Source organism: Aotus nancymaae, unplaced genomic scaffold (genome assembly GCF_030222135.1).
Source record: "Aotus nancymaae isolate 86718 unplaced genomic scaffold, 86718_ANA_hifiasm-v0.15.2.pri h1tg000003l, whole genome shotgun sequence".
NCBI lineage: Eukaryota > Metazoa > Chordata > Mammalia > Primates > Aotidae > Aotus > Aotus nancymaae.
The window spans coordinates 49,646,768-49,718,856 of record NW_026988414.1 but is presented as its reverse complement, the minus strand read 5'-3'; the positions used below and the strand labels follow the sequence as shown (position 1 = coordinate 49,718,856).

At 37.4% G+C, this 72,089-nt stretch overlaps 1 protein-coding gene across 1 annotated transcript; it reads right to left on the bottom strand.

Moving 5' to 3' along the window:
* Positions 1-26,898: 26,898 nt before the first annotated feature.
* Positions 26,899-27,865, bottom strand: LOC105715614 (heterogeneous nuclear ribonucleoprotein A1-like). Its single transcript, XM_064376737.1, has one exon. It carries the CDS (start codon positions 27,863-27,865, stop codon positions 27,011-27,013), a length of 855 nt encoding a protein of 284 aa, XP_064232807.1. The 3' UTR covers positions 26,899-27,010.
* Positions 27,866-72,089: the final 44,224 nt, after the last annotated feature.

Genomic DNA, 72,089 nt, shown 5'->3' with positions numbered 1-72,089 from the left:
CACTGTGCTAATTGCCTTTCAAACATGATCTCATTTAATCTTCATAATGGGTTTTATGACTGCCAGATTACAAGAAAGGAAACAGGAGCTTCAGTTCATGCAGTTGGTACAGGACAGAACTGGGAAGGGAAACTTTATGGTTTTCAATAATGGCTTTAAAGTGGTTGTCATGACCTAAAAATAGAGGACTAACTGGGAGAGGAAAGAAGCAACATTTCTTATGCACTTTTAGTTAGTCAGATACTTTACATGTGTGGTTATATTTACTACAGCCAACAAACTGTGAGGCATCCATTTCTATCTTTACACTACAGATGTCAAAATTGAGGCTCAGCTAGTCTAAATACCCACCCTAAGTGACACTGATACTGGAAAAACTGATAAAACTCTGTCTTTTCTCTTTCCTTCTGTCTCCACCAAATTCCAGTTTTAGGCAGAGAGTCAGGCTACATGGGTTAAAAAATCTCCATTCTGCCGCATGCTAGTTTTGTGACTTATGGCAAATTACTCAACTGCTCTGTGCCTCAGTTTATTCATTTGTAAAATATGGATAAAATAATGTGGAAGTCAGAGGGATTTTGTGAGGATTAAAATGACTATGTCATTTATATAATATAAATCACTTTAAACAGCATGTCACAAATCTAGCACTCTGCACATGCACAGAAATTTTTGCCAACTCTCAGGGTTCATGCTAACGACAACCTGAGATGCTTTACATATTCAAGAGTGAACCATGATTCAAATTCAGAGATCATAGGATATAGTTAACTTCAAGAAATAGACAATTAAATTTCACAAAGACATTATTTGAATCTTCTTTATGATTGAATCTTAGCCTGAAAACTGTTGAGGAAGCAAAATGGGACAGTCCTTGCCCTCTAGAAGCTCAAAATCTAGAGTGATACACAAATAAATTATAATGCAAAATGATGAATGCAATAAAAACCACATAGATGAGAAAGTACACAGGCAGAACCAGGAGCGAGAGATGAAGAAGAACCTTTTGTGGGTCAGCATGAAGGTAGGAGGTATTGGTATTACAAAAAGCTTCTCCCCATGAGTCAAATCTAAGCTGAGTATTGAGACACAATTGAAATTCACAAGATAGGAGATGGGAGTAGCGAATTCTAATCAGAGGGAATAGCATACGAAAGGCAAGCAATACAGTACATCTGGGAAAACTATACAATTTTATTTTTATAGGACAAATCTTGGGAAATGTTGACAGATGAGACTGGAGAGTGAAGCAGAAGTTAGCATTTATTCATTTATTCAGCATACCTTTATCTATTACCTAAACTGCACTAAGGACTGCATGAGCATTAGAGACAAAAAGATGAATGCGATTGAATACCATTCACTCATTCAAGACTATGTACTTGGCATTGTTCTAGGTACCAGAGATATAATAATGAGAAACAGACATGCTCCCTCCCCTCACTGAGGTTACAGCTTAGTGTGGAGACAGACAGATGCCTAATGCACTATAATATGGAAAGTGCTATGGACACAGTGCTCAAATCCATGATCTATGTAGGTATGAGAGTGACCTTTCTGCAACTTAAAGCTGATCTTGTTCTGTGCTTAAAATCCTGCAGTGGCTCTCACTAGTGCCTTCTGGTTAAAATCCAAGATCCATAATATGACCTCTGAAGGTCCGTTATTTTTCTCTGGTCACCTCTCCAATTTTCACCATGATCCTGGCCCTGTCCCACTGGCATTTCATCTACAATTACACTGAACTGTGAAGAGTTATTAAAATGCTCTATGTTATTTCAAGACTTAGAGATTTAATGCCTCAGCGTGTCTTGTTCCCTGTGCCCTCCTCTACCTGGCCTTCTCCAGCTTCCTCATTAGTCTGTCAGACTCAGGCATCACCTTGCTGGATTCTGTGCCTTTGCTTGCTGGTTCCCATAGATCCCTGCCCTTATTTTTCTTTGCCTGCTGGATTTGCAGTGTTATGGCCTACACAGTGCAGAAAAGCAGCTCAGGCTTCCACTTCTCTGGCCTTATGTGATTAAAATGCAGTTCTGTCTTCCATTCCTACCTAAGACCATCAGGGAGTTTCTTCTGTCCTCTTCACCAGCCCATTCTTAATCTTTCTGATAAATTTTCTTCTGTGTGTGCATACAACAAATGGGGTCAGGGTGATGGTAATTTATAGCATGAGATGGTGAACTTGCTGCCTGTGCTGATGGACCTACTGGATTTCCCCTAACTAGTCTGTTTCCCTACCCAAGTGGAGAACTTCAGTAAAGGAAGTGGCAGTCAGGAATTTGGGAACGAGGAGCACAGTGATTAAACTAGGGCCATTCATATGGGAGTTTAAGAACTCTGGTCAGTGACTTAGGTGAGTAAAAAAAATCAGAAAAAGGGAGGGAGGATATGAGCAACTTGGGCCATAAAGTTGTCAATGAAATGAAGATCTGTTATTCTAATATCTACATTTTGCCAAACTTTTGAGCTTATAACTTTATCATTTGCTGTGATTAACAAAATTGAAAGAATAATAACTACTTACAAAGCCCAAGTCACCTTCTTATACCACTAGCTCTTGCTTTCCATTCAGACATAGCTTTAAAAAGTGCAAATCCTACACTGTACCTGAACCACAACTCTAAAATGGAACTTGTTTACAATTCTAAGAATAATATTGTCCTTTAAAGGTGAAGGCTCACTGGAAAACATGACATTCATGTGATAAAAAGCAGGTAGCAGGTAGTGCTGAAGACTTACTTGTCTACATGTTTGTGCTTTCTGCTGCATTCCTCTAATCTCAAGGCAGTATATTGAGATAAGATCTTCACAGCCCTTTCTGCCCAGTTGCAATTTCTTTGACCCTGGCCTGATATAAAAGGCAAACCTAGTCTTTCACTGTTCTAGTCATGCAGTTTCTTTGTGGTTCCTTTTAGAAAGACTTGAGGCTTTGAGTCAAAGCTTTTACCTCTTGCTTATAGTTCAGAGTTGTGATGTGAAGCAATAAATAAAATCCCTCTTTCCACATACTTGTCTTCTTGATTAGAATCATTCTGGGCAAATTTAGAGGCTCATAAAGTCCATTTAGATATTTAGTGGAAAAAAATAGCATTCAAAACAGAATGTAGACAATGTACATAGAATATCTTTCTCTCTCTCTCTGTCTCTTTCTCTCTTTCTGTGTGTGTGTGTGTATATATATATATATATGTATATATGTATATACATATACACACACACACATATATATAGTAAAAAAGGGGAAAATAATATATCTTTATATGTGTTAGCATTTATTTTAAAAAGAAAACACAAGAAAGATCTAAAAGAAACTATTACTTATAGGGGTTATGGGAAATGCCATGGGTAAGAACTGGGTGTTTGTTTTTTTTTAATCACCTTGCTTTCTGAAACACAATAGGTATTACCTTTACACAAATAAAATAAAAAATGAAAAACAAAGTCCACTTGTAACCACATGTCAGTGTCATGTTTGCTTTCAGGGTACATCAAATGCATTCTATAGCATAGAATGTTCCAGTCACTCTAACAAAAGATGTACTGTTTGGAACACCAACTCAGTATCAGTTACTTCATACACTTTCTCTCATTGAGTCCCTTCAGCAGCCCTTTAAGGTTTATGTTCTTAGCTGAGGAAAGCAAATCTTAGAAACATTAACAGACCAAACTAAGATCAGAGTATTAGAAATGTCAGAGCTCAGAACTGGCATCTTCTGACTTCAGGTCCCATGTACTTTCCCCTACACTGTGCTGACCACACCTCCATTACTGCAGATGTGTTGATTACATCCAGGGGCCAAAGTACACATTTGTCCAATAAATGCTTACTGAATGCTTACCGTGTTCCAGGCACTGTGGCAATCTTTTGTAATGCAAGAAAAGTAAGAGTAGTGAAGACAGTCAAGAAAACAAAGAAGCCTAATACTAGGCAAGAAGTGCTTTTGATGGAATTAAGCACAATGAGGGTGTTAGTACAGAAAGGACATTTAATTGAACTGAGAAAGTTCATGGCAGTTTTCCCAGAGATGAGTCTTGGAGAACAAATGGTATTTAGCCAGGAGGAAAGGGGGTCAAGTGTATTCCAGGGAGAGGGAACAACATGTACAAAAGCACAGTTTTGAAAGAACACTCCATTTTTGAGGAATAGCCAATAGCTGGGCTTGTGTAGAGCATAGGGTAGGAGAGAGAAAGGAGGCCGGAAATGGGAAGAGTCTTGTATGCCACACTCAGTTATTTGGACTTCATCTTGTAGCAATGGGAGTCTACAAAATCTTAAGTAAAGGAGTAAAAAGATTCCATCTAAAACTTAGAAAAATTACTTTGGCAAGATAACAGACTGTGAATTGAAGGAGAGCTGGGTTTAATATCAAGTTTGGGAGACTGTTCTAATTACATATTTTATTGTTTTTAGATGCACATATATGTACTTTTTTAATATTTCATTTTTTTTCTCAAATTGGAATGAATCTTACAATCAATGGCATGTCATAATTTAATTGGCAGCATTATTTTGTCTCTTAAGGGCCCACAAATAGCAGTGTGTTATATAACTGATAGCATCTCAAATTAGATGAAATACAATGGTCCAGGCAAGAGATACTGAGGTGGTGTGGTGGTAAAGAGGAAAAATATTTGAGCCACATTTAGATTCTGATATGGTATTAATTATTAAGTTAAAAAAAAGGAATGTGCAAAAACATATAATATGCCACAAGTTGTGGAAAAAATGTGTGCATGGATAGATGCACATGTATGTATTTGTAAAGTTAATGTGAATGCATAAGATGTCTCTAGAATGATACGCAAGAAACTAATAGCACTGGTAGCCTTTAGTGAAGGGTGTTGAGTGGCTGAGGGAGAACAGTGGTAGGAAAAATTTTCATTGCTTTCTATTTTGTACATTTAATAGTTTGAACTGCATATGATGCTCTTGAAATATGTAAAAGGATAAAAAGTAAGAGATATTTAGTAAGGATCATTGGCACATTTGTTGAAAGATTGATTATGGGATAAAGGGGATAGTGTTTTATAGGCTATATTTTATTCTTTTAATTATTTCTCTAATTTCTTTTTTTTTTTTTTTTTTTTTTTTTGAGACGGAGTTTCGCTCTTGATACCCAGGCTGGAGTGCAATGGCGCGATCTCGGCTCACCGCAACCTCTGCCTCCTGGGTTCAGGCAATTCTCCTGCCTCAGCCTCCTGAGTAGCTGGGATTACAGACACGCGCCACCGTGCCCAGCTAATTTTTTGTATTAGTAGAGACGGGGTTTCACCATGTTGACCAGATGGTCTCGATCTGTTGACCTCGTGATCCACCCGCCTCGGCCTCCCAAAGTGCTGGGATTACAGGCTTGAGCCACCGCGCCCGGCCTCTCTAATTTCTTAAAGCAACTTTATTGAGGTACAAGTTACATACTATAATTTCACCCATTTTAAGTGCATGAATTGAATGATTTTTAGATTTAATGAGTAGTGTAACCATTCCTACAATAGTTATAGCACGTTTTTATCATCCTAATGAGATCCTTCATGCTCATTTAGTTAATGCCCCTTCCCATCTCCAGCCCCAGGCAACCATATCCTCCATATTTTCGTAATAGCTTTGCCTATTTTTGGATGTTTCATATATGTTGAATCATTCAAAAGGTGGTGTTCTGTGTCCAGCTTCTTTCTCTGAGGACAATGCTTCTTAGGTTTATAAGTGTTGTTGCCAATATCAGTATGGTACTTCACTCCTTTCTATTTATGGCTGAAAAATACTCTATTGTGTGTATATACCACCTTTTGTTTTTCCATTCATTAGTTGAAGAACATTTCAGCTGTTTTTGCTTTTTGACTCTTATGAATAATGCTGTTTTAAACATTTATGTTTAAGTCTTTTTATGGGAGCCATTTTTTATTTTCTTGAGTAGACACCTAGGAATAGAATGTTGTATGGAAAATTGATGTTTGACTTTTTATGACACTATTTTCCAAAGTGGCTGTAGTGGTTTACACTTCTACCAACAATGTATGAAGGTCCCATTTCTCCCCATCTTTGCTTACACTTATTATTGCCTGTCTTTTTGACAGTCTTGAGCCTAGTGGGTGTGAAGTTGTACCTTACTGTGGGTTTGACTTTCATTCCCCTAATGACCAATGATGTCGGGCATCTTTCAAGTGCTTATTAATCATTCATGTGTCTTCTGTGATGAAATGTCTACTCAAATATTCTGCCCAATTTAAAATTGAGTTGCTTGCCTTCCTATTATTAACTTGTTAGGATTCTTTGTATTCTTAACTTTAATTTGACTGAGGATAATGATCCACCAGTAAGGAGACGCATTTATTTCTATATTTCTGAAAATCTTTAAAATTCCTCTGCCTTTCAGAGAGACCCTTCAACAGCCTGCACTTCTTCTTTTCAGAGTAGGTATTTCCATAACACAAGGATCACTATAAATATTAATTCCACCTTTCCCTCCTCACTGCAGACTCAACCAAGAGTTATAAATTTGTGTATTACTTTCAATGCTCATAACAATCTTCTTTTATTTTTATTTTTTATTTTTTTATTGCATTTTAGGTTTTGGGGTACATGTGAAGTACATGCAAGATTGTTGCATAGGTGCATACGTGGCAGTGTGATTTGCTGCCTTCTTCCCCTTTACCTATATGTGGCATTTCTCCCCATGCTATCTCTCCCCAACTCCCCACCCCGCACTGTCCCTCCCCTATTTCCCCCCTACAGACCCCAGTGTGTAGTGCTCCCCTCCCTGTGTCCATGTGTTCCCATTGTTCAACACCCATCTATGAGTGAGAACATGCAGTGTTTGATTTTGTGTTCTTGTGTCAGTTTGCTGAGAATGATGGTTTCCAGGTTCATCCATGTCCCTACAAAAGACATGAACTCGTCGTTATAACAATCTTCTTAACCACCTTCATAGGAAGACTGAAAAAGTCAATCTACTTGAATTGTTTTACTTTATAACACTTTTATAAGGTACTCAGTCTGAAACTGAAAGTTAGGTAGCTCTAGAAATGTGATAAATGGCTACAGAAGGAATAACTTAATAAATTAAATTATAGATGTTATGTCAATTTTAAGTAATGTCTCAGTTTTATATCTTGTTACCTGACCTAGATATCAATTCCTTTAGTAAAATATCTATTAATGGTTTGTGGTAAAACAAGAACAGGAAAATGGTTTTTGATTTTCAGCTCTCTCCGGTGAGTAATTTGTTTTCTATTTTTACTTCTAAAATAATCACACATTTCATTGCAAAGCTGGTATCCCTAACTCTCTTCAACACACACACACACACACACACACACATACCCCTTCTAGATTCTACATGTACAAGAGTGCAAATTGAACTACCAGAGAAAAACTAAGGAAAGAGGCCTAGAAGCAAGAAGCTGATACACTATCTCAGGCTTTAACAAAATATTTCTCTCTGACTATACCAAGGATGGGAAGAGTTTGCATGTAAGTGGCTTGGGCTAGCAGACTGGGTTTTGAAGGAGGACAACAGGGCCCTGTTCTTGGTTCTATCATGAACTGTCTATGGCATATACCTTCAATACTGTTGGAAGGGTCAGTTAGCTCCAGAGACTATAACCAATGGCTTATGGTCATAATTCAGCTGTCAAACACATTTGGTTGTGACCACAGAGTGCTGTTTGCCTGTTTGGTTTTTAAACCAACACTTAAAATGCAGGAAATTTAAGATAAAATTTTGATAAAAATGGGAAGACTTGGCCGTATTGGGCTCATGGTAACAGTGAGATGCGTCTGAATGATAGGCATTCCTTTGAATCGTGCATTTGCTCTTGTTTTTACCATAGGCCACTCTCACTTTCTATTTTTTCCCTGCCTTTGAAACCATCAGTTTTAGTACTGAAAAATTATCTAGTATACTAAAACCAGAATTTCCCTGCTAGATGGCTTGCTCTTTACATTACTTGCATGATTTTGTGTAAGCGATTGTGTTAGTTTTCTGTGGTTGCCAGAACTAATTATTGCAAACTTGATGGCTTTAAAACAGCAGAAATGTATTTATGGTTTTAGAGGCAGAAAGTCTAAAATCAAGACTCTGATTTTAGTCTCCCTAAGAGCTTGTGCTGGTAGGCCTATGCTCTATTCCACCTTCTGGTGGCTTCAGGTGTTTTGTGGCTTGTGGCTGTATCATTCCAATTTCTGCCTCTGTTTTCATATGGCTTTTTTCTCTGCTCCCTTAGTCTCTCCTTTGGGCTGCTTCTTATGAGATACTTGCCTAAAAGCCCAAAACAATGAACATTTTAATTATCTTAGAGCTAAGATTTTCTTTTCTGCTAAGTGAGGGAATGGTGCAGAGAGCAGGAGAGATGTGAAACTAGATAGCATGCAAAAACAGGTATTCATAGATCTGGGCCTAGCAAGGGTGTGGCTGGCAACTCTGCCCTGCTTTATCAGCGTTAGAAAGCCAGTCCTCTCAGAAAGTGCCCAGTTAGCTAAATTCATGAGATGATAGACTATTAAGGTGGAATGGGCCTCAGAGATGGTCCTGGCTGTCATCCGAGGCTTCAGAAATGTAGGAAAATAACCAGGAATAAAAACAAAACACAATCTATCTAGAATCTAGAAATTTTACTAGTGACTGTTAACAGGTTACTTTCTGCATTCTGGTGTTTTCTTTCTAGAAAAGTGTGTGTGTGTGTGTGTGTGTGTGTGTGTGTGTGTGTGTGTGTATAGAGGGGAGGGTTGCCCAGAAAACCATACCTAGTTTCCCACATATCCCAACTATGACTGGGCAATTATATTGTTATCATCACTGATAAATAGCTGGAAGAGTTTAGTGTTGCCCTGCTAAGATCTGGATTTTCTTTTCTGGAGCTTGGTTGCCAGGGCACTGAGAAGTCCAGCCAGGAGGTTGGTCAGAGGCTAACCCAAAAAGCTTTTCTTAACTCTGGGCTATGGCTGGGGGTTGCCAGAGAGAAGTGTCTGACATTCCTGCATGCTGACATCAAGCTTCCAAGTTGCTGCCCTCTGGTGAGTCAGCAGCAAAGGCCCACATCGTTCGAGACTGCTGCCCAATCAGAAGATGTGATGCCACACCTCAGAAATCTTTTTAAACCTCAGCATTCTGCAGATTTCAAACAATTCCTTCTGAGAAAGAATGTAGAATAATTAAATTTATAAGATTAAAGTTATAAAAAGCATGGAGCCTGTAATAATAACAGCAACAAGATAAACTCTACATTTGCTTTTAAAACAATTTATGCGCGTAGATAGCCAACCACCTGTATTTTACTCCTTTAAAAAAATAGTTTAGACTTTTTGAATGCTGAGGCAAGGGGACATACCAAAACACTAATGGGCACATTGGGGTTTTCTGGCTATTGAAATCAAAATGTACAGGCATAACACGGAGGTACTGGAATAGCATTGAATTCCAGTGACAGTTATTGCAACTCAGCCCACATATCTGTAGTGCGTTAGCTTTTCTTATCAGAATTTTATGTATAAATATAAATATATGTTAATTCTTCTGTGAAATAAAAATGTAAAATCTTCTCATCTTTCTTATTAGTTAATATTGTGCTACTCTTTAATAATTTCTCTCAATTTCTCCATTAAGCAGATATTAGTGGGGAAGTATATATGGGGCAGAAGGCAGATTATTTGCTTAGTGCAACGCAAACCTGCTTATCAGCTAAGAGCAGAGTCCCTTCCATAGCATTGCCACCATATGGCATTGCCATATCGTGGAGGCCATAAAGAGGAATGACATAGTAAAGATTAATTGGATTTTACTTGGCAAGGTCAGGCACCTAGATGGCATGCTATAAAATGGCTAGAAGTGGAAAGGAAACCTGTAGCTAAAGGCCATGTCAAATTATGGAAGTGACTCTTCTTACAGTCCTGCCATCTGGTTTGCATTGTCAGGAGCAAAACATTTCACTTGCTCAAGTGAGGATGCTCTCTACATAGCTTTGGGGATGAGGGAGTCTCAGAAATAATGTCTGTAGTACTGTTGCACCACTAGGAAAAGAGAAAAGTTGGGCCTGACATGAAGAAAAGCATGCAGCAAGCCAGTAAGACTGCTTCCCACAGGACCAGAGATCACTATCACCTAACCTTGCCTGTAGGCTGGGCATAAGAAGTTAAAGGGAAGCCAGATTACACTCACCTACTCTTTCATTCATTCATTCACTCATGCATATATTCATCCATTCAACCATTTGTTTATTTTTTGTTCATTTACTTATTTAATAAAAAATGTGTTTGGCGTATCCTAGGTGCCAGGCATTGATGATCTACTGTTATTGTTCCCAAATGATTGACAGTTTAGAGGAGAAAATGGAAGAATAAATAGACACTTGTGATGTAGTATAATAGTTCTCTAATAAAAGCAATGCATATTGAATGTCACTGAATATTAAATACCAGGGACATTGCTAGGAGTTATAAATTAATCTCTACAATACATCTAAGATGGAGATTTTACTATTACTCTCTTTAGGAGGAAATAGGGGTCTATAGAGGTTAAGGCCCACAGCCTGGAAGGAGTGAACAAAAAATAATTAGCCTTAGTTAGGCATTTTGACTAGAAGCTTGGGTCCTTAACCACCTACTCATTAATTTGAAGAAAGATGATTGAAACTGCAATAGCTACATTGATTCTTGAAAGCAAAGTAACTCTTTAAATGAGGGTATGTGTATACTGGCTGGGATATTGTGGGCTCATGATGACTTGTAGGCAGAGGCAGCTGTACATATGAAGACCATGGAAGGTATATCATCAGCGGAAATGAAATTGATTAGTATTGGAGGTTTCTGTGCATATTCTGGTTTTCTATTACTGCATAATAAATCACCCTAAAATTTAGGTGCTTAAATAAACACAATCATTTACTTAGCTCATGAATTTGCAAGTTGTGCAGTTTGGCTGGGATCGCTCGCCTTTATTCCATGCAGTGTCTGCTGGGACTGCATGAAGGAGGACCAGGCAGCTGGAGCTCTTCATGCATCTCTGCTTTTGCATGATATTTTCACAAGGTCTCTCAAGCATGGCAGCTTCAGGTAGCAGAACTCCTGACATGGCAGCTTAGTCCTTCAAAGGTGTATGTCTGAAAAGAGAGAACCAGGCAGAAGCTATATTGCGTTTTGTGACCAAGCCTTGGAAATCCCTAGTCTCTCTTGTGTTGGACTCAATTAGTTGAGATGGTTATAAGATCCTGCTCAGACTCAGGAGGGAGCATAAATTTCACCTCTGAATGGAGAAATGCCAGTGTCCTGAAAAAGCATGTGGGAACAGAAATACTGTTGTGGCAATTTTTTGAAAATCAAGTGTGATAAAGGCAGCATAATGTAGTCATAAAAAACAGATTTGGAGCATGATGCTCTTTGATTTCAACCATGAGCTCTATTACTTACTAACTGGGTTACTTTGGTCAAGTTGACTCTTTATTTTTTTTGAGACGGAGCATTGCTCTGTTGCCCAGGCTGGAGTGCAGTGGCACAATCTTGGCTCATGCAACCTCCACCTCCCAATTTCAAGTGATTCTCATGCCTCGGCCTTCCAAGTAGCTGGGATTACAGGTGCCCCCCACCACGCCCAGCTAATTTTTGTATTTTTAGTAGAGATAAGGTTTCACCATGTTGGCCAGGCTGGTCTGGAACTCCTGACCTTGTGATCTGCCAGTCTTGGCCTCCTAAAGTGCTGGAATTATAGGCACGAGCCACCATGTTCAGCCCAAGTTGTTTGACTCTTGATTCTCAGTTTTCTTATCTGTAAAATGAAGGTACTAGTACTAATTTGCAGAGCTGTTAAAGATTAAGTAATATATGTAAATTCCTTGGCATAAGGGACTGACAAAAAGTAGGCACTTCATATACAAAAGCTGTGATTATTGATGAACCAGTAGTAAGGTACAGAACTAGGGAAGGAGAAGGGGCCAGTTAGTGGGAAGGCTTTTGTAGCTATTAATAGTAAGGTAGTAAAATAATAATAGTAATAATAACCAAAAGTTACTAAAAACTAAATACAGCACTAAACTCCTTTAAAGGTGTATCTCATTGAATCTTAACAACAAACCTATGAAGCAGGACTAATGTTATCTCATTTTGTAAATGAGGAAATGTAAGATCAAACAGGTTAAGAAACTTTCCTAAGTTGGTAACTAGCAAAGACAGGATTCCAACTAAGGTAATGGTCTTATCAGGAACTGTACTAGGATAGTCTGCATTTCGTGGTAAATGCTATCAGACGTCACTAAAACTTTTTAAACAGGGAAGTCCTATGTTCAGATTTGCTCTTTAGAAGGCAGTATGGAGTGCAGATCAGATGCTGGCAGCAGGGACATCGGTTAGAAGATATTGCTGTAATTCAGTTGAGAAACACTGAGACATCTGAAATATCGAAGACATCAGTAGTGTGGGTGATGTGAAAGTGGTTCTAAGAAGCTAGTGGCAATCATCCTTCATTACCTGCTGGGTGTGGAGAGAAAGAGAAGCAACATTGGTAGCCGTTAGTCAGCTCTGAGTGCAGGCACTGGCATGTGCATTATTACCCAGGGCTCTAAGTGGAGAAACAAAACAACCCCAGGGTGTCTTCAAACCTAAAGCATATTTCCTAAGCCTTTGCGCTCTCAGTCTAGACTAAAAACAAACAAAGTAGCCTCCTCTGAAATGCTGGAAACCCTCCCCACTTGAAACTCTCAGATCTCTTACCTTGCAATTCTAGCTTTCAAATTCCAAGCTGAGCTTCCTTTCCCACACCCCAAGTCCTTGTACTGGGGATTACAATGATCATTTGTGTGTACTAGATGATTGTTCCTTCCACGTCAGGGGCCTTGGAACGAGTGCCTAAAGCTGCTTTCTCCTGTCCTGACTTTCCCCACCAGGTACTGCAACCAGATATACAATTTTCTGGTCTTATAGAGAATGACTGACTGGTCATTATAGTCTTCCAAAAGGATAAGAGATTGGTTTCATGATGTGGTCTTCAGGCAGCCAAGGAAAATTTCCATATGAGGTACTTGTTGATGGTATTATTTAGTTTCAGGTGAACTTCCTGTGGAGGGACAATATGTTCTTAGAAGGACAGAGAAGGAATATATTAGATAAGGCATTGTATATTTCAGACAAAGAACTTCAGTGAATTGCAGGGTCAAGGTCTAAGATACAAACCAGCCATCAATGGGAAAGTTAACTAAAATGAAGAACCCAGCATACAACTCCAAATCCTGGTTTTTCTTACTATGAGAATATTAGTCTTGTTTTCTTAAATCGAAATAATTTCTGAGATTAAAAAGAAGTTGCCTTGACTTTGTCTGATAGATGTATTTTTTTGTTATATATTTGTTTGAGCCTTCTATCTCTCTTACTCTGTTTTCTTTATAATAGAATTAATCTCTGAGAAGTAACTTTACTGTATTCTGATGCTCCATTTTGAATAAGTCAGTGCTTCTCCCAGTGGGCTCTGGACATTGGTGTTTGATTGAACAGCTTTTGTCTATTGATTGTTTTAGGTAGACTGGGTACTCCATTTAACTCAGTGTTTCTGACAATAAATCAGTTGAGAAAGGAGTGTTACTTGAATGGTTTGAACACTTGCCAATGCACATTGCTTGGTCATTGGATAAATAGTTATTGATGAGATCAAGCACATTCGGGGCAGTATGGCCATAGACAATAAATGATTATTGACTCTGCCTTCAGCTGTGCCAATATTTAAGTTATATGGTAGTTAAGCTACACCAGTGCATACTCATACAGTTTGGTCACAGTCCTACTTGAGGAGCTCAAACCTAGCTTCCACTAACAAACAGGGAGGCTTAAACTTGGCTTTGCACACTGAATTATTCTTTTAGAAAAATACCTCGTTTACAACTCAGCCTTTCCATTTACAAAGAAACATATTTGTGCAGCTTTACAATTTAAAACTCTCCAAAATTGATTATATTTAATTGTCCATTTCCAATGAAACTCACTAAATTGGTAAATAGCAGTGAGTGAATAACTGATGAGGTCATACTTTCTTGTCTTGGACTACTACAAACACCACGGAGCAACAACAGTTTAGAGTATAAAAGTTAGGCAAGGGTTTAGTTTTTGTTCAACAGCTGTTTTGCTTGTTACAAAGGCTCCTAAACCACTGAACATTAGACCAAACCAACCAACAAACCAAACAAAAAAAAAAAAAAAAAAAAAACTTTCTCCCCAAACTGAAAGACAAAAACATAATTTGATAACCTAAGCTACTCTTTCTTTATTTAACCTTGAATTTATGAGATTACTTTTTTCCCTAGAAGGAAAACTCTGCTGGGACACCTTTAGAAATTTAACATTTTCTAAGCATTAGAGCAAATAAGAGGCAATCATTCTTCAGTCATAAAGATAAGCCAAGGAATGAAAATGCTTTTGCAGGTCACGTCACCTGACAGAAACTTTGGACTGGTCCTTTCCTGGTTCAAGAGTTCAGCCATAAGACCCATTTTCCCTATCAGCTGGCTCAAGCTGATAAGGTCCTGAAGCAAGCAAAGGTTCTTCATGAGCTTTTATTTAACTGTCCTTGCCACGTAAGGGTTGAAGGGAGTTACTTCATGTTGGTCTGTTTTTTCTTTGGAATAAATCGCTGTCTCCCCTGATTGGATAGAGTAAATAGAGTTTGGCTAAACACTTTTCATCTGTACTAGGCACAAATTCCTAGTGCCTAGTACAGAACTTTTAACCCTAATAGGTTTCCTATGAGTACTTGTTGAAGGAATAATGACAAACTCTGCCTTAGATTGGTGACTGGCTAGGGAGAAACATCGTTCTAAGAGCAGATTAAGTAAGAGCAAGTGTTGTATTGTATGCCCATCAAATTTATAAGATGCTGGTGACGAAGGTAAGAAAAGTGTGATTGAGGCTGAGTTCTCTGGAATTACGTATGAGATGTTATCTGCCATTCAGTATTAGCTGTGTCTGTCTTTTTTCCAGGAATTTGGCCTTAAAAGAGATCATTCAAAATTATTACCCAAATAGTGATTTATCAGGCTTGTATTGTAGGGAAACTTTAGTGGAGTGCAACTGCTGTGCTCCTTTGAAGAGAACTGGTACAAGATTTTCCATACCTAATCCTACTTATTTTCCTTTCCACTCCCAATAACCTCCCATCTTTTCTTCTATTTGGTCTGGTAAACACTAATAGTAGGACCCATTCTGCAGCTTCCATCCTAACTTGTATTCTAGTCTTGACACTGCAACAAACTTATTGTTACCTTGAAGTCAATTGACTTCCCTGAATGTTAGCTTCTTTAGCTGTAAATAAATAATTGAAAAAGGTGATGGTTAAGGTAATTTACTAATTTTACAATTCTATGATTTTATGCATAGATCTTAGTATGGCTTTAAGTAGATATTAATTCACTATTAGTTTCTCTACTAAGACATAGATACTAGTTGATCATTTTTTTTCCTTAAAGACTGAACTGAATTCTTTGATACAGGCTACTAAACATCCCATATTTATCAGTGTGAAAACCCACTGGGTGCCCGTTATTTAACCAGGTAGAATTCTTAGCTGTGATTGAGAATCTAGGTATCTCTTCTGGTACTATCACTTAAATGAGTAAAATTTCAAAACCATTAAGTTGACTTTTCTAATAGGACTGTGAATTTAACATACATTCCCAGAAGTCTTGGAATACAACAGTGTACACAGATGAAGGTATAGTACGTTTTGGTATTTTCTTCTTGTGATACAAATATCTGCATGTCATATCATCATAATGGATTCCATCTTTTATTGAGAGCTTAGTATATGCCAGACACTGTCACTAAACATATAGGATCTTGTTTTCTCAAGATGTTATAGTTATTATGATTATTTTTTGTGTTTTGAAATCAGTGTGTAAGTGTATAAACCATACATCTAGAGTTTATAGAAGAATCAAAATGCAAAAACCCTATACACATCTCTTGTTTTTTAAAAATACAATTTTACCTGTCCTTAGATGCCTCTGTGTATCACCCCCAATCTCATCACCCTCCTACTCCTGAAAGTAATCACTATCCATATTTTGTGTCTAACATTACCTTGTTTTCTTTAACTTTGCCATCTATGTATATGTGTCCCTAGATGATACATGGAATAGTTATACTTGTTTTTATATTTGACGTAAATGCAACCCTATAGTATGAATTTTTTAGAACTTGATTAATTTATTAGCATTTTATTTTGAGATTCATCGATAATGGTGCATGTAGCTGTAGTTTATTCATTGCTATTGCTGAATAATATTCCATTGGATGACTTTGCTACAATTTATTCTACCATTTGTAGATATTTGGGTTGTTTCCATTTTATTTTATTTTATTTTTTGCTGTTATGAATAAGGTGGCCTTGAACATTATTTCATATACCTGGCATGTATATGTATGTAGCTCTTTGTTGGTTTGCCTTTCTGTCTTAAGATGCACTCGAAAACTAAGGCCCAGAGTCACCAAGCAACTTATTTAATGTCAGAGTGAGTTGGTGGTGAGGCCAAAGTCTGCACTCAGCAGTCTGTTACCACAGTTTTTATCCTTAACCACAATACTCTATGAATTCTCATTTTAAAAAGGAAGGTCTGGAGAATTTAAAATAACTTCCTAAAGAGCAGAGATTCAACAAAGCTCAGTCTGACTAATGCCTTCCATTTAAAAAATAACCACCCAAAACACATATTATGATTATGATTCTATTTGTGATGTATTAAGCAATTACAAGAGAATGAGTTCATACTTGGCACTATTATTTCTTTCTTACAAGTGGTCAGATGTCAAAATGTGAAAACTATGAATTTCACATTATCCATATATATTTGATGTAACATTTTTCCTTTAGGAATATCAGTAGAAATAAAAGGAAAGATAGGTTTTTATGGTGGAATATATTTTTTTCTGTATCTTTTTTAGCCTACCAAATCTTTTTCACAGTATGTAACACTTATAAATGCATTTAATTTTGGTGCCAATTTAAAAAACTCAAAAGTAGATAACAAGATAAGTGAGACAAGCACTCAGTAAGTGTTTATAATGTGACATTTATAAATTACAGGCTGCTAATCAAGATAGCATTAACAATTTCAAAGTGTTTGTATGAACAAACCATTTTGGAAAGAGTGTTTGGGTGGCAGTGAGCAAAAGCAACCCAGCAGTTAATGTTAAAGCTCTGATTTTGACGTGAAAGTCATAAAAATGGAAATCCTGCTGAATCACAAGTGTCCTGGAGAAACTTGGATGAGTTTCTTAGTTAGAAGTTTTTCCCACCACAGTAAGTATTTTCAAAGGAAAACAAAGTAAAATTTCTCTCTTATGTGAGTCATAGCTCTGTTGGTTGTAAGCAGCTGAAACTCATCTTGAATTACCAAGGTAAGAGAAGAAATATATTGGTTCATGACATTCCAGAAAGGACTGAAAAATCAAACCATTTTGAAGGACAAGGATACAGGTAGACTCTAGAACAACCGAAACTAGGGGTTCAACCACTGTTATGGACCTCTCTCCGACTCTCGCTCTGGCTGTTCTCCCTGGCTTGACTTTCTTCTCTTTAACTGTAGATTGGCTTCTCCCACATGGCAAGAAACATTGCTGCCAGCACTTCCCGAGTTGTATATCCTACAACGTCCACCACTGGTGATAGATTAACTTATGGCTCTTCTAGTGAAAAGTTAAAAATTACCTGAGGAAAGTCTGATTGTCTCAGATTGGAGATAATGCCCATCTCTGGACCAATAAACTATTGTATGGGGCTGACGGGACTATATAAAAACATGGCTATTTTCTAGGAATCACTTGGCTTGACTGAAAGAACAGCATTCTCAAAGGGAGTGCAATTTATAGAAGCTGGTACAATGGGCAGATAAAACAATAATTCTTCACTATATTGCTCAAATAATCCTGCTGACATTTTTAGTATATTATAAAGAGATTTCTAAAGTGTTTCCAAACCATTATAGCAAAAATTAATCTTATAATACTTTCTTCTTGGACTATGTATAATTTACCTGAAATACTTTCCAAAAAGCAATCAGTGTGAGAAAATGAGAGTGCTGTCTTCTTAAAAAATGAATAAAAGCCCACAGGTTCAGAACAAAATAAAATGAGGTAAAGCCTAAAATAAATCATGCTAAGAAAGCTAAAATTCTAGAGAAAATCACATCAGCAAAACTAGAAAGTTGGTACTGTGCTTCAGTTGACTGCTTGCTGTTTGGTTAGGAGGAGGGGTGATGTGATAAAAATAGTGATAAAGTGAGAAAACTGGTGTATTAGTTTTCCATTGCATTATAACAAGTCACCACATACTTAGAGCCTTCAAATAATGCCCATTTATTATCTAACAGTTTCTGTGGTTCAGACATTTGGGCACTGTGTGGCTTGGCTGGGCTGTCTGCTTAGAATCTCACAGGTCAAAATCAAAGTATCGATGGGAGCTGCAGTTCTCCCAAGCTGTAGCTTGTGCCCCTTTTAAACTCTCAGGCTGCTGGCACAATTTATTTCCTTCTCAAGCTTTCTCTATGATCCCCTCCATCTTCAGGCCAGCAATGGCTTGTCAAATCCTTCTCGTTCTTTGAAACTCTCTGACTTCCCTTTCTGTCACAGCTCTGTAACTTCTTTTCTCTTCTGCCACCAGCAGAAGAGGCTTTAAAGAGTTTACAGGATTAGATTACATCCATCTGGATAATCTTTTACTTAAAGGTCAACTATGCTATATAACATAGCCAATCATAGGAGTCAATGATGTCTCATCACATTTGCACATTGCAGAGACTAGGGATCTTGGGGATCATTCCTAGAAATTCTGCCTGCTACAGCATGATTTCTAGATTGAACTCTAGCATATATTTAGTAAGTATCCTAAGCCTCAGTCTCATTATTCATGAAAGTGAATTTTAATGCTCTTTGCCCTGCTTGCATCACAGGATCTATGTTAAGTTCAAAATGTAATAGCATGTCAAACAATGTGCAACTCAGTTATACAAACATTACCATATCTCATTGGGGATACAAAGTTCTACATACTTAAAGATGGTAAAGGCATATATATGAAAGTTATTGCTTTTATAATAAATGTGTTCCTGTTGGCTGAAAATTTTAATATCTGATACAAATAGTCAGCTTTCTATTTTACTTTTTTAAATTATGCAAGACCTTGTAATCACAAACCTAAAAATTGCATGCCACATGTTCTTAAGGCCAAATTAAAATTTATAGAGTTATCTTAAAAGAACTCTATAGAGTCCAAATAAAAATCCATCGAGTCCTTTTGAAAGGATCCAACCACATGTATCAACTGAACTATACATGTTACCAAAAACAGTGGAACCTTTTCAGATTCTCTAATTGGCCTTTGGAACTTACATAGCATCAGGTATGCAAATGAACAACTTCAGACCTTGATTCCTCCTACCTCTACTCCCACTGTCACAACCACTTCTGTCATCACCTAGTTATTCTCAGAAAGTTCCCTCTTATACCTGGTCAAACTTCTCTTGCAATCACCTGTGACTCTCCCTCTTGATCTTGGATCAAATAATCCTAAATACATTAAATGTTCTGATTCTTCCTGTCCCTTAACTATATCTCTACTTGAATCAGTGTGTTAGTTGAGGGTCTCTGAGAGAAAGATACTAAGATAAAATTAGATGTGTAAGAGATTCGTTGAGGAAATCCTTGTGGGAGAAAATGGAGAGGTAACTAGAGGAGGCCGGGTAGACTGTCTGGCTACTATGTAGGACTCATCCCCATGAAGGAGAAAGGAAAGAAAGGCAAAGAAGAAAACCCTTAAGATTACAATTTTAAGAAAGTTTTGGCAAAGCCAATTGGGAATATTCAAGGCAAAGCTGCCCGTCAGAAGAGTCCTGCATCTTTCAGTAATAGAGTTGCTTTAGTACATCTGCTGTGTTTAGTAATTGGCTGGGAGCAGCCAGAGAAAGCATGGACTCAGAACAAACTTGGTGATGAATTTCAGAGGCAGCAGCTAAGACCATCAGTCTATTATTATCCTTGCAGTAACTGTCATAATTAGTATCAGAGCAAACCATTTTTTGGTGTGTGTTCACGAGATAATGGTCTTCTCTTTCCTGCCTTCAAGAGCCATGTCATTGAAAGAACTAATCATTCAAATTTATGCGGCATTACCTCCTAAATACTTTCATGTATCATATTTTATTTTAAAATACTTTAACTAATAGCCCTGATGGTTTTCAGTTAACCAAATTCTCTCTTACCATCCTGGTTGCCCCTCTGTCTTTTCCTTGGAAACATTATTGTAATAGCTGCAAGGTGGTCTGGATCCTGAACCCCCAATCTTCAATGAGTGCCAAATGGTGATTATAGATTCCAAACTCTAGAGATATATCAAAGGAAACTTCATTAGTATACACCAATGTTTGGATTCCAAATGCTTTTATATCTGAGTCATAAGGACTCCTCTTCCTTGGTGGCTTAAAGTTAGGCTGAGGAAGATTCACATCATGTTGTGCATGACCTCTTTAGTTTGGTTCTACTTATTCTTTCAAGGAGGGAAGAGTGAAGAAGGTGCCCCTTAGTTAGCATATTTTGTACAAAGGAAAACAGGGTACTACCACTTATGCCAGGATGCATGCATTATCCCTGAGAAAACTGGGCTATATGATCACTGTAGGGTCTCTCCTCTCAGGAATGAGGAAGACTTATACCTTTTACCTCACCAAGTACATGGAAATAAAAACAGCAGGGAAGTCATTCAAAAGAGAAATATGAAAAAAGCAATGCAGAAAGATAGACACTTAACCTTTATTTTTCCTCAAAACTTCACACTCCTTTTCACTCTGCTTCACTTACGCTGCCCTAGTTCCAGAGTGTTTCCTCTCTTGGGTGAAGATGGGAACAAGTACATGGGTCAGCAAGGGGTGGGTGGGACCTGTGCTCCCATTAAGATTCTTCCAGATTAGTTTCTCTATGATTATCAGCTTGGATCATGTGTACTTGTGGATTATTGGTGGTTTTCTAGGGTAAACAGGGCATATTGTGTTGGAGGACATATTTTACATGTAACAATTTGGGGAATTTTTTATATTAAATAAAACCCAGATATACAATGAATTAGGATGCAAAGTTTATCTGAATTTTGTAAGTGCATCATGAGAACTCAAAGATACTTAGTCCTTGGGAACACCTTATACTCCTGTTCAGATCCCTTCAGCTAAGTGTGATTATTTACTATTTTCAGCTATTAGTTATATCTTGTTGAAAAAGTGAAAAGAACTGCCCAATGAATTAGAATGTATGCTCAACATTCTCTTAGCTCTTTTGTCTCTTTCCAAAATTGGATCAAATGACATTGGACATAATCAACTTCTTACTGTTTTGACAACCATCTGAGGAGACTTTTATAGTTGATAATCTGGACTAGATTACCCATTGTGTGATGAGACACAAGGCAGTCTGGACTCCCCATGATTTGTATATCTGTTTGATACACTCAAATGGATATAAGTTTGAGTAGATATGGAGATGAGCCAGGGTTTATTTCTTCAACTGGTATTTACTGAATGTTCCTGTGTGCCAGGAGCTATTCTGGAAACTGTGATACAGCAATTAACAGATAAAGTGTTTCCCTCACAATGCATGAAAGACCAGACAGAAAATGAACATACATACAAACTAATAAATAAGAAAAAACTGAAACTATTCAGATAGTGCTATAACTACTGGGATGAAAATTGAGCAGGAAGGGAGATAGAACCTGCTTGGTGTGGGAGACAGGGATAGCCTCTCTGAGGAAGTGACATTTGACCCGAGACTTACATGAGGAGTAGGAGACAGTCAGATGAAAATGAGGGAAGTAACAATGGCAAGTACAGAGAACTTGAGACAACTTGGCCGATTGCAGGGACAGAGACAAAGCCAATGTGGGACCACAGTGGATGAGAGGGAGTCTGCTTGGAGAAATAGGCGGTGCTGAGGCCATAAAAGGTCCTGTAGGTCATGGAAAGACATTTAGTTACTATTCTAATGACAGTGAGATGTTACTGGAAAGTTTTAAACTGGGGAATGTCATAACTGTCCAGATGTAACCAAATAGTAAAACTGTTCTTCCTGAATAACTTGGCTAAAAAGGATATTATAACTACAGATGTACATGAAGATTAGGCAGAACATGGAAGAAAGGCCTCAACTAAACTTGACCTCACATGAATATGGGAGGAAGATCAAATGGGAGCTGGGAATGTTAAAAGAATGTAAGGGGAATGACTTCTAATAATGAACAAAAAGGCTATATTGTATTATGAAGAAAAATGTTATGCATCTTAAACATGCAGAAGAAATTTCTGTTCAAAAGACTTGAAAAAGTCTTGGGTGTACTAAAATCAACCTTTTTTTTTTTTTTTGAGATGGAATTTCGCTCTTGTTGCCCAGGCTGGAGTGCAATGGTGCAATCTCTGTTCACTGCAAACTCCGCCTTCTGCGTTCAAGCGATTCTCCTGCCTCAGCCTCTTGAATAGCTGGGCATGTGCCACCACGCCCAGCTAGTTTTGTATTTTTAGTAGAGACGGGGTTTCTCCACATTGATCAGGCTGGTCTCGAACTCCCGACCTCAGGTGGTTCGCCCACCTCGGCCTCCCAAAGTGCTGGGATTACAGGTGTGATAAACCTTTAAAGATGATATAGAAAATTCATGTATTTAGAGTTTAAGTTTAATTTCCAAAAAGCTCAGACTTCTCTGTATATTATATGCTATGAAATTTTATTTTTAATTTAACGTACTTGAGTGCAAAAACACAAAGAAGCTTAAGGAATATAAACAGCCATTTAAAATGACCATTTAAATAGATTCAAAATTAAGAATATCAGCACAGTGTTTCTTTGATATGACAACCCCTCCTCCCAGGGTGCTTAAATGAAGGGGGGAACCTTAACCTGAAATTGAAAACCCTGAAATCATGTTTCCAAGGAAAGAAGGGAAATAGGAAAAATAAAAACAAAAAGCAGCAACTCATTTGGAAGCTCATGGGAGAGGCGAGGGGGATTCATACATCTCTGGACTGGTTTGCCTTAGCAAGTGAATCATTTAAATAGGAAAAAACAGGGGGCTGACTCAGCTTGAGCAAACTCTTGCTATCCCCTGCTGAGGTCCTCACTTGGTGTGGTCCCTGCCGCTCTCCTCCGACCTTGTTGCCCTCCTCCTTTGTCACTGTGGAGAAACAGGAAGGAATGTTTATTAGCAAGACTGACTGGGTCACACCCAAGGCAATTTCAGATTTTTACCTCTCCCAGCCCTGGGAAGAGGTTCAAGGATCAAGGACCAAGCTCCTGGTTAGAGTGAGAGGCAAGTCCAAACCTTTGAAAAATAAACTCACAACTAGCATTTGGCACAGGCCTCTGGAGTTTACCAGAACGTGTGTGCCAGTGTGTGATGTTCATTAGTTCCTCTTGCCGATCTAATGAGATTTTATGTCTTATAACAGTGAGGCAATTGGAGTTTCAACAGGGGAAGGAGCTTGCCTAACGCCACAGGATGGGTAGCACTTGGATCCTGACTTTCTGACTCCTAGGATTGTGCTGTCTTCAGATAATCACAAGCCTTCTTGGCAGATGTTTCTAACAAAGGAGAGAGTTGCCCAGGGTGGGGCTTTTCTGGCTCTCTTGTCATGAGCCATTCTCTCAACATTGCCTTTTAGTTGCACCACACAGTCACCTTCAATTAGCTGTGCAAATAGGCTCACTCTGATGCTACATGCACTAAAAGTGAAAATGGGGAGAGAGAAGTGAGAGAGAGAGAGAGAAAGAAAAAGGAGGGAGGGAGAGAGAGAGAGAGAGAAACTTATATTATGGCATGTTCTTCGCCCCACCCCACTCCACTCCCTCTCAACAGGAAGAAAGTACCCAAAGAAAATTATTGCTATGAAGGGCATAGCCAGCTAAATGGGTGTCACTTAGTTTGAAAAATCTCAAAGATGTCAATAAACCACTCGAGACAACAAGGAACCTGTTTTTCTGTCGTCATTCCTTCTCAGTCCTTGGCTTTTGGAGGAGTAACTTTATGGAAGGAAAAGAACCTCTGTGGAGTTAAAAGTTTTATGAACTTTATTCTCTGCAACAAATCAGTGACAGTTGTTCCATAGGCTGATGGTTTTCCCTCTATCTTTCCTTTTTAACAGCTATATGTCTCACAGTTTAGACTTGGAGTATAAGTAATAAGAAGAATAAAACATAGTCCCTTAAGTATATTCACCATAAGTTAGCTCAGGGCAATTCCAGTGCAAGTATGATCTGTGATCCAACAGGTGAGTGACTCTGCTGCTGAAATTCACTTGTGATCACAGTGGCCTTTGCTTTTTAGCATGCTCTAATCCTTTTGTCCATTTTCATCACATGAACTGCTGAATATAGGATTGTTTAAATGGATGGGGAGATATCATGAAAATGATTAAAGAAAAAGTTCTTATTTAGGGGCGCATACCTGCCTATCTGACCATTGTCCTTTGGCAATTAGGATCTTGCTTTCAGAAAGCGTGGGCATTGGAGTCAGGCTGCTGGAGTATGAATCATTATGCTATCATTTTTTGTTTGTTTTTGCTCTGTGACATTAGGAAAGTTACGTAAAATTTTGTGCCTCAGTTTCTTCTTTCAATATGGTATTATAACTCTGCCTGTCTTGTAGGATTATTGTGAGGCCTAAGTGCAGTAATATATAGTACACTATGCCTGTGCCTGGCATCTAGTAAGTATTCATTAAGATTACATGAAGATAATACAGATATATCTTAACATGTAATTATGATTTTGCTTATTCAAGGCCAAGCATTCCAATTTAATGGAGTTAGGCAAACACAATAAATTCATTGCTCTTTCCTTTTTATGCTACTTTCTTTGAAGAGGCAGTCAAGTTCCATTTGACTGAAACTTTTTAGCAATGTATATTATGCTGACTTCACTCTCATGTGCCCTCGCGGCTATAATGCATCAAGTTAGGGGAGCAAAGAAGTGTGTTAGTGAAGGAGAAATAAGGAAGAACAAGGAAGAAAAAAGAGTCATGACCTCATTCACTGCCAGTATTTATTATATGGAACAATGACCATCCTTCAGAAGTGTTTGTTCTCTGTTGCACTGTAGATATGGAAGAATTATCATTGCTCAATTGCTGTCTCAGTCACTTACCTGATAGAATTTGGGAGATACGGCTATTTCAGGGCACATCTGACATAAAGTGATATTTTTGGATTAAAGCTTTCATGATGAGTGCCAGTCTGGGTCAGAAATGATTGAAAGCTGTCGCCATCTATAGGCTAGTTGTTTGTAGCAAAATATTTTCCCTCACTGCATTATGTTCTTGGTACCATTTATCAAGCAGAGTTATTCAGTGGGCTTCAGGTTTAGCAGAAGTTAAAACAATAACCAACACCCCAAACCCAGTGGCTCTCAAATCTCAGTGAGGTGGCATAGAACTTTAGCATGAACTTGAGCTTGGGCTCAGCTAGACTTTCATATACTGTGTGATCTTGGGCGCTGATATCAACCCTTTATGAGAAAATTATCTCTGAAATATGGGAAGTAAACCTCCCAGTTAGGTTGTTGTGAAGATTCAATGAGATAGAATGACATATACATTATAATGATCTATAGTTTAGATGTTTCGTAAATATGATTGCCTTCATTTTATTCTTTCCTTGTCTCTTTCTTCCCAGTATCTTACAAATAGCAAGTTGAACATTGTGGGATGCATTAACTATTGAGGACTTTGAAGTTTTCTGCTACATGGAGGCTAGGGCCAGAGTCAAGATTTATACTTTGCAGCATACTGGTCAGCTGTTTTTGCAAATCAGGTTAAATAATTTTTAAATGAGGCTGAGAGCATGGGAGATACTAATGTGTGTTTCTTAATGAACTACTGCATATGCAAGTGCTTTATAAAGTGTCAAGGGCTCCAGGATTATGTGGTATTACTGTCACTGTTGTAAGCACTTCTACCTTTTCCTTCTCCTTTTACAGGTTAGGAAATTGAAACGCAAAAAGATCAAAAGTAGGTTGCCCAAGCATATAGATCAAAGCTGTGGCAGAACCAGCAATGGAACCTATATCTCTCTACTCATGGTTTAAAACAAAATAAAACCTTGTTTCAAAAATATTAAAAAGTCACAAGAAAGGTAAACGTGGATAAACAAAATAAAAATAAAAGTTATCCAGTAATAACATATTAGTATACGTCTTTCTTTCTGGTATGTGCAAAACAATGCACATGGAATGTATTGGTTACAAAAAAAGAGGAAATAGCCACTTACCTTAAGCAAACTAACTTGGAGATAAATTTGAGATACTCTCCTATAGGATTGATGACGGCAAGGGTGATGAGTAGATGGGTAGAGATTGTTCAAAAAGAAACACAAGACACATTCTCTTTTAAGGGTTCTGATGCTTTGCTCAGTTATTTTTATTCTTTTAAAAATAAAAAAATTAATAACTGTACACAATTCATAGGGTATATAGTGGTACTTTGCTATATATAATGTATGGTGATCAGATTAGGGTAATTAGCATATCCAGTCATCCTATAGTGGTATAGAACACAAGAAATTATTCTTTCTATCTAGCTATAATTTTGTATTCTTTAACAAATCTCTCCCTATCCCTCCCTTCCCCTTACTTTTCTTAGCTTCTAGGATCATTTGTTCTACTTTTTACTTCTATGAGATTAACTTTTTTTTAAAAAGACATTTATTCAGTGTCACCATCAGATTATTACATTTAGCAATCAACAGCATGGGTGCAAAAAAAAAAAATCTACATTAAAACCCTTTGTTGGAATGCTTTACACTTTCCACAGAACAGAAACTAAAATAACCTGTTATACAATTAGTCATAAATTAGTCCTCGAGTTTTTTGCCCATACACATGAGTATTTGTCTAAATCATATCTTCTTTATAGCAGCTAGGCCCTGCCACCACTGTGCTTGGCTGAGTTCACAAATCTGTTGTAACCTGTAGCTTCCCTGTCACTTCTCTGGCTCTCCTCTCCTGCTAAGCTTTGTTTCCTAATTAAAATCTTCTGCCACTGCCATAGCTACTGCTACTACTGGAACTGCCATAACCACCTTGGTTTCGTGGTTTGGCAAAGTATTGGCTGTCACCACCATAGGGGCCAGAGCTTCTGCCTCCAAAGTTTCCTTCCTTCATGGTTCCAAAATTTGAAGACTGATGGTTGTAATTGCCAGAATTATTGTAGCTTCCACCACCTCCAAAATTGCTTCCATCATTACCAAATCCATTATAGCTATCCCCACTGCCACCATATCCACCACCACCACGGCTGCCACCAAAGCCACCATGACTACTGAAGTTTCCTCCATGACCAAAGTTGTCATTCCCACCAAAACTACTTCCATGACCACCACCAAAGTTTCCAGAGCCACTTCGACCTCGTTGGCTGGATGAAGCACTAGCCATCTCTTGCTTTGACAGGGCTTTCCTAACTTCACAGCCGTGACCATCCACAGTATGGTATTTCTGAATGACAGTCTTATTTACAGAGTCATGGGCATCAAAGGTTACAAAGGCAAAGCCTCTTTTCTTGCCACTGCCTTGGTCAGTCATGATTTCAATCACTTCAATTTTTCTGTACTGTTCAAAATAATCTCTTAGGTGATGTTCTTCAGCATCTTCTGTAATGCCACCAACAAATTTTTTTTCACAGTTAAGTGGGTACCTGGTCTTTGAGAATCTTCTCTTGAGACAGCTCTCTTTGGTTCCACAACTCTTCCATCCACTTTGTGTGGCCTTGCATTTGTGGCTGCATCCACCTCCTCCACAGTGGCATATGTGACGAACCCAAAGCCCCTGGGGTGCTTGGTGTTTGGATCTCTCCTTACCACACAGTCTGTGAGCATTCCCCATTGCTCAAAATGGCTCTTCAAGCTCTCATCAGTTGTTTCAAAGCTCAACCCTCCAATGAAGAGCTTCTTCAGCTGTTTGGGCTCTTTAGGAGACTCTGACTTAGACTTGATCACAGGGAGAAGAGAGACTTGAAGGATGCTTCTTCGGCGGTGTCCATGGGCAGAAAAGAGCAAACTGAAGAATTTATCTTGAGATTAACTTTTTTTTTTAGCTTCTGTTGGTGAGTGAGAATGTGCTGTGTTTAATAGGAAATTTCTGTTACTGGCTTATTTCACTTAACACAATGTCCTCCAAGAGCATCCATCCAGAATTTTATTGCCTTTTATGGCTTAATCATATTTCATTGTGTATATATACCATGTTTTCTTTGTCCATTCGTTTGTTGTTGGATGCCTGGGTTGATTCCATATGTTGATTATTATAAATAGTACTGCAATAAACATGGTCTGTAGATGTCTCTTTGATATAATGATTTTCTTTCCTTTGGATAAATTGCTAGTAATGGGATTGTTGGATCATACCATAGTGCTATTCATAGTTTTTTGAGGAACCTCCATTCTGTCCTCCATAGTGGTTGTACTAGTTTACATTCCCACCAGCAGTGTGTAAGAGTTCCCTTTTCTCCACATCCCTGCCAGAATTCGTTATTTTTTTTTGTCTTTTTGATAATGGCCATCCTAACTGGTGTGAGATGATACCTCATTGTGGCTTCAATTAGGGTTTCCCTGATGATTAGTGATATTGAGCATTTTTTTCACGTATTTATTGGCCATTTGTATATATTCTTTTGAGAAATGTCTGTTCAGATCATTTGCCTACTCTTTAATCATATATGTATGTATGTATATATATATTTACTGTTGAGGTGTTTGAGTTTCTTATATATATGAGTAGTTTGCAAATATTTTCTTCCTTGCTGTAGTTTGTATTTTCACTCTGTTGATTACTTCCTTTGCTGTACAAAAGGTTTTGGGTTGATATAATCCCACTTGTTTATTTTTGTTTGTGTTGCCTATGTTTTTAAGGTATTATTCAGAAAATTTTTGCCCAGACCAATTTCCTGAAGCATTTCTTCTATGGTTTCTTCTAGTAATTCTATTTTTTTCAGGTCTTACATTTAGGTTTTTAATCTATTTTGCAATGATATTTATATAGGGTGAGAGATGGGAATCTAGTTTCATTCTTCCATATACAGATATCCAGTTTTCCCAGCATCATTCATTGGTGAGACGGTCTTTTACCCACTTAGTGTTCTTGATACCTTTGTCAAAAATCAGGTGGTTATAGATATGTGGATTAATTTCTGAGTTCTCTGTTCTGTTCTATTGCTCTATCTTTGTCTGTTTTTATACTAGTAACATGCTACTTTGATTACTACAGCTTACAGTATACTTTGATATCTGGTAGTGTGATAACTCCAGCTTTGTTCTTTTTGCTAAGGACTGCTTCGGTTGTTGGGGTCTTTTGTGGTTCCATATAAATTTTAGGATTTTTTTCTATTTCTGTGAAGAATGTCATTAGCATTTTAATAGGAATTGCATTGAATCTATAGGTTGCTTTGGGCATCAGATATCTTTTTATTTGTTTATGTCCTCTTCAGTTTTTTCATCAGTGTTTTGTAGTTTTACTTGTAGAGGTATTTCACCTCCTTGGTTACATTTATTCCTTGGTATTTTATTGTTTTTAGAGCTGTTGTAAATGGGATTACCTTCTTAATTGCTTTTTCAGTTAGTTTGTTGGTCATGTATAGAAATACTACTGAATTTTGTATATTGATATTGGATTCTGCAACTTTACAGAATTTGTTATCAGCTCTGAGTTTTTTGGTAGGGTATTAAGATTTTTCTATATATAAAATCATGTCATCTGCAAACAGGGACAATTTGGCTTCCTCCTTCCCAATTTGGTTGTCTTTTATTTCTTTGTTTTGCCTAATTGCTTGGGCTAGGACTTCTAAAACTGTGTTGAATAAAAAAGAATGGTAAGAGTGGGCATTCTTGTCTTTTTTCAGTTCTTAGAGGAAATGCTAGTGTAGCTGAGGAGAGAAATGAAAACATAGTGAAAACTTTTGTAGAAGTTGGGGAGAGATGAGTTTTCACCAAAGGAGGTGAGTGATGGAACTGAGGGAGGTCTTGAGAGATAAGAGAGGCCAAAGAGCTGGCAGGTGCTGCTAGTAGGATGTTCAGGGATCCAGAAGTAATGATGAATGAGAAGATGGATTAAAAAAACCCTGAAGCTGTTTAGCTTGAAGAAGAAGAGAGTCAGAGAGAAATGAGTACTTACTTTTAATGTTTTAAAGGCTGTTATGTAGCAAAGGGATTAGATTAATTTGTCTTCTTCTAGAGGACAGAAATAGGACAAATGGATGCAAATAAAGTGAGGAAGATCTAAAACAAATGGAGAAGAACCTTCTAAAATCAACTACAATGATAGTAAATAAGAACAACCTAAAGGACTATTTTTACAATTCTGTAGTTCTTGGTCACTATAGATAGATGTGTAAGCAGAAGCTGAATAACCATTTACTAAAAATGTAAATAGAAACAAAGCAAATTTCAGACAATAAATATTAGTTCACATTTTGTAAAACTTACTTATGTATCATATGCATAGACAAATACACCAACCTGATGAACATTTGCCTTGTATAATCATTTTTTCAGTTGTTTATGAAGATACATTATTCAAACAATTTAGAACAATGTGCATTTTTAAAAAAAATTTTAAAAGGTTAGGAAGATTAATTACATTTTCTGAGGTCACAACTAAAAGCCAAGATTTTAATCAATTTCTGTTTAAAGAGTGGTCTTTTTTTAAGAAACTACCATCCCACATTTCAAGGGGATTAAGATAGGAATGGATAGACAAAATGTGGAGATAGTAGGTACAGAATACAAAGTTTCAAGAGATTAGAAGCTTCTAAAATAGCAAACAGCCAATTTGTAGAGTGCCACTGGAAAGTGACAAAGAGACCAGTTAAGTTAATTGGAACTGAATTGAAACCAGACAGGGCTATGGGACAAGTCAGGGTATAGTCATTCTGGTAAGCAGCAGATGCAGAATCAAGACAGAGTTGTTTCCCCTTTTTTTCTCTCTCTCTTTAATTTTAAAGCCATTTATAACAAACAGATATTATGCTTATTTCTGTTTTTAAAGTTTCTTTTAGTAATTTCTCATCACTTAACAATCTCTTATTTTTTTTTTAATCTAAATTTTCTCTTGTTATTTTAGTTAAGTGAGCATTCATATTTATTATGTGGAACTAGAGGTAGTCCTAGCTACTTGGGTACAGTGTGGAGTCTGGCCATGTTAGGGCCAGAAGTGGTCTCAGCTAAGTTAGGGTGTGATACCATTATTTACACAAGTGTGGCCTGCCTTCAAGATAGAGTGAGGTGTTTTATGATCACAGGCTTTATGAGTTATAGCTATAAAACAATCAATCTTTTAAAGCAAACACACCACAATGTCTACATCCAAATGAGATTTGTCCTTTAGGGCTGTGACCTTGGGAAACTTTTTGCACATACTAGCATAAAACATATTTAAACTCTTCCCTGAAAACATCATTCAGACCTAGTTTCTCTCTCAGTTTCTCTCTCTCCTTCTTTCTCACATGTGCATGTGTGAATGCACATATATGCACACACACAAATATGCTCACATTTTTATTATTTTTTTTGTGACAGAATCTCCGCTCTGTTGCCAGGCTGGAGTGCAGTGGCATGATCTTGGCTCACTGCAACCTCTGCCTCCTGGTTTCAAGCCTCAGCCTCCCAAGTAGCTGGAACTACAGGTGCATGCCACCATGCCCAGCTAGTTTTTCTGTATTTTAGTAGAGATGGGGTTTCACCATGTTGGCTAGGATGGTCTCAATCTTCTGACCATGTGTTCCATCTGCCTTGGCCTTCCTAAGTGCTGGGATTACAGGCATGATGCTCACATTATTTTAAAATTCACCTTATTTTTAATCAAAACCATTTTATCTTGGTAGATAACCAATTTTATTTTTTAGATGATTTGGCTACAAATACCTTTGGCTATCAGAAAAATCAAATCTATCTTTAAAAGACTCTGCTACCACTGGAGAGGTAAAAAAAGAATGGGCTACTGACTCTGAAGTTCATACCCAAAGTAGAGCTGCAAAGATATTTGGAATGCTGGTAGTATCCACTTAAGAATGACCTTCCAAGATGCTATTTTGAGGAAATGTTTAAATGTAGAATTATTGAAATATTTATAAAATAAAAATTAACCAACTCTGCTTCGTATTCCAACTTGTGTATGGCACTTCTTAGGCTATCATTTCATTCCAAATTTATGGTCACTACCCTACTGTCATTCCTCATACTAACTATGTGATCAACAGTTCAAAAGCAACTACTCACAGAGATAAGCTGGATATATGGTAAATGCTGTGGTGACAAAAGTATGCAGAAGCAGTCACATTTATACAGTGTTGGAGGAAATGTAATTTGGACAAACATTTTAGAAGATAAGTTGAGAATGTCAAAAATCAAAATGCACTTTCTGTTTTATTCAGCAATTATGAGCACTTTGGTTTATAGATATGCTCACAAATATATACAAACATATATGCACAATTATGTTCATTGTGGTATTGTGCTAGGAAAATACTAAAAACAAACTAAATATTCATCAATAGGGAAAATTTTCAATAAATTATAGTATATCTAAAAAAAGAATAACATCTAACAATTGAAAAAATAAAATAGTTGATATATGCAGATATTCCAATATCTGCCAGACATACTGTTAAATGAAAAATCTAGATATAAAACTGTTTATAGTTCCCTTTCTTAATATAGCCAAAGAAAATTCAGAAAAAACTATTTACCGTTGATCCTTGAATAATGCAGCAGTTAGGAGAACCAACTTCCTGCATAGTCAAAAATCTGCGTGTATGTTTTGACTCTCCGATACTTTACTAATAGTCTACTGTTGACTAGAAGCCTTGCCAACAATGTAAACAGTTGATTAACACTGGAAAAGGAGGGGTTGGTCTTTTCCAAGGATTCACTTATGGGTGGCTTTTCTTTCACCTTTGCCACTGTCTCAGAGGTGGCAAAGGTGAAAGAAAAGCCACCTATAAGTGAATCTTTGCATTTCAAAACTATGTTTTTCCAGGGAAACCATACATCTATGTGCATGTTCATGATAAATATGTAAAAGGGTATGTAAGAAAATGCTACAGTAGTTTCCTTTAGAGAATAAAATGAGAGGTCTATTATAGGTGAGAAAATTTTTTATTATATATTCTCTTGTAGGTTTTTTGTCATGTATATGTATTCTTTTCAGAATAATAAAAACAATAAAAAGATTAAAGTATACAAGGGTGAATGCATTGACTAAGATGTAGTTGAGAGCAAAGTTTGTTGTCTTTCAAAAGAGGTGAACTGAGCTTTTCCTTTTGTTCTTTGGGTCTGCTTGAATGGGGATGGAGTGAGTGAATTCTAAGGAGTATCAGGACCAGTGATTAAATTAGAATGTGGGGAGGTGTCATAAGCTTATTTGTAGGTGAGGTATTAAGACTAGAAGAATGACATTCTGCATCAAATCTTTTATATTGTTTGATCTCTTTTACTTAAAAACAAAACAAGATACTTTTTTTGTTGTTTGACATATGACCAATTAGTAGACAGTTGTGGCTAAATGTTTTCTTTAAAAGCAAAGTAAGTATGCCTAGATGCATTTTCACTTGGTAATTTTTAATGATGAATTAGTTACAATAAATTTCTTCCCTTTCTCATAGCTGGCGAATTAGAAAGATACTAAGTTTACAAGAGCTTTAATGAGGAAAAGGCAGTCATTGTTTAACAGAGAAGGATGGTTAGGGTGAGCATTTTTGTGTTTTTGGAGGAGAACTTTGCAGGCAATCAGTGTTTTCTACCTGTGTCCACTGAGGATCTTGGGGCAGGGGAAAAGGAGAGCAGGGATGAAAATGAGGAAGAGAGATAGGAGGAGCCCAAATACCAACTTTGACTTAACAAGGATGATTACTAGAAGGGAAAGATTGTGGATTTGTTGTATGAGATGTTGAACCATGAAAACTCTAATTGTAGAACACACTTCAAACTGAATTGGGTTAGCTTCCAGTAGCAGAAGCCCTTTGTCTACTTCTCTAGTACTGCAGTGAATGCAAATTTCTCAATGTAAAGAAAGTAGAATGGTGAAATGAGTGTGGGTTCCAGGGTCAGACACAACTGGGTGCCTAAAAAGGGTAAGGATGCTACAACTGGTTAGCCCTGTGCAAATTATTTAATCCTTCCATGTCTCATTCCTCTCATCTGGAAAATGCTGATCATACTAACTCATGAGATGTATGTATAGACTAGATATAATATTAGAAAATTTCTGACACATATGCATTGTATTGGATCAATATATATTTTGCAATAAATGATCAACTTTTCATTAATGAAGTTACTACTTATTTCATAATATGGAATTGTTGACTTCTAATTAACTAGTATTGTCATTATTATTGTTGCTGTTATACTGCTACTGCTGCTGCTATTACTCGTTATGAAGTACCTAATACACTCCAAGCCTTGCTCTAGGGGTAGTATATGAAGTATTTCTAAACCTAAAAACTATCTAAGATGGCTCAGTCTAGCCCATTTTGTAGATGAAGACTGAAGCCCAGAGAGTTGAAATAAGGAGTAAAGTTGAGATTTGACTTTGTCTTCCAAAACTAGAAGCATAAAGCAATGGACCAGGTTCCAAAGTGAGAGGGAAGGGCATTAGTTTGGCCCATAGGCTGCAGAGCGTTTGACCACAGAGCTCTATATACTCCAGTGGTGAATTATGTCTGGGAGTGTGGCAGACTATATAGCTAGGGCATCATTAGACATGAGCTGGAAAGAGGCAGATATATGGCTACTGGACTGAGTGGAGAAATGCCATGGAAAGGAGGAAGAAGAGCCTGAGAGTTAGAGCAACTTCACTTGTGGGGAGACAAGCTTATGAGGAGATAAGCTTCACTTCAATTATGGGGATATAACTTCACTTGTGGAGAGATAAGCTTCACTTATGGGGAGACAAGTAAGGGAGGAGGGATTTCTTGAGGATGTGGAATACACCTGATACTTTCATTGTTCTTATTCCTTATTCTTCTTTTCATTATTTTACCTAGGTTAGATGTCAAATACCTCCTGCCTTTAGTCAGACTTCCTTTTCTAATTATAAGACTAGACACTAAGATTTCATTTGTAGATATAATTATTAGAAAATTTTGTTAAAATTTCCAAACAGTGTTCCCTGTGTTTATCATCATGTTCCCTGCCCCTATTACTTCACAGTTTGATCTGGAATTACTCCAATTAATCTTGGAGTTTCAGGAGATAAATTGTGCTCAGTGTACATGAGAAGAGAAAGTTTAGAAAGCAGAGGGCTTCCCTGTCTAGTTTCTAGCTCAGAAAAGCAAACATATTCTACTTTCATATGTATCACAATTGGAGCTGAGCTGACTTTAAAATCAGATAATTTTTCTCTTTTATCCTTAATAAATAATGGTGCTTAGAGCAATGAGTGTTGCTGGTAACAGATTCCACCAATGGGTGTGGTGTAAAGTTGAGCATTTGTGGACTGTGCAGCTTCTGCTATTGTCTACAGCATTTCCTCCCTTGTCTCGGAGGCTCATACTTTCTCAGGCACGGACACTTTTAAGTCCAGATAAATGTCTGGGTTTTCTTACTCCAAGGATAAGAAGGTGGGGGATGATGGAGTGGTGGTGGTAGTTGTGGAGTTGTCTTCCTGGCAGGGATTTCACTGTCGGGGAAAGTCTGTCTTCTTATTTATTTATTTATTTATTTATTTATTATTTATTTATTATTTTTTTTTTTTTTAGAGAAGAGCACAAGTCTGTCAGCTCCCACTGTGTCTTTAAAAAAGAAATGTAAACTGTGCAAATAGTCTCATCAGTTAAATGATTTCCTTGTTGATGTAAGGTGAGGAAAAGAAGAATAACTTTTGGGAAAAGAAACTGAGAATACAAAGGAAGAAGAAAAATAAGGGGCTGAACATTGAGGAAGACTTATGAGACAGATAAAATATAAAGGCAGGTAATTTGTTTTTCAATTTGGCATGGGGACAGTAAAAAATTTTTTTTCTACTAGACCAATAAAGTCCATGTGTTTTTTTCTTCTCTGGGAGCACCAATTATACTGAGCCTCTAAATAAAGAAAGTCAACTTCCACAAGTGTTCTAAATCCCACCTTGTAGTGAGAGTCCTGAAAATTGCAATAGCTAGAGTCAATACTAACACTGTATGCATAAGAGGTGGTATCTCAAATAGGATTAAGGACTGCTCTGGGCATCTTCTGTTATTGATATTGTTTCTCTGTAAATATTGTTTGGTATCACATTAGACAAAGTTGCAGGTCGTCTTTGAGAAAAACTTAGTCTAAACAATGGAAAAAAATGTATAGCTGCACGTTTAATTTGCATGTAACAAAGCCACAGAATACTTTAGATACAGCAGCCTGTCCTTTACTCCAACCCAGTAGTATTATGATAAATGTAGTCTGGGGAAGTGCTCGATCTGGTTTGTTTGTGTTTTTGTTTCTGTTCGGTTTGTGTTTTTGTTTCTTTCTATCATTCGGGTTTTGAGTCACCTGCTGGTGTGTGTCAGTGTCGGAGTGCTGGGTCACATCCTGCATTATCCAGGTTTTATTGGTCATTTTCTTAAGTTAAACCTGATTTTCCACTTAAAAAGAATTCTGTCTCCTTCTGCAATTCTTCAAAGTCTAGCATCTCAAATGCAGACTCTAAACTGTATGTATATGTATTGTGCAGGCTATTTATCTTCTTAGCTTTGAATTCTCTAGATATGCTATATGCCAGAGGTGTGATTCCTCTGTTATTTAAGAGTGATTTGCAAATTGTCTTGGCCAATGTGCCTGCCCAAGTTGTTTGTAACTCAGGGTGTAAAGGGAAATGGTTTAGAGACATTTGTAGCTTTTGATGAAAAAAAAAATTAGTGTCCTTCTAAGAGTTATACAGTCCTTGGAGTATTTTAGGCTATTCCTGAGTCCCATGTTGCCTCCATACAGACTGTTTAGCCACATTCAACACCATCCTCTTGCTATTTTGTTAAGATTTGATTGTTGTTGTTTTTTTCAAAGTATAAATGTGTGATCACATACATACAGAGAGACAATGATGTGTAACTCATAAATGTGAAAAGTAAAATTTAGAATTTTAATTTAAGAAAAATCAGCATTATTCATAAAAATCTGGTAAGATAGTTCTAAAAGTGGAAATTAATGCAGAAAATTGATTTGTAATTACTTACTAAGTGCCAGGAACATTTTACCCGCATTTCCTTGTTTAATTTTTAAACAACTTTGAGAGATGGAGATGTCTTATCTTATAGATGAGGCAACTGGGGTTCTAAAATGTGAAATAACTTGCAAAGGCTATGGTTAAGTGCCTAATGGCACATGGAGCATCTGCCTTAGGTATTATAGCTCTGTGAGAAATGGAGATTCAAGGAAGCACATTGGTTATTTTTCAATTATCCACATAAATACTTTGGAACGGGGCATGGATTATTAAAGATGTAAGATAATAAAAAGTGTTTGTATTTGATTTTGGAGTGTATCTTACTTATGTTTGTCTAGAGGTGTGTCTATTCTGGCTATTCTCTTTAAAGGAGCCATTCTAACTTAAGCAGATCCTGTTGGAGCTGTTTTCTTGTTCTACCAACCTTCAGCCACCTCTCTGTCTTTCATATTACTTATTGGCAGGGTTTCAAAAGGTTTTAGTCCTTACTTAATATAAATATACATGTACAATATTGACAAAGTTTCAATTAAGCAGATGAAATTCTAAGAGTTAAGCTGGGATTTTCCAAAATAATCCTGTTAACAGATTTGAAAGCATTCAATTCTGTCTAATGAAGACATTAGAACACCAAAACCTTTCTGGCTCATTTTCTTTGTCAACAAGGGTTCTTGCCCTATCAACAGCTCACCTCCAGCTTTAGTTTTCCCATGATAATAAGACTATTACCCTCCTCCCCCATCTGTCTTCTGGCTCCTTCTGCCCAATATTGGGAAGGTTTTGACTCTAATATTGTTCTCAAAACAAATTTTGGGAAGTAAATATAAGGTTTTCTGGCCTGGTGCGGTGGCTTACTCCTGAAATCTCAGCACTTTGGGAAGTTGAGGCAGATAGATCATCTGAGGTCAGGAGTTCGAGACCAGCCTGGCCAATATGGCAAAACCCTGTCTCTACTAAAAACACAAAAATTAGCTGGACGTGGTAGTGGGTGCCTGTAAACCCAGCTACTCAGGAGGCTGAGGCAAGAGAATCGCTTGAATTCGGGAGCTGGAGATTGCAGGAAGCCAAGATCACATCACTGCATTCTAGCCTGGATGACAACAGCAAAACTCCATCTCAAAAAACAAAACAAAACAAAAAAGAGATAAGCTTTTCCTTAAGAGCACTAATCCAGTACATGGCACAGGTGCCTGTATTCATGCATGCCACACAGGAAGAGAAAATACTTGTCTATACTTGTTCATAAATTCAGAATCCTGCCCCTTTACTTAACTTGTATAAACCTGGCATACTGTTATCTGAAAACTCAATGTATTAGAAAAGCTAAGCACAGTGATTTTCCCATCTTGATTACCTGGTACTGTTTTTTATTTCAATGCTTCTATTTCTTTGCCATGTAAATGCATGTGATTTGCCAGATCATTTGTCCTGATTTTAGTTCTAACATTGCAGTTATCATACTTGCAGAATAATACAAAATAATATAAAATATATTGCCTCTGTACTAAACAAAACTACCTCTCTGTTGGTGAAATAATGAACATAAAAAAATTAGTGATATTTATTGTGTGTTCACTTTCTACTAGCACTGTATTGAGTGCTTTACCTGCATTGCCTCATTTTCTCCTCACAATGTCCCTATTAGGTAAATTCTGTTATAATTCCCATTTTACAGATGGGGCCATTGAGCCTTGATGGGGTTAGTTAACCTGCTTCATGGTAGTAAAAGCAGAACTTGGATTTGAGCACAGCATGAATGACTCCAGAACTTACACACACACACACACACACACACACACACACGAAGAGTGAGAGTGAGAGAGAGAGAGAGAGAGAGAGAGAGAGAGAGAGAGAGAGAAACAACTGCTGAACATAGACCCAAGGCAAAATATCCTTGAGTAGAGGAACAGTGTGAGTGAAGCTATAGTGCTGGCTAGGGTTAATCAGGATGGGTTCACTGGGCAAGACCAGGTTGTGTGAAGAGAAGGAGGGTGGTCAGTGGACTAGGTAGATAAAGATAGTGGACTAGGTAAATAAAGGTGGTGATCAAGCATTCACTTTAGGCTTCAAATCACTTTAGGAGAAGTGGTAGTCTATTGCTTTGCCTTTTGGTAGCAACTTGATTATCATACAATTTAATGGGATTCTATCCAATACGCTGTTTTAAGGGCACCCATCTCCCCAGATTAGAACTGAGTTCTAACTTCCTTTTCCAATGGTATGATCTGAGAAGTTTCCTTCATGTTACACTTTTCTTTCTAAAGAGTTGACACTGATTGAGAGAGGTGAAACCCACCTATGCTTTTGATTTTGGTGACTAATATTAACTGTCATGTATTATTAATAATAAATCCCCATTTCAAAAGTCTTGTTGGAAAGCACCTTAGGTGTGTATATAAAGATATTAACCTTGAAAGTATGAAAGTGTCCTCTATAGTTAGTTCTATGATAATTTAAAATTTGTCAGGTACTTCACACATTTGATAAAGGCTTTGTCTACTATGGTTTTATTGGAAAGATAACTTATCTTTTCTTAAGGTACATTTTACCTTGGTACCAGGAAACTTGAAACCAAGGTAAAATGTAATACTTTAAAAATGCCTAAATAGAAACTGTCATATATAATTGTATTTAGGGTTGATTCATATTTTGAAATATATTCTAGAATATAAAAAGTACCATATTTTAAAATTACCAAGCTCTCTAATAATACCTGTTTACCATAAAATCTTGGTCTGTTTTAAAAATTCATTTGGAATTTATTTATTTCTTTATTTTATTATACACTTTTTTTTTTGTACTTTAGGTTCTGGGGTACATGTGCAGATCATGCAGGACTGTTGCATAGATACACACTTGGCAATTTGGTTTGCTGCCTCCATCTCCCTGTCACCTACATCTGGCATTTCTCCCCGTGTTATCCCTCCCTGACCTCCCTACCCCACCGCTGTCCCTCCCTTGGCACCCCCCAACAGACTTCAGTGTGTGATGCTCCCCTCCCTGTGTCCACATGTTCTCATTGTTCAATACCTGCTTATGAGTGAGAACATGTGGTGTTTGATTCTCTGTTCTTGTGTCAGTTTGCTGTGAATGTTGGTTTCCAGATTCATCCATGTCCCTACAAAGGACACAAACTCATCATTTTTTTTATGGCTGAAAAGTATTCCATGGTGTATGTGTGCCACATCTTCCCTGTCCAGTCTATCGTTGATGGGCATTTGGGTTGGTTTCAGGTCTTTGCTATCATAAATAGTGCAGCTGTGAACATATGTGTGCATTTGTCTTTATAATAGGATAATTTATAATCCTTTGGATATATACCCAGTAGTGGGATTGCTGGTTCAAATGGAATTTCTATTTCTAGGTCCTTGAGGAAGCACCACACTGTCTTCTACAATGGTTGAACTAGTTTACACTCCCACCAACAGTGTAAAAGTGTTCCTATTTCTCCACATCCTCTCCAGCATCTGTCATCTCCAGATTTTTTAATGATCATCATTCTAACTGGCATGAGATGGTATCTCAATATAGTTTTGATTTGCATTTCTCTAATAATCAGTGATTATGAGCATTTTTTCATATGTTTTTTGGCCTCATATATGTCTTATTTGAAAAGTGTCTGTTCATATCCTTCTCCCACTTTTGGATGGGTTTGTTTATTTTTTTCTTGTAAATCTGTTTTAGTTCTTTGTAGATTCTGGATATTAGCCCTTTGTCAGATGGGTATATTACAAAACGTTTTTCCCATTCTGTTGGCTGCCAGTTCACTCTAATGATTGTTTCTTTTACTGTACAGAAGCTCTGGTGTTTAATTAGATCCCACTTGTCTATTTTGGTTTTGTTGCCAATGCTTTTGGTGTTTTAGTCATGAAGTCCTTGCTTATGCCTATGTACTGAATGGTTTTGCCTAGGCTTTCTTCTAGGGTTTTTATGGTGTTAGGTCTTATGTTTAAGTCTTTAATATATCTGGAGTTAATTATAGTGTAAGGTGTCAGGAAGGTGTCCAGTTTCTGCTTTCTGCACACTGCTAGCCAGTTTTCCCAACACCATTTATTAAACAGGGAATCCTCTCCCCATTGCTTGTTTTCATCAGGTTTGTCAAAGATCAGATTGTTGTAGATGTGTGGAGTTGCCTCCAGGGCCTCTGTTCTGTTCCATTGGTCTATATCTCTGTTTTGTTACCAGTACCATGTTGTTTAGATTACTGTAGCCTTGTAGTATAGTTTGAAATCAGGTAGCGTGATGCCTCCAGCTTTGTTCTTTTTGCTTAGGATTGTCTTGGCTATGTGGGCTCTCTTTTGGTTCCATATGAAGTTTAGAGTGTTTTTTTCCAGTTCTGTGAAGAAGATCATTGGTAGTCTGATGGGATTAGCATTGAATCTATAAATTACTTTGGACAGTAAGGCCATTTTCATGATATTGACTATTCCCAATCCAGTGAGCATGGAATGTTTTCACATCTGTTTGTGTTCTCTCTTATTTCCTTGAGCAGTGGTTTGTAGTTCTCTTTGAAGAGGTCCTTCACATCCTTTGTTAGTTGTATTCCTAGGTATTTTATTCTCTTTGTAGCAATTGTGAATGGGAGTTTACTTTTGATTTGCCTCTCTGTTTGTCTGTTACTGGTGTATAGGAATGCTTGTGATTTCTGCACATTGATTTTGTATCCTGAGACTTTGCTGAAGTTGCTTATCAGTTTAAGAAGATTTTGGGCTGAGATGATAGGGTCTTCTAAATATACAATCATGTCATTTGCAAGTAGAGACAATTCAAATTCCTCTTTTTCTAATTGAATACACTTTATTTTTTTTTCTTGCCTAATTGCTCTGGCTAGAACTTCCAATACTATGTTGAACAGGAGTGGTGAGAGAGGGCATCCTTGTCTAGTGCCAGATTTCAAAGGGAATACTTCCAGTTTTTGCTAATTCAGTATGATATTGGCTGTAGGTTTGTTGTAAATAGCTTTTATTGTTTTGAGATATGTTCCTTTGATACCTGGTTTATTGAGAGTTTTCAGCATAAAGCGCTGTTGAATTTTGTCAAAGGCTTTCTCTGCATCTATTGAGATAATCATGTGGTTTTTGTCTTTGGTTCTGTTTATGTGATGGATTATGTTTATAAACTTGCGTATGTTGAACCAGTCTTGCATCCCTGGAATGAAGACTACTTGATCGTGATGGATAAGCTTTTTGATGTGCTGTTGTATTCTATTTGCCAGTATTTTATTGAAGATTTTTGCATCTATGTTCATCATAGATATTGGCCTGAAGTTTTCTTTTTTTGTTGAGTCCTTGCCAGGTTTTGGTATCAAGATGATGTTGGTTTCATAAAATGATTTGGGAAGGATTCCCTCTTTTTGGATTGTTTGGAAAAGTTTCAGAAGGAGCGGTATCAGCTCCTTTTTGTATGTCTGGTAGAATTCAGCTGTGAACCTGACTGGATCTGGACTTTTTTTAGTTGGTAGGCTATTAATTGCTGCGTCAACTTCAGCCCTTGTTATTGGTCTATTCAGGGTTTCAACTTCTTCCTGGTTTAGGCATGGGAGTGTGCAAGTGTCCAGGAATTTATCCACTTCTTCCAGGTTTACTGGTTTATGTGCATAGAGTTGTTTGTAGTAATCTCTGAATGTAGTTTGTATTTCTGTGGAATCAGTGGTGATATCCCCTTTATAATTTTTTATTGCATCTATTTGATTCTTCTCCCTTTTCTTTTTTATTAATCTGGCTAGCAGTCTATTTTGTTAATCTTTTCAGAAAACCAGCTCCTGGATTTATTGATCTTTGAAGGGTTTTTTGTGTCTCTATCTCCTTCAATTCTGCTCTGATCTTAGTTATTTCTTGTCTTCTGCTAGCTTTTGAGTTTTTTAATCTTGCTTCTCTAGCTCTTTCAATTTTGACAATAGAGTGTCAATTTTGGATCTTTCCTCGCTTCTCACTTGGGCATTTATTGCTATAAATTTCCCTCTAGACACTGCTTTAAATGTGTCCCAGAGATTCTGGTACGTTGTGTCTTCATTCTCGTTGGTTTCAAAGAATATCTTTATTTCTGCCTTCATTTCATTGTTTATCCAGTCAACATTCAGGAGCCAGTTGCTCAGTTTCCATGAAGCTGTGCAGTTCTAAGTTAGTTTCTTAATTCTGAATTGTAATGTGATTGCCCTGTGATCTGAGAGACTGTTTGTTATCATTTATGTTCTTTTGCATTTGCTGAGGATTGATTTACTTCCAATTATGTGGTCAGTTTTAGAGTAGGTGCAATGTGGTGCTAAGAATGTATACTCTGTGGATTTGGGGTGGAGATTTCTGTATATGTCTATTAGGTCCGCTTGGTCCAGATCTGAGTTCAAGTCCTGGATATCCTTGTTGATTTTCTGTCTCATTGATCTGTCTAATATTGGTAGTGGAGTATTAAAGTCTCCCACTATTATTGTGGAGTCTAAGTCTCTTTGTAGGTCATTAAGAACTTACTTTATGTATCTGGGTGCTCCTGTATTGGGTGTGGATATATTTAGCATAGTTAGGTCTTTTGATACATTGATCCTTTTACCATTATGTAATGCCCTTCTTTGTCTCTTGTGATCTTTGTTGGTTTAAAGTCCATTTTATCAGAGACTAGGATTGCAACTCCTGCTTTTTTTTGCTCTCTATTTGCTTGATAAATCTTCCTCCATCCCTTTATTTTGAGCCGATGTGTGTCCTTGCACGTGAAATGGGTTTCCTGAATACAGCACACCGATGGGTCTTGACTTTTTATCTGATTTGCCAGTTTGTGTCTTTTGATTGGGGCATTTAGCCCATTTACATTTAAGGTAAATATTGTTATGTGTGAATTTGATCCTGCCATTTTGATGCTAACTGGATATTTTGCCCATTAGTTGATGCATTTTTTTCATTGTGTCGATGGTCTTTACCATTTGGTACATTTTTGGAGTGGCTAGTACTGGTTGTTCCTTTCCTTATTTAGTGCTTCTTTCAGGAGCTCTTGTAAGGCAGGCCTGGTGGTGACAAAATCTCTCAGCAATTGCTTGTCCATAAAGGATTTTCTTTCTCTTTTGCTTATGAAGCTTAGTTTGGCCAGGTATGAAATTCTAGGTTGAGAGTTCTTTTCTTTAAGGATGTTGAATATTGCCCCCACTCTTTTCTGGCTTGTAAGGTTTCTGGGGAGAGATCCACCTGAGTCTGATGGGCTTCCCTTTGTGGGTAACATGACCTGACCTTTCTCTCTGGCTGCCCTTAGCATTTTTCCTTCATTTCAACTCTGGTGAATCTGATGATTATGTGCCTTGGGATTGCTCTTCTTGAGGAATATCTCTGTGGTGTTCTCTCTATTTTCTGGACTTGAATGTTGGCCTCCCTTGCTAGGTTGTGGAAGTTCTCCTGGCTAATATCCTGAAGAGTATTTTCCAGCTTGGATTCATTCTCTCCATCACATTCAGGTACACCTATCAAACATAGATTAGGTCTTTTCACATAATCCCATATTTCTTGGAGGCTTTGTTCATTTCTTTTCACTCTTTTTTCTCTATTCTTGCCTCCTCATTTTATGTCATTGAGTTAATCTTCAATCTCTGATATCCTTTTCTTCTGCTTGGTCAATTTGGCTATTGAAACTTGTGTATGCTTCGCGAAGTTCTCATGCTGTGTTTTTCAGCTCCATCAAGTCGTTTATATTCTTCTCTAAGCTGTTGATTCTAGTTAGCATCTCATATAACCTTTTTTCTAGGTTCTTAGTTTCTTTGCATTGGGTTAGCACATGTTCTTTTAGCTCTGAGAAGTTTGTTACTACCCACCTTCTGAAGGGTGTTTCTGTTTCTGTCAGTTCATCAGATTCATTCTCCATCCATCTTTGATCCCTAGCTAGTGAGGAGTTGTGATCCTTTGGAGGAAGAGAAGCTTTCTGGTTTTTGATGTTTTCATCCTTTTTGCATTGGTTTCTTTCCATCTTAGTGGCTTTATCTACCTGTGGTCTTTGTAGTTGGTGATCTTCAGATGGGGTCTCTGAGTGGACATCTTTTTTGTTGATGATGAAGTTATTTCTTTCTGTGGCTTAGTTTTCCTTCTAACAGTCAGGCCCCTCTGCTGCAGTACTGCTGGAGGTCCACTCCAGACCTTGCTTGCCTGGGGATCACCCGTGGGGGCTGCAGAACACTAAGGGTTGCTGCCAGTTTCTTCTTCTGTTATCTTCGTTCCAGAAGGGTACCTGCCAGATGTTGGCCTGAGCTCTCCTTTATGAGGTGTCTCTTTGGTGTATGGGGGTCAATGAGCTGCTTGAGGACACTGTCTGTCCCTTATAGGAGCTCAAGTGCTGTCCTGGGAGGGAACTCCATTGTTCCATGCAGAGCTGCTGGGCCGCTTTTAAGTCTGCTGCAGTGGAACTCATAACCACCTCTTTCCCCAGTTGCTCTGTCCTAGGAAGGTTGGCTTTATTTATAAGTTCCTGTCATGCTACTGCCTTTTTTCATAGATGCCCTGCCCCACATGGAGTAGTCTAGTCACAGTCTGCTAGCAGAGGTGTTGCTGAGCTGCCACAGGCTCTGCCCAGCTGCTGTGTGAACTGCCTCCATAGTGGCGGACTGCCTTGATAGTGGTAGTCGCCTTTCCTCCCCATGAGCTGGATTGTCCTGGGTCCAGCTGTGCTTGCTGCAAAACTCTCAATCTGGAGAGTTTCAGATTTCTTGTTTTGTGGGGGTGGTACCCGCCGAGCCATATCACCTGGCTCCCTGTCTCTGCCCTTTCCCTTTCAGTTGAATGGGCAGCTCTGTCTTCCAGGAGTTCCAGGTGCCAGTTGAAATGGCCGCCCAGATTTGTGTGCGTTTCTGTGCACCAGCCCAGCATCAGCGGAAACCATGATGCTGAAAACTTGTGGCGCTTTTTGGCCGGGAATCTCCTGGTCTGTGGGCAGTGAAAATTTGTTTGGAAATGCAGTGGGCACTCACCCTCTACGATGTTCTTGCTGGGAACTGCACTCCGGAGCTGTTCCTATTCAGCCATCTTGGATCCTCCCCCTAAAATCTTGGTCTTTACCACAGAGGACAAGTTATATTTTTAATTATTAAGGCTTCTGATCATATGAATTCTTTTCATATTATTGAAATTATATAAAGCATTTTACTTCAAAGGAAAAATGTTATGAATTTACAGTGCTTTTATAATTTAAAAACCTGTTTCCTATTTTGTTGATTAAGACAGAGAAGCATTGCTTGTGAATAAATAACATGCTGTGTTGAAAAGCAAATTAAGAATCCTGATGTTTCTCTGCCAGATAGGACAAAAAACTAAGAAAACCACAGGAATTTTTCAACATTTTTAACCTCTTGACAACGTGTGGGTCGTATAAAGGACAAAAGAATGTTTGGATGGACTGAGAATGCCAATTTTAACAGACTGTCCAGTCGCTGTAGACAAATATTTGTGTTCCTGGGGATTATCTGATTTTTATCAAAGCAAATTGAATTGGAAACATAGCATGTATCAAGTCATTAGTACTTATTGTCTAATTCTATTTCCCATACAAGTGTCTACGCACTAGAAGAGCACTAAGTCATCAGTTAGACATACCATGTAATGATCTTTATCATATCCAGACAAAATAAAAGCCTTTTAAGAAGCTACTTCACAAGACAACTGCATAGCTTTATTCAAAGGAACTTGTTAAATAAATAATGATTATTAAAGCAACTGGGTCAGTCTCTTACATTAATTTAACACGAGCAATTCCACTATGTCTAGCCCATTCCACATTCCATGTGACTAACTATGGTATCCAGAGCTTGGAAAATACCCAGATAACTCACAGTAGCTTTTCTTAAATGCATTATGGACACTTGAATTTAAGGAAAGTCGTAGAACTAGGTGAACAAGAAGAGAGCCTTTTAGGCATATCCATTGTCAATGTTGTAAATGGCCTCAATTGTAGGTTGAACATTGTTGAAAAATACCCATGGCTGAAACAGTGCAGATTTAGCTCCTATCTGTATTGAAGTTGATAAATGCATAAATCTTAATTGTTGACATGGAGGTTTACTATATTCAATAAGACAAATATACTTGGAGTTTTGCACAAACCACCAATAAGAGTCTATTGTGAATTGGAATGATTAGCTTTTAAAGATGTATTCAGGTTAACCACCCTTTTATTTTAGGTTGCTGCACAAGTAATTGTGCTTTCGAGGGCAAAACTGCAATTACTTGTGCACCAACCTAATACTTACAGTCATGCCAAGATAAAGGTAGAAGCAGAGGGAAGATTTAGAGTGGGAAGATAGAGAGAAGAGATAGGGAAGACAAGAATTGAGTCAAACAAAGATTCTGCAAAGTCTTTGATTGATCAATTCTGTGGTTGTTAATTAAGTAGGAGCAGCAGGTATTATAATACTCAATATACAAGTGGTCAAGTTCAGGAAGAGCCAAGGAGGAGACCAGATGATACTCTAGGTCCATGTTTCTTGTAAGCAAAGTTTGGAATTCAGAACTTTGGACCTATATCAAGATCCCAAGGTAAGAGGCTTTAGAATAAAATCTAACCCAGGCCAAGAATCTGGGTAACAGAACCTGGGGTCTTCTAGGGCACTAGCACTAACAGGTGGCCAAGGCAAATACTTCTACATTTCCTGCTCTGAGTCCAAACTTGTGAAAATTTTTAGAAGGCCTGAGACCACAGGTTTATTTTTTCATTAATTCATGTTTGTTAGGCACCTGTTATGTGCCAGGCACTGTATTAGGAGCATGGACTTTTAGTGAACTCAATGGACATATTATCTGTTTTTATAAAAGAGATGTATGATGGACCAGTAAAGAAAGAAATGAACAAATAGCTCTAGAAGGAAATAAGAAGGGTAATAAATCAGAGAATCTAGGAGAGGATGTTTTGGATAGATTGATCAGGGAAAGCCTCTCCAAAGAAGTGATGTTTGAGAATTAAGTTTGAGAATGAGCAGATATGTGAGGAGCTTAAGGAGGACACTCTAAAGTCTAGGCCAAATAGAAAGGCCTGGAGGGGAGAAAGGCCTTGGCATGTTCAAGGCTCAGAAGGAAGTGGATTTAGAGGATAGCAAGCAGAAAAGAGAGGGTGTGAGTTAGGGCATGCAGAAGTTGGTAAGAACCAGATCAAGCAATTGGAGGGGAAAAACCACTTAGCTAGAGTAAAGAATGGACCAAGTACTTTGTAGAACAGATATGAAATTATTTAGCGTTTATATAGCTGTAAACTGGAAAATAGATTACAGGGATTGAAAATTCTGCCTAAGGGATTGAAAATTCTGCCTAAATATTCCATGCATTGTGAAGTGTTTACTAATGAAATTTTCTTAAACAGAGACGGAAACATGAGGCAGACTATTAGTGCTAGATCATGGTGTTCATATTAGTTTCTGGGAAGCCCAGGGTTAAAAAAAAAGTAGCTTCAGGGCAAAGCATTGCAGTTCAAGAGAGTGGTGGTAGCCAGAGGGTTTTTTTCCTTGGATGGTGAAACTGGTTGGCAAATGACAGTGGAGCAGAGTCGTGAGTCACCCAGTGTGGGTTGGTTTGAAACAGAACATAATGTGAGTGAACCTGGGATGCACATGAATAGCAAGGTGGAAGAAACATAAAGCGTCATCCTTCTTAGGATTTCCTTTCTTCCGCAGAGTCAGCTAAGTTATAGGTCCCCTGAGGAGGTCTTCCAAATGGTTAACAGTATATTATGTTCTTCCTTTGAATATTTAGTTTGAAAATTTTTTAATAATAGCCAGATAATAGTAATGATATCCTTACCACTCTTATGGATTGAAAGGTGTCCCTTACCAAACCAAAAGATCCATTGAAATCCTAATCCCTGGTAGTTCGGAATGTGCTCTTATTTGGAAATAGGGTCATTGCAGACAGCATTAGTTAAATGAAAATGAGATCATACTGGATTAGCATAGGCTGTTTATCCAGCACGACTGGTATCTTTAAAAGAAGAGGAAATTTGAACGCAGTGGGAAGATGGCTATATAAAGACACAAAGATGGCTGCAGTGAGTCATGGTCATGCTACTGCACTCCAACCTGGACAACAGAGTGAGACTTTGTCTCAAAGGAAAAGAAAAAAGAAAAAAAGCTAGTCATGGTGGTTCACGCCTGTAATCCTAGCACTTTGGGAGGCTAAGGTAAGAGGATCACTTGAGCTTAGGAGTTTGAAATAAGCATGGGCAACATAGCAAGACCCTATCTCTCCCCAAAATACACAAAACTAGCCAGGTGTTGTGGCACATGCCTGTAGTCTTAGCTACTGAGATGGCTAAGATAGGAGGATTGCTTAAGCCCAGGAAGTCAAGATTTCAGTGACCAGTGATCCCACCACTGCATTCCAGCCTGGGCGATAGAGCAAGGCCCTGTCAAAAAAAGAAGAGAAAAGGAAAGAGAGAGAAAAAGTAAGAAAAAAAGAAGAAAAAGAGAAAAATAAAGATACCGAGCCAAAGAAGGAGAATGTCATGTGAAGATGGAGGCAAAGATTGAAGTGATGCCTCTTTTATCCAGGGAATGTTAGTGCGTGACGCCCATCATCACAAGCTGAGAGATGGCATGGAACAGATTCTTTCTTAGACCCTCCAAAGGAACCACCACTGCTGACACCTTGACCTCAGAATTTTAGCCTCCAGAACTGTGATACAATAAATTTCTATTTTAAGCCACTCAGTATGTGGTACTCGTTAGGGTAGCCCTAGAAAATGAAAACTACCCCTTTCCATTCTTCTTGCCATATTATTTTCCACCATTTTCTCTCACACACTACAATTGATAAAACCAAATTGCTTTTTCTACCACTTGTGCTCTTTTTAGCCCAGAATAGCCTCCTTCTCTCTCTTTTTTTTTTTTTTGTCTCCAGGGACCTATTTTAAAATATGGAAAAAGTTTCTCAGCATAGTACCTGGTAGTTTTTTGATCTTCACCTACTCCCACCCCTTCCCCGTAATTTTTTGATTGATTATGAAATATTTCAAGCAAACATAGAAAATAATATGACATCTATTCTTCTAAAATCTGGATTCATCAGATGACAACTTTTTGCCATATTTGCTTCAAATCTCTCCTTTTCACCCTAAAAAGAAAATATTACTGAGAGAGATAAAGTCTCCTCTCATCATACTTTCTTTCATTTCTCTGTTCTCATCCCTAATTTTTATTTGTTTATTTTAATTTTTTAGAGACAGGGTCTATCTTTGTTGTCTAGGTTTCAGTGCAGTGGCACAGTCAGCTCACCATGGCCTTGAACTCCCTGGCTCAAGTGATCCTCATTTCTCAGCCTCCTGAGTAGCTGGGCCTACACATGCATGCCACCATGCCCCAGTCCAATTCTTATTTATTTTTAAAGTGGCATCACTTCGTTTGTAAAGCCTTCCCTTTATCATTCAGATTACTTAGCTCTATCACCTGTTGCCACCATATTTTATACACAAATTATATTATAGCAATGATCATATTGTATTTTAATTGTAATCACTTTTTCTCTACAAGAAAAATATGATTTGGTCATTTTCCATCATCTAGTGCCTATGCAATACCTAACTCTTGGTTCAACTGAATTTTAATTTAGTAGTGTCTACATCAAACCATTTAACCTTCAAAAGAGCCCTAATAGTTAGGACTAGAATTGTTATTCTTTATTGCAGAAATGGCAACTTTATGAATTTTATGTGTTTAATGTGCTTGATTATTATTTGTCATTGTTGGTGAAGTATACCTCCTTGCCCTTCTGATGTTGGATTTGGCCATATGGTTTGCTTAGGCCAATGGAATGTAGGTGGAAGTGACAATGTGTCAGTTCCAAACTGAGACTGTAAGAAGTTCACATATTTCTGCTTTTTTCTTTGTGCTTCTGTCATTCACCATGAAAACATGTCCTGAGTAGCTGTTGGTCCCAGAACCAAGAGACATATGGAGCCAACCTGAACCCAACTTGAAGGCTGAATGCCAACAAGCGTAGCAGAATCACAGCTAACTTGAAGTAAATGCTTGCTGATGTCAGGTACCAAGATTTGGGGTGGTTGTTACCCAGTGTTACCATAGTTGAAACCTCACTAATACACCTAGATGGTTAACAAAGCCAGAACTAGAACACATATGATCTAATTAGTAATCCAGAGTCTTTCAACTAAATTATTTTGTTATTCATTTGTACATTCAACAAATATTTATCACATATTTACTGTAGAAAGCACAATATTAAACAGACAGACTGTGGTCTCTACCCTCAAGAATATATTTGTAGTAAGGGAAAGAGATAATACATAAATTTAAACTATAGAAAATGTCAAACTCTTACAGCACAAATGCTTTTTGAGAGAGAATAATGGGTGAGGTGAAGAAAAGAGGTGACTATGTTTAAGGTGGCAGGGGTAGCACTCTTTGTGTTATAGCAAAGCAAAGAAGATGCTTCAAGAAAAAGAAGTACCTCTTTCTCTCCCTGGAATGGCTCAGATAATGGTTTCAGTTTTCCATATTCCTTTATTTATGTCATGTCAGCCCAACTGTGTACTTTTGCTCCAGGCTAGCCAGTTGTCCTTGGTTTGCATCCCATGTATTCAGAAAACTATTGGATTGTTTTGTAAGTTCTTAGAGAAAGACTGAAAAAGGTCCATTTTCTCTTTTTCCAAAGGGAGCAATTATATACTCCCACCAGAATAATTAACTTAAGTCCTAGGCTATGAATGAAATTTGATTTCTCTCAGGTGAAAGGTATTTTGTATATGGAAAGCTAAGGAAAAAACGCAACATTTTCTTTTCTTTTCTTTTCTTTTTTAAGTAATCCAGGAGGGAACTGTGGTGAGCATTGAGCTGATAAAGGCCTTTGTTTTCCATGTTTTGATTGGCCCAGTGAGAATTCTCGAGCCGTTTGCACACCCATCTGTGTCCATCCTGGTGGGACAGAAAAGTGCTGACACAGGACTGCAGATCAGCCCCTGTGGCTTGCCAGGGTAAACTTGTGTAATGCACTGTACGCCACTCCTAACAACAGTGGTTCTTTTGTCACTTAAACAGAGGTTATTAAGAACATGAGTCATTAAAAAGAGCTTCAGAAAAGCAGGCAACATTTTCCAATACTGTGGCTTTAGGGGATCTTTGAAAAGCATCAGAAGCTCCGGAAGAAGTGAAGCATTTCATTAACTTATGAATTTCATAATTTCATTAACTAACAATAGACACAGAATCAAAATCTGAATTGATGAGGAAAAAGTAATATTTCAAAATGTAACTTTTGAATGTTAAAAGGAGCCCATTTTTATAGAAAACTGGATGAAGATTAACTTAAATATTTTCTTGAATGTGTATAAATATTATAATTCAAATCTAAATTGGCCTGGGGAACTCCACCTTGCTGATAAAAACCCAAGTCAAATAAACTACCTTTAGCACTTCTTTTCCTTATTTCTGAAACATTAAACAGTTGCAAGTATAGGACTAATGGGGGAAAAGTCTTTATTCTATTGTTCATTTTAATGCTGTTTCTGCTGGAATTTTTCTCTACAAATACTTTTTCTGTGGTTGAGATCATATAGTATATGTAATCTTGTTTCATTCATTTTCTTTCACTTTTGTTATTCCTTTTTCAGAGGTTGGAAAACTATGGTTTATAGGGCAAGTCTGGGCAACTGCTACACGTGGAACACAGCCACATGCATTCATTTACATATTGTGTGTGACTGCTGTCTCTGTACCACAAGAGAATCAAGTGGTGGCTATAGAGCTTATATGACCCACAAAGCCTAAAATATTCACTCTCTGGCCCTTTACAGAAACAGTTTTCCAACTTGTGAGATAGGCTATTAGAGTCACATGGGAACAATAGAATCTTATAAACATATATTAAAAGTTTATATAACCATACATTTGTAATAGCCAGTGACACATATATATAATTATATATATATACAATTTTGGATTTTAATAGACATAGAATGTTAGTGTATATCTTTTTTGCTTTAATATTTCTTTAGCATAGACAAAATGGTTTTCCATTTTCTTAGTTATTTCATTTTCTCTATCTTTAATTGCCTTATCATACTGTTTGACCCTTTCTAGAGATACTAAAAAAAAAATTTAAAAGACTCTATATAGATTCAAAATACCAATTCTTATTGTTTTTACTTTGACTATAGTTTTTCAGTTTTTTAATCCTTTAATTTGAGAGATTTTTTTTTGAAACTTGAAAGTTGTTTAATCAGTGTAAAATTTCTTCTGTGATTTCTTTCCAAGCTTCTAAGTTTATAAATCTCTTCAATATATTATCCTGAGAAAGTATCTATTTTTAATTTTTAAAAAATTGATAAGGATTAATATTTTATTATCAAAGGCCTCTTGAGTGTCTATTTATTTTTAAAAATATACTTTGTTCTTTGGAAGTTTTGGACTTACAGAAGAATTGAGAAAATAGTACAAAGCGTTCTCATAAACTCCACAACCAGTTTTCCCTGTCATTAACATCTCTTGTTAGTATCGTATCATTAGTATCTTTCACTAGTATCGTATGTTTGTTACAATCAATTAACTGAAGTTGATGCCTTATCATTACCTGAAGTCCATATTTTATTAGAATTTTAAAGTTTTTACCTAATATCCTTTTTGTTCTGGTATCTTGTCCTAGATACCACCATTCAACCATTCATTTAGTTGTTATGTCGCCTTAGGTTTTTCTTGGCTTATTATATTTTCTCATAGTTTTCTTGTTTTTGATGACCTTGACAATTTTAAGGAGTATTGACTGGGCGTTTTGTAAAATTCCCCTCTATTAGAATTGGTCTAGTATTTTTCTCATGGTTATCCTGAGATTATGGATATTTGGAAGGAAGACCACAGAGGTGAAGTGCCATTTTCATCATATTATATTAAGGGTACATACTATCAACATGACTGATCATCGTTGATGTTGATCTTCACCACCTGGCTGGAGTAGTGTTTGTCAGGTTTCTCCATGGAAAAACTACTCTTTTCCTCCTTTTCCATATTGTAGTCTTTGGAAGGAAGTCACTATGAGCATTCCATATTTTAGGAATAGGAAGTTATATTTCTCCATCTTGAGGGTAAAGTTATTGCATAAACTTTTTGGGATTCTTCTGCATGGGAGATTTTTTCTGCCTACTTATTTATTCAATCATTTATATTAGTATGTGCTTATAGATATTAATTTTATACTTTGGGTTATAATCTAATACTTTATTATTTTGTTGCTTACATAGTTCCAGATTTGGTCATTGGGAGCTCTTTCAGTTGGCTCCTGTATTCCTTCAACATACCTTGGTCAGTGTAGGATGTGTGTGTGTGTGTGTGTGTGTGTATGTGTGTGTACCAGCACATTTTTGCATTTCTGGCACGACAAGATTCTCCAGGCTCATCTTGTTTATTTCCTGTGCCAGTCCAAGGGTCAGTCATTTCTACAATGTGCTCTGATTCCTTTAGTCAGTTTCCTTTTATTAGTGACTAAGATCTGGGCACTAGTTATGTTTACTGGTACAAGAATGTAGTTACTTTTGAGCCCTCTCAGCTTACAGAGCAAGGAACCAAACTAAGCTATGTGTCACACAGAAATATATATATATATATATATATGTATACACACACACATATATTTCTATACATAGCCATCCGTTTCAATATTGAGCTAAATGAGTGTTCACACTGATGTCTCCAATTCTAATCCAATATCACATGTATAATTTTAGCCTTATTCTCCTGTTTATCTGTACACTCTCACTTCAACAGTGATAATCCTGGCTCCTACTATCTGTCAATTCCAGTATACATGTATCACAGCATCAGAAATTTTAATCTGTACTCTATTATTTTAACTAAGAAATAACTTTATTAACTAGAGTACAATGCTTATGTAGAGTTCCTTTTACTTTTTATCTTAGAGACTCCACTAATTTCCAAAGTTATTTAGGTTCATATCCTGATTTTTAACTCTTATTTTACTGCATTTTAATCCAGATTTATTTATTGTTCCTGGTTATCAGTCCTGAAACTATAATGATAATAAAGGAAACAGGTGGCATATGTGAGAGGCTTTCAAATTCCTTGAGGTCATAAAATATATATGTATGCACACATATTTAAAGTAAAGCCCTGAACAAGCAGAAAAGCTGATATGATATTGCAGATAACAAATGGCATAAAACATTTATGTAGAATTAATACCATCAAAATATGTAAAGAGGTAAGGTTTGATAAAATTTGTGGGCATTATAATAACATATTTCTCTCCCTTTATATTTTCTCCTTGTCTGTTCTCAGTAAAATAAGTTCCACTCTGTACAGTTAACCTTCTGCCGTGTCTATTGCTTGTACTTGGGAACAAATACTGTATTATAAATATATGTGTGGAATTTGGTTTCAAAAGTCAGGTAATGCAAATATAAAAATAAAACCAGATGATATCGCAAACATTTTATAAGTCACCTTATGAAGTGCTCTGCGGAACGCCAGCCAACAAACAGGTTGCTTATCAGTGAAGCATTTCGTATTTTCAGGTAGTCCTCACACTAAGAAAGCTAATGAAAAAGAGTTTGAGCTCACATAATTCTGGGAAAGTACATTTCAAATCAACTTCCCAAATTTCCTGCTTCAGTTTCTTCTCTTTTAACTTGTTATTTTCCCTCTTACCTCAGTTTACTTTCTGGTTTTCTTGACTAGGTACCTTTTTGACTGCTTAGAAGTAAAATGCTATCTTCTTTATCAGGTTTTCAAATTATTTATTGAATTTAGCAATTAAAATTGTTGCTGTGTTTGAATTAGAAAATACTAGGTACTTGGATTTACAAAATATAATGACTGAAAAAACATTTCAAACGAACAAATCAACAAGAAAAAATGTCAATTAGTTTGTTGTATAGACACAATAGTAACTTTTAATACTGGCATATTATTTTTGATTCACAAAACACATATAGAACCTGGAATATATTAGACATGGAAGGCACTTATTAAGTATTTATTTAATCAATTAATGCATCAAAGGATGAGTAATATCTACCTCAACACAATCCTGTAGCATATGTAATATTCTTCCTCCTCCCTACCTTTAACAATGAGGAATTTGAGCTCAGAAAGATTAAGTGAATATTGAAGTTGTATTATTAATTAAACTACTGAAGCCAGAATGTGAATCCAGAACCTAATTATCAGAAAGGCAACTACCACCTCCACCTATGTTACTAGTGGTAGTGTTAACACGGTAGCACAGTGGCACATAGTAGTTGCTCATTGAATATTATTTAGTAAAATAAATGAAAAGAGTGATGCTAGATATTTGAAGGAATAAGAATTCTAAAAAGGTAAAGGTGTATATATGTATTCATTTGATAAGTGTTCAAATAATAGTTAAAGAAATGCATGGGATAGTGCAAAGCTCTATCAGAATTGAGAAGCTGAAGTTAAAAGATTTATTAGACTTGTTTCCATCTTAAATCACTGTCATATAAAGTGATAGACATTGGTACTTTTAGTATTTCAGTGGTATTTGATTTTTTCTCCTACAGAGTTCTATTTGTACAGTATTTTTAAATTTTATTTTATGTCATTAAAAATCCTTTTTAAAAGTGAGAACAGCAAATTTTTCTGAGCATAAGAGACAAGGTTGCTTTTTGCAAGCACATGTGCAATTCTAATCTTTATATTTCCTATATCTTTATTTTTTCCCCTGACTTTAGAGCCTAAGGTTGACTAACAGCTCATTTTGAAAGGTACAAATCCACAAAATAATAATTTAGAAAGTGAAAATGAAAAATTACTCTAATTTCTCTTCTACCACTGTTTTTCATTTATAACCACAGTGAACATGAGTTGATTTATTTTTTCAAAATGCACCTACTGTGACTGGCCTTATGACCCACCCATTAGCCTAAGTTTGAAACCACATTGATTCAGTTAACAAACTCTATACCATCTACTAATTGATAGGTAATGGCTAGCTTGTTAATACTTTGTTAGAGCGATAACTTTGAGCACATTTTCAAAGTGAAGCTTTTCTCAGTTTTCCTTGTTGATTCAACATCTGAAATAACTTGTTAAGTCCTTCCTTGCTTCCACTGGCACTGCCAATCAGTTGTAGGTGAAGCTTCTAAACTGGTCTCCTGTATTTTACTATCCCATTTTCTTCCTGAATTTATCTTCTCCACTGTCTCAAGTGTAATCTTTCTAAAATACAAACCTAATTCTGTTAGTCCTATATTTAACAGTCTTGGAAGGTTTTACCAAATTAAATCCAAACTCCTTGAGAAGTTCATACAAGGTTGTATCAGAGCCTCTGGCTACATCTTCACAGCTTCATCTCTGATTGCAGCCTGGATGCAATGGACATTCTGGATCTGACTCATATTACAACAATAGAATAATCTAAAGTGAATACCATACATTTTTCAGTTTTTTCCACTGGGCTTCTTCAATGCCACATCTGGGAATGGGGTTCTACTTGTTAGTTTTACATATAGAGCTCCAAAATGTATGGAAGTTTAACTTTTTGAGAGCAATCTTCAACCAATGAGGAATGAAAGCATAGGAATACATGCTTTCCCAAGTTATTCTTCTAACAAACAGCTCTGAGGTGCATTCTGTATGCCTGTGCCCCTTAGATGCCAGGGTTAGGTTCCAGTGTCCCAAAGCTATATAATAAAAATCTACCTTGGTACAGACTTTCCCCCCTTCCCTTATTCTCTTTGGTCCCCTTTTGTACTCCATAGGATTATCTCCTTGACTGGGGCTTTGCTTTCCAGTAGAACGCAAGCTATCACATATAGCACTAGACTTTCACCAGGAGTAATTTAGGATGAGGAGACACTGAAAACTGAAGCTTTGGACATTTGAGATAATTAAAGCACTGGCAATTTCTGGCATTCATGGGCTCAGTAGTAGTGGTGAATGGCAATTGCAGCAACCATGGCCTGACAAAAGCAAGGTGGTCAAGTGCTTAGATTGTTTGGAGGTGAAGGTCTGAGTCACCCCATTAGGCTAAAAACCTATAAAAGTAGAAATGCTGATGGAGGGTGAGGAAAATCTAATATGGGTTGTGGAGGAAGGAGGTGATAAGTATAAAACATAACTGCAGGACCAATTGTATCAGTGAAGGCTGTAACTTATTCTATTAATATTCGTGTGTTAAGTCATATGTAGAGATTGTGGCTGACTACCCCCTTGAAGACTTAGAAGTTGCAGGAACTTATTCTGGGGCGTAGGTGTGTCTGTGTAGTACAAAGGATTAGACTGTACGGGTTGTTTTCGACTTTCTGACTCATATCCTCTTGACTTCATCTCTGATTACAGTGTAGATGCAGTGGGTAGTTTGGCTTACGTCAGACGGGTGTCTTTCCACAAGCACTGGATGTTGTGCACTTTTGCCCTTGGGTTTTTTTCATTGCCACAATTGCCATTGGGAAGCCCTCTGTTCAAGCAGGCATACTCAGTCTAGAAGCAAACAGGGGTTTACATCCCCAAAGCAAACCTCAACTAATGGGGGGATATAAGTTGACGGATACAAATAGTCAAACTCTTAAGTACATAATTCCAAAAGGTATTCTACACACTCCTTAGGAGATTCCAGGCAGGGTTGAGTGCCAGTTGCCTACAATGGTGATAGTAATAATGCATATATATATATTTGCCTTTTCACATTCCCTCACTCTTCTGACTCTCACTCCTGCTCCCAGTTTATAAGATTTTACAGCAGGCTCTGCTTTTGGGAAAACTCAAGCTAAAACAAAAGTCCTTAAATTCCAATATGCCTGTATCCTCCATTTTCCAACCAATTTTGTGTTATTTCTTTTGGCTGTTTCCCTGATGTATGCCAAGAAAATAAATGGAGAAATAGAAGGGTGGGACTATCAACAAATAATTTAATAGAATTTCCAGAAGGACTTAAACTGTCAAATTGAAAGGATCCACTAAGTAGCCCAGAAAATAGTTTCAAAGTTGATTGTTTTGAAGTTTTCTTTCTCCCTAGTTTATTTTAATCTCTACATCTGGTGTACAGCTGTCCTCATGAGATGCATCTTTATTATTATTCTCTCATGCCAAAACTTCTATTTCTTATCCCTGTAAGTTTTCTTTCTTGGAACATCCCCTAAGTAGTCTTAGAAAGGATGCATGGGAGGTAAGTTTTTTTTGAGGCATCAAACATCTAATGAAGTCTCTATTTTTTTTTCTTTTGACATGATTGAATGATTATGGCATGGCATTATAGGTTAGAAACTATTTATTTCAAATATGTGAAGGCAAAGTCTTATTGTCTGTGTTGCTATTAAGAAGTCCTAATGTAATTCTTTTTATAGTTCTCTATACAGTGTATGTGATTTTTTTTCCTCTCTGGAAGTATGTGGAGTTTTCTTTAGTCCCCTGTGTTCTGAAATTTCAACAGAAATACCCTTATTAAGGTCTGCTGCTTGGTCTCTATTCTCCATGTTAAAACTTTCCACACATGTTTGGTAATCCTTGAAGTGTTTAAATTTTCAGTTATCTTTTAGATAAGAGAAGAAAAACTTTACAAAGGTAGTTTTTATGCTTACTCATGTATTTCCCATTTCTGTTGTTCTTCATTCTTTCCTGTAATGCTTAGTTCCCATTTAATGTCATCTTCTTCACCTGAATAACTTCTTTCAGTGCAGTTTTTCTGCTTATAAATCCTCTCAGTTTCCATTTATCTCATAAAGTCTATATTACCTTTATGTTCAAAGGATCTTTTTACTGGATATAGAATTCTGTTTGATAGTATTTTGTTGTTGTTGTTGTTGTTGTTGTTAATTTACTTCAATACTTATATATATTCTAGTTTCTTCTGTCTCCACTGTTTCTGATGAGAAGTCATTATTTGTATTAGTGTTCCTCTGTGTCTGTAGTATGTTCTTTTCCCTCCAGCTGCTTTCAAGATTTTCCCCTTATCTTTGTTTTTATTTTTTTTTCAGTTTGATTGTGATGTACTTAGTTTTCTTTATGCTTAGCTTATCCTGCTTCAGGTTCACTAAGATTCTTGAATATAGTTGATGTTTTAAATAAATTTATAAAAATTAGACTATTATTTCTTCAAATATTTTCTTCTTCTCTTCATGTAGGACTTCAATGATATACATGTAGACTCCTTGATATTGTTCTGTTGTCACAAAGGCTTTGTTAATTTCTTTCAGTAGTTTTTTCTTTTTGCAGATTGAATGTAAAATTCATTGCACTCTCCACCTTCTTTTTCCCCCATGAAATCTCCAGTCTTTTGTTAAGCTCATTCAGGATTTCTCTACTTCAGATATTATATGGTAGTTCTAGAATTTCCATTTTTCTGCTGATATCCCATATCTATTCACTGATTATGACCATAATTTCTATACATTTTTGAGCATATTTATAATAACTGCCTGGAAGTCCTTTTCTACTAATTATACATCTGGGTCATTTCAGAGTTTGTTTTTTCTTGACACTTTGTCTCTTGAGCATAAGTCACATTTTACTTTTTCTTCCAGTTTCTAGTAGTTTTAAAGTTACATACAAACTATTAAAGATGATTTGTTGTAGAGATTTTGGAGTCTGTTACCTTTCTCTGAAGAATGTTTTTTTTTTTTTTTTTGTAGCAGCAGGGCACCAGCTGAAATCTCTGCTCAGTTTACTAGTCTTTTAACTATTGCTATCTGCTGGGCTTTTTGGAGTCTTTACCATGCATGCATAGTTCAGTAGTTAGCCAAGGATTTGAAGGGAGCTTATATGCAGATTTTGTGGCTTCCTCCTCTGTGAGTCTCTCCTTTCAACAGTTTTTCTGTTTAAATTCAGTCACTCTGGAATCCCTGAGCTCACTCCTTGACTCTACAACTCAGAAAGACAATGACTTTCTTTATGAATTTCAGCTACCCTGCATCACTTGGGCTGCAAGATGCCCTCCAGAGAAAATCTACGATAAAACAAATCTCATTCAGTGCAGTTACCTTCTTTCAAGGGTTGAATCACCTTCTTTTTGAATCTCTTTTGCTTGTTCTTTTGTACCTTAAATAATTATTTTTAATACTGGTCCAGAGTTTATAATTGTTATCGATGAGGGGGTTAGTCTAACACAAGATATTTTGTCATTTCTAGTACAAGACTACTCCACTCTTATATAGTTGTGACATTGTCATTCATCTCTTTAAAAAGTTTCAGTGGCTCTTCGTTGCCTATCAAGTAGAAAATATTCCTTAGTCTGCAGGTACTCTGTTTTTTCGTGGTTTCTCATAACAATGAAATAATGTTTCATTGTTTCCCATAGCAATGCAATATTATTTCATTGAAATACTGAAATTTTGAACCCTCCTTCAAATATTGTTTCTTCATGTTTTTGTGCTCATACCATTTTTCCATCCAGAATACATTTTTTCCTCTACATTTGAATGTCCAAATACTGCCTATTCTTTAAGATCTAGCTTCATTGAAGTGTTTCTTATCTCTTCACAGCTATTCTTCTCTCTCCAGTTTGAAGTGACCTCATTTTTCACTAAATTACCTGTTTATATTTCATTGCTCTACTCATGTTTTATAAGGACAATAAGAGATTAGTTCCCTTATAAAAGAGACCCTGCAGAGCTTCTTTGCCCCTTCTACTATGTGAGGACACAGCAAAAAGACAGCCAACTATGAACCTGGAAACAGGGCTTCATCAAACCTTGAGCATTCTGGTACACTGATCTAGGACTTTCCAGTCTCCAAAACTGTAAGAAATAAATTTCTGTTGTTTATAAGCCACCCAGTCTATGGTACTTTGTTATAGCTGCCTGAATAGACTAAGACACAATCTGGAAGTACATTGTCTTCTTTTGGATTCTCATGTTACCATCTTTTCTGAAACCACTGTCAACTGTCTTCTGGACTTCTGAAATATTCTTGTAACTTATCTCCCTGCTTCCATTCTTGTACCCTTAAACCTTAGGTTTCCACAGTAGCCTAAGAGATCTTTAGGATATATAAACAAAATGACATAATTGTCTGCATCTAGGAGGGATCCCAAGATGGCTGAATAAGAGGCAGCTCCAGAAAGCAGATCCCAACGAGAGAGATGCAGAAGAAGATCACTTGGCTTCCGCATCTCTCTCACTGGGATTTGCTTTCTGGAGCTGATTCCAAACAAGGTACCAGGTTCATTTTGTGGGTCTGGTTGGACAATAGGTATAAACCAAATAGGGCAAGTTGTGGCAATTAGGTACATGCAACCAACCAGAGGACTGGGTTATCTCCCTCTCTGGGACTTCAGTTTGGCTACAGCGCTCCACCCAAGCCCTCTGCAACCCACAGAACAGGAGATCTTCCTTGGGCTGAAAAGCCTTAGCAAGCTGCCTGAACAAACAGGGCAGAACAGCAACTTCGGTCGGCACCGTGCTGTCAGCATAGATCTAGGCAGAAACACTGGCTGACACAGAGAAAGCCAAAAACCCAGCGGGATGGAGCTACCTGCCCCGCAGTAACAAGACGAACTGAATGCAGGGAAACAGCCCAAATGGCAAGATGGGTCCCTGCCTCGCGAGCCCTGCACAAAGCCCAGCAGCCTAAAAAACTCTCACTCCAGAGTTATGCACCCAGAACATTAATTAGAGCAATGAGGAATGATTGAGCTTGGCGCAGGAAGAGAAGCCATCATTGCAGAAGTTGGCCTAATTTTCCCGAGTAAATAAAAGATGCAGCAGCTCCACTGAAACTGTCGCAGCCCAGCAACACCTCTGCAGGCAGACAAAGGAAAGGCTGCCTCGCCAAGCAGCTATCTGAGATTAAAACTACATAAATCCAAGAGATGGGAAGAAACCAGTGCAAGAAGAATGAAACCATCAAAAACCAGAATGTCTCTTCCCCTCCATGAGATCACAACTCCTCACCAGCAAGGGAACAAAGCAGGACAGAGAACGAATTTGACGATTGACAGAAGCGGGCTTCAGAAGGTGGGTAATAACAAACTTCTCTGAGTTAAAGGAACATGTTCTATCCCAATGTAAATAAACTAAAAACCTTGAAAAAAGGTTAGATGAAGTGCTAACTAGAATAACCAGCTTAGAGAAGAACATAAACGACTTGATAGAGCTGAAAAACATAGTACAAGAACTTCATGAAACATATACAAGTTTCAATAGCCAAATTGATCAAGCAGAAGAAAGGATATCAGAGATTGAAGATCAACTCAATGAAATAAAATGAGAAGGCAAGAAAAAAGAACAAAGAGTGAAAATAAGTGAACGAAGCCTTCAAGAAATAGAGGATTAGGTGAAAAGACCTAATCTATGCCTGATCGGTGTACTGGAAGATGATGGGGAGAATGAATCCAAGCTGGAAAATACTCTTCAGGATATTATCCAAGAGAACTTCCCCAACCTAGCAAGGCAAGCCAACATTCAAATACAGGAAATACAGAGAATACCACAATGATACTCCTCTAGAAAAGCAACCCCAAGGCACATAATCGTCAGGTTCACCAGGGTTGAAATGAAGGAAAAAATACTAAGGGCAGCCAGAGAGAAAGGCCGGGTCACCCACAAAGGGAAGCACATCAGACTCACAGCAGATCTCTCAGCAGAAACCCTACAAGCCAGAAGAGAGTGGGGGCCAATATTCAACATCCTTAAGGAAAATAACTTTAAACCCAGAATTTCATATCCAGCCAAACTAAACTTCATAAGTGATGGAGAAATGAAATCCTTTATGGACAAGCAATTGCTGAGAGATTTTGTTATTACAACACCTGCCCTACAAGAGCTCCTGAAGGAAGCACTAAAAACAGAAAGGAAAAGCCAGTACCAGCCACTGCAAAAAAGAACCAAATAGTAAAGACCAGCAATGCAATAAAGAAATTAGGCCAACCAAAGGGCAAAACAACCAACCAGTAATAAAATGGCAGGATCAAATTCACACAACAATATTAACATTAAATGTAAATGGGCTAAATGTCCCAATCAAAAGACACAGACTGGCAAATTGGATAAAAAGTCAAGACCCATTGATGTGCTGTATTCAGGAAACCATCTCACATGCAAAGACACACATAGACTCAAAATAAAGGGATGGAAGAAGATTTACCAAGCAAATGGAGAGAGAAAAAAAAAAAAGCAGGGGTGGCAATCCTAGTCTCTGATAAAATGGACTTTAAACCAACAAAAATCAAAAGAGACAAAGAAGAGCATTATAAAATGGTAAAAGGATTAATACAACAAGAAGTGCTAACTATTCTAAATATATATGCACCCAGTACAGGAGCACCCAGATACATAAAGCATGTCCTTAATGACCTACAAAGAGAATTAGACTCTCGCACAATAATAGTGGGAGACTTTAACACTCCACTGTCAATATTAGACAGATCGACGAGACAGAAAATCAACAAGGAAATCCAGGACGTGAATGCAGATCTGGACCAAGTGAACTTAATGGACATTTACAGAACTCTTAACCCCAAATCCACAGAATATACATTTTTCTCAGCACCACATCGTATTTACTCTAAAATCGACCACATAATTGGAAGTAAATCACTCCTCAGCAAATGCAAAAGAATGGAAATGATAACAAACAGACTCTCAGACCACAGTACAATCAAATTAGAACTCAGGATTAGGAAACTAACTCAAAACCACACAATTTCATGGAAACTGAACAACTGGCCCCTGAATGACAACTGGATAAACAATGAAATGAAGGCAGAAATAAAGATGTTCTTCAAAACTAAAAAGAATGAAGACACAACGTACCAGAATCTTTGGGACACATTTAAAGCACTGTTTGGAGGAAAATTCATAGCAATAAATGCCCACATGAGGAGCAAGTAGAGGAACAAGATAAAAAAAACTCAAAAGCTAGCAGAAGACAAGAAATAACTAAGATCAGAGCAGAACTGGAGGGGATAGAGACACAAAAACCCTTCAAAAAATTAACAAACCCAGGAGCTGGTATTTTGAAATGATCAACAAAATAGATAGACTGCTAGCCAGACTAATAAAAAAGAAAAGATAGAAGAATCAAATAGATGCAGTAAAAAATGATAAAGGGGTCATTTCACCACTGATTCCACAGAAACACCAACTACCATCAGATATTACTACAAACAACTCTATGCACACAAACCAGTAAATCTGGGAGAAATGGATAAATTCCTGGATACGTGCACTCTCCCAAGACTAAACCAGGAAGAAGTTGAATCCCTGAATAGACCAATTACAAGGGCTGAAGTTGAGGCAGCAATTAATAGCCTACCAACTAAAAAAAAACCCAGGTCCACACAGGTTTACAGCTGAATTCTACCAGACATACAAAGAGGAGCTGGCACCATTTCTTCTGAAACTATGCCAAATAATGCAAAAGGAGGGAATCCTCCCCAACTCATTTTATGAGACCAACATCATACTAATACAAAACCAGGCAGAGATGCAAACTTCAGGCCAATATCCATGATGAACATTGATGCAAAAATCTTCAATAAAATACTGGCAAACAGAATGCAACAGCAAATCAAAAAGCTTACTCATCATGATCAAGTAGGCTTCATCCCAGTGATGCAAGGCTGGTTCAACTACACAAGTCTGTAAATGTAATCCATCACATAAACAGAACCAAAGACAAAAACCACATGATTATCTCAATAGATACAGAGAAGGCCTTTGAGAAAATTCAACAGCCTTTGTGCAAAACACCATCAATAAACTAGGTGTTGATGGTTTGTATCACTAAAGAATAAAAGTTGTTTATGACAAACCCACAGCCAATATCATACTGAACGGGCAAAACTAGAAGCATTCCCTTTGAAATCAGGCACAAGACAAGGATGCCCTCTCTCACTATTCCTATTCAATATAGTATTGGAACTTCTAGCCAGAACAATCAGGCAAGAAAAAGAAATAAAGGGTATTCAGTTAGGAAAAGAGGAAGTCAAATTGTCTCTATTTGCAGATGACATGATTGTATATTTAGAAGACCCTATCATCTCATCCCAAAATCTCCTGAAACTGATAAACAACTTCAGCAAAGTCTCAGGATACAAAATCAATGTGCAGAAATCACAAGCATTCCTATACACCAGTAACAGACAAACAGAGAGGCAAATCAAAAGTAAACTCCCATTCACAATTGCTACAAAGAGAGTAAAATACCTAGGAATACAACTAACAAAGGATATAAAGGACCTCTTCAAAGAGAACGACAAACCACTGCTCAATGAAATAAGAGAGGACACAAACAGATGGAAAAACATTCCATGCTCATGGTTAGGAAGAATCAACATCATGACAACAGCCATACTGCCCAAAGTAATTTATAGATTTGATGCTATCCCCATCAAGCTACTAATGACCTTCTTCACAGAACTGGAAAAAACCACTTCAAACTTCATATGGAACCAAAAGAAAGCCCACATAGCCAAAACAATCCTGAGCAATAAGAACAAAGCCAGAAGCATCATGCTGCCTGACTTCAAACTATACTACAAGACCACAGTATTCAAAACAGCATAGTACTGGTACCAAAACAGAGACATGACCAATGGAACAGGACAGAGGCCTCAGAAGCAACACCACACATCTACAATCATCTGATCTTTGACAAACTTGACAAAAGCAATGGGGAAAGGATTCCCTGTTTAATAAATGGTGTTGGGAAAACTGGCAGTAATGTGCAGAAAGCAGACACTGGACCCCTTCCTGACACCTTACACTAAAATTAACTCCAGATAGATTAAAGATCTAAACATAAGACCTAATACCATAAAAACTCTAGAAGACAACCTAGGCAAAACCATTCAGGACATAGGCATAGGCAAGGACTTCATGACTAAAACACCAAAGGCATTGGTAACAAAAGCCAAAATAGACAAATGGGATCTAATTAAACTCCAGAGCTTCTGTACAGCAAAGGAAACGATTATTAGAGTGAACCAGCAACCAACACAATGGGAAAAAATTTTTTGCAGTCTACCCATCTGACAAAGGGCTAATATCCAGAATCTACAAAGAACTAAAACAGATGTACAAGAAAAAAACAAACAAACCCATTCAAAAGCGGGTAAAGGATATGAACAGACACTTTACAAAAGAAGACATCTATGAGGCCAGCAAACATATAGAAAAATACTCATCATCGCTGGTCATTAGAGAAATGCAAATCAAAACCACATTGAGATGCCATCTCATGCCAGTTAGAATGGCGATCATTAAAAAATATGGAGACAACAGATGCTGGAGAGGATGTGGAGAAATAGGAACACTTTTACACTGTTGGTGGGAGTGCAAATTAGTGCAACCATTGTGGAAGACAGTGTGGTGATTCCTCAAGGACCTAGAAATAGAAATTCCATTTGGACCAGCAATCCCATTACTGGGTATATACCCAAAGAATTATAAATTGTTCTATTATAAAGACACATGCACATGTATGTTCATTGAGGCCCTGTTTACAATAGCAAAGACTTGGAACCAACCCAAATGTCCATAAGGATAGACTGGATAAAGAAAATGTGGCACATATACACCATGGAATACTATTCAGCCATAAAAAAATGATGATTTCATGTCCTTCATGGGGACATGGATGAATCTGAAAACCATCATTCTCAGCAAACTGACACAAGGAGAGAAAACCAAACACCACATGTTGTCACTCATAGGCAGGTGTTGAACAATTAGAACATGTGGAAACAGGGAGGGGAGCATCACACACTGCGGTCAGTTATGGGGGACCTAGGGGAAGGACAGTGAGGGGTGGGGAGGGATAATGAGGGGAGAAATACCAGAAGAGGAGATGGGGGGATGAAGGCAGCAAACCACCTTGCCATGTATGTACCTATGCAACAATCCTGCATGATTTGCACATGTACCCCAGAACATAAAGTACAATTAAAAAAATGCCTGCATCTAATCATTCAATAGCTTCCCATTGCACTAAAGTAGAACCTTTTCTTTAGAGTCCTTGCTATGATTAATAAGGTCTCCTCTCCTACAAGGTGTGGGTACTGCCTACTACTCTGACCTCATTTATTACACTCTTCCCTGACTTAACATATTCCAAAAGTATTTGTCCTTTCCCCCAATTCTCAAACACTGTAAAAACCCCTCCAAAGACCTACTACTTTACAATTGCTCTATCTTCTGCCTAGAATGCCCTTCTCATCTTTATAGATGGCTACTTCTTTTAAGTTCTTGGCAAAAATATCTCCATAGAGGGACCTTCACCTCCTCAGTCATATCCTTGTTTTAAATTTCTCAGGACCCTCATGATTATCTGAAATTATTTCACTATATTTCTTTCTTTCTTTGTTTAATGTTTCTCTCTATCACAGAATGATATATATATTTTTTAAAGTAGGGATAGGCTGTATATTCTTCATCCTGTTGACCTCTAGGAGCTGCATCATCTGGGTTCCCCTGCCTTCCAGTTGAGTTCAGTTAAGTAGAAATCAGAGCATGAGAAAGAAGGCCACTGTGTGTTTCTACTGAGGGCCATAGTTCCTTTCAGGCAACCCTCTTCTACAGTTTTTGGGTTCCATAACTATTTCTTCTCCTTGATGATTTGGGGTAATTCAGTTTGGCTACTTGGTTTCTCTTTCTGTTTTCCTCACTGTTGCTAACCTCAGGGTGCTTTAGTTTCCCTTAATGCAGTTCACATCTTTTTAAAACAGACTCTTCATTAAACTCTCTTTAATGACTTGTTTCAAGTATGACATATCTTTCTTTCTGGGACCTTGAATTTTATTCTACAAATATTACCAGCACTTACCACAAAACCTGTTATACTCTAATGTTCAACATATATTTGTTGAATGAATAGATGAATTACTTGGCTCTTTTGCTCTTTAATCAGAATCTGTTAAGCTATACACTCCTTCAGTATTTTAAACCCAAAATTCAATTTTTAGAAACTAAACTTCTTGAGAGCATAGTCTCTCTCTCTCTCTGTCTTTTATTGTACTTTAAGTTCTGGGGTACATGTGCAGATCTTGCAGGATTACTGCATAGGTACATACATGACATGGTGGTCTGCTGTCTCCATCCCCCCGTGACCTACATCAGGCATTTCTCCCAATGTTTGCCCTCCCAACCGCCCCATGCCCACTCTCCTTCCCCTAGGCCTCCACCCCCCTAACAGACCCCAGTGTGTGATGTTCCCCTCCCTGTGCCCATGTGTTCTCATTGTTCAACACCCACCTATGAGTGAGAACATGTGGTGTTTGGTTTTCTCTTCTTGTGTCAGTTTGCTGAGAATCATGGTTTCCAGATTCATACATGTCCCTACAAGGGACATGAACTCATCCTTTTTTATGGCTGCATAGTATTTCATGGTGTATATGTGCCACATTTTCTTTGTGCAGTCTATCATTGATGGGCATTCGGGTTAGTTCCAAGTCTTTGTTATTGTAAACAGTACCTCAGTGAACGTATGTGTGCATGTATCTTTATAATAGAATGGTTTGTAGTCCTTTGCATATATATGCAGTAATAGGATTGCTAGGTCACATGGAATTTCTATTTCTAGATCCTTGAGGAATCACCACACTGTCTTCCACAATGGTTGAACTAATTTACACTCCCAACAGTGTAAAAGTGTTCCTATTTCTCCACATCCTCTCCAGCATCTGTTGTCTCCAGATTTTTTAATGATCGCCATTCTAACTGGCATGAGATGGTATCACAATGTAGTTTTGATTTGCATTTCTCTAATGACCAGTGATGATGAGCATTTTTTCATATGTTTGTTGGCCTCATAAATGTTCTCTTTTGAAAAGTGTCTGTTCATATCTTTCACCCACTTTTGAATGGGTTTGTTTTTTCCTTATAAATCTGTTTTAGTTCTTTATAGATTCTGGATATTAGCCCTTTGTTAGATGGCTAGATTGCAAAAAGCTTTTCAACCATTCTGTTGGTTGCCAGTTCACTCTAATGATTGTTTGTTTTGCTGTGCATAAACTCTTAAGTTTAATTAGATCCCATTTGTCTATCATGGCTTTTGTTGCCATTGCTTTTGGTGTTTTAGTAATGAAGTCCTCGCCTATGCCTATGTCCTGAATGATTTTGCCTAGGTTTTCTTCTAGAGTTTTTATGGTGTTAGGAGTTACATTTAGATCTTTAATCCATCAGGAGTTAATTTTAGTGTAAGGTGTCAGGAAGGGGTCCAGTTTAAGCTTTCTGCACATGGCTAGCTAGTTCTCCCAACACTATTTATTAAATAGGGAATCCTTTCCCCATTGCTTGTATTTGTCAGGTTTGTCAAAGATCAGATGGCTGTGGATGTGTGATATTACTTCTGAGGCCTCTGTTCTGTTCCAGTGGTCTACATCTCTGTTTTTGTACCAGTACCATCCTGTTTTGATTACTAAAGCCTGGTAGTATAGTTTGAAGTCAGGTAGCATGATGCCTCCAGCTTTGTTCTTTTTGCTTAGGATTGTCTTGGCTAATTGAGCCCTCTTTTGGTTCCATATGAAGTTTAAAGTGCTTTTTCCAGGTCTGTGAAGAAGGTTAATGGTAGCTTGATGGGGATAATGTTGAATCTATAAATTACTCTGGGCAGCATGGCCATTTTCACGATGTTGATTCTTCCCAACCATGAGCATGGAATGTTTTCCCATCTGTTTATGTCCTCTCTTATTTCATTGAGCAGTGGTTTGTAGTTCTCCTTGAAGAGGTCCTTTACATCCTTTGTTAGTTGTATTCCTAGGTATTTTACTCTCTTTGTAGTAATTGTGAATGGGAGTTTACTTTTGATTTGGCTCTCTGTTCATCTGTTATTAATGTATAGAAATGCTTGTGATTTCTGCACATTGATTTTGTATCCTGAGACTTTGCTGAAGTTGCTTATCAGCTTTAGAAGATTTTGAGCTGAGATGATGAGCTCTTCTAAATATACAATCTTGTTGTCTGCAAATAGATACAGTTTGACCCTCTTTTTTTAATTGAGTATCCTTTATTTCTTTTTCTTGCCTGATTGCTCTGGCTAGAACTTCCAATACTATACTGAATAGGAGTAGTGAGAGAGGGCATCCTTGTCTAGTGCCAGTTTTCAAAGGGAATGCTTCCAGTTTTTGCCCATTCAGTATGATATTGGCTGTGGGTTTGTTGTTAAGTAGCTTTTATTATTTTTACATATGTTCCATTGATACCTAGATTATTGAGAATTTTTAGCATAAAGGACTGTTGAATTTTGTCAAAGGCCTTCTCTGCATCTATTGAGATAATCATGTGGTTTTTGTATTTGGTTCTGTTTACCTGATAGATTATGTTTATAGACTTGCGTATGTTGAATAAGCCTTGCATCCCTGGGATGAAGCCTACTTGATTATGATGGATAAGCTTTTTGATGTCCAGTTGGATTCTGTTTTCTAGTATTTTCTTGAAGATTTTTGTGTCAATGTTCATCATGGAAATTGGCCTGAAGGTTTCTTTTTTAGTTGTGTCTCTGCCATGTTTTGGTATCAGGATGATGTTGGTCTCATTAAATGAGTTAGGGAGATTTCCCTCTTTTTGTATCATTTGGAATGGTTTTAAAAGGAATGATGCCACCTCCTCTTTGTACGTCTGGTGGAATTCAGCTGTCAACCTGTCTGGACCTGAGTTTTTTTTGGTTGGTAGACTATTAATTGCTGCCTTGACTTCAGACCTTGTTATTGGTCTAGTTAGGGATTCACCTTCTTCCTGGTTTAGTCTTGTGGGGGGGGAAGTATCCAGGAATTTATCCATTTCTTCCAGATTAACTGATTTGTGTGCATAGAATTATTTGTAGTAATCTCTGATGGTAGTTTGTATTTTTGTTGAATAGGTGGTAATATCCCCTTTATCATTTTTTTATTGCATCCATTCGATTCTTCTCTTTTCTTTTTTATTAATCTGGCTAGTGGTCTGTGTATTTTGTTGATCTTTTCAAAGAACCAGCTCCTGGATTTATTGATTTTTTGAAGGGATTTTTGTGTCTCTATCTTCTTCAGTTCTGCTCTGGTCTTAGTTATTTCTTGTCTTCTGC

What these genes read in the sequence shown, in the direction of transcription:
- LOC105715614 (XM_064376737.1), bottom strand. Translation starts at nt 27,865, where the DNA reads ATGGGGAATGCTCACAGACTGTGTGGTAAGGAGAGATCCAAACACCAA.